The following is a 70,486-nucleotide window of genomic DNA, read 5'->3' on the forward strand; positions in this document are numbered from 1 at the left end:
ATTGGATTGATATATTTGACCTGACCATCCTCTTTTAAGGTGGGAACTATCCATTAGGCGTATGTGAGTTTCCTGTAGAAATGCAATGTCTGTCTTAAGTTGTTTTAGATGTGAGAAGATTTTTTTGAATTTCACGGGGTGATTCAGAGACTTCACGTTCCAGCTCACAAAGTTAACCGGGCAACCATTACATCCTCCTAATCCATTCCCACTTGCCATAAGGTGTGTTCAAAGATGAATGCATCATACATGGAACCCATACAAGTGGGGAAAAAGAGGAGAAAAAAAGCATAGTAACAGCAAAATGTGTAAGCACAGCACAATGTTCCTAATAAGGAAGCCAGCGTCCCGTCCAGCATCGCATCCCCATCCCCCAACCCCCCGGCCCCCATCCCACTCACCTGCGCGAACATGGTGAGAACAGTACCCCTCGAGAAAAGATCCACACATTTAGTGCTTGTATAGGGGAGCTACACAACTAACCACACAGACCCCCGCTAGGTCCTTTACAAAGATAATGATAATAAAATAAAGAGATAATAATAATAATATTAATAATAATAATAATAATAATAATAATAATAATAATAATAACAATAATAATAATAATAATAATAATAATAATAATAATAACAATTAAGACAATGCTAATAATAGTCACAATAATAGTAATAATAGTTAAAGAAAAGAGGAAGAAAATAAAATGTATGTGTATATATTTAAAAATAATAATAATAATTAAAATAATAAATAAAAATAAAATAAATAAATAAAATTTAAAAGAACAAAAAGAAAAAAACGTGCATAACAAGGCAGAATTGCGGCGATTAATCTACATTAATTGCATTGTTTAGAGAAGACTTCAGAACTTAAGAATTCGAAGCCGATGAACTACCATATAACTCACCAAGCTTTGGGATAACCTGAGCACACACGGGTGGAAGGATTTATCAGTCTTACTGTCTTTCTCCATCCAAGGATGTGATAATGTTCTCCTTCACGTAGGCCATGGCTTTAGTTGGATCGGTGAACTCCCTGTCCTCCCCCTGTGTGTCACTCGGAGACGGGCTGGGAACAAAATCCGAAACCGGACTCCCTGACGGTCGCGGAGTAATTTCCTCACGTCTGTGAAGGCTGCTCGGGCTTTGGCGACGCTTGCAGTGTAGTCGGGAAAGATGGCGATTGGATCCCCATTGAAACGAAGCGGTCCCTGGGTGCGAGCCCGGCGTAGTATCTCAATACAGTCCTTGTAGTAATGCAGCTTGACAACGATGACACGGGGTCTACCTCCCGGTTTCTTGGACCCCAGGCCGCGATGAGACCGGTCGACCAGCGGCTCTTTATCCATCCATAACACTTCGGCTAGCAGTTTAGCCACCGATGTCGTGGAGCTGGAGTCGGGTGCTTCGGGGACACCAATTATTCTTATGTTACACCTTCTCATCCTCCCCTCCATATCCTCACACTTCTCTTTCAATCCAACCATTTCTGCCCTCAGCTCACTTACTGTATTTTTCAGAGCAGTCACTTCGTTCGACCACACCGACAGGCCGTCCTCCACCTCTTTGATAGTTCCCCTCACTTGGTCGATCTCCGCGCCGAGTGCAGCCGTATTGTTGATTAGTTCGGATTTTACTGCTTGCAATTCGCCTTTGATGAAGTCAAAATCTTCAGCGAGGGCGTTTTTCAATTCCGACTTAATCACCTCTGAAATGTCTGCTTTGAGTGCGAGAAGAATTTCCGTCTTCAAATCTGTGTTGTCCATCTCGATGGGATCCAGCGGAGGCGCGCCCTCTTTACCTGCACTTGCGGCGGCACGTTGGTCCGAGGAGGCGTTGGGCCTGGTAGCGGGGTTTCCAGTGTACTTGAATTTCCGTAATTTGGCAGCCATTCTTGCACGTCAGCTTGTCCGTATGGTGTTCAGTGGGTTTTCGAAGATAATTCACCGTTGAGTGGAATGGGATGGGAGTGGGATGCACAATATAAAAATAACTTAGAAGTAAAGGTCCAGCGGGAGCTCACTCACTACACATCTACTCCATTGCAGCCCCAGGCCACGCCCTCTTTAGTCCGTTTTTGAGCAATGTTGCTAACATGGATTCATGTACACTGATCATCATATAACTCTGCTGCGTTCATTTTAATTATACTAGGATCTGTCCTGACTTCCATTTTTCTAATTAGCAGAGCTGTTGTTCCATTACTAAGAGATTTTCTTTTGTTTCCATTTATGTGAGCTGGGAAGGTGAGGAGAAAGTGGACAGATGCTGAAGTAAAGGCTGTTGAGCGGTGCATGCTGAAGTTTATAACAAGCTGCAAAGTCCCAGGAAAAAGAGACTGTGACTCCTGTCTCCAGGCAGAGCCAGAAGCTCTGAAGGACAGAGACTGGGTTGCCATCAAATATTACATTCATAACAGAATTATAGCACTAAAGAGGAAGTTGCTGTAAAAAGCAACCTGTGGCCCAGATATAATGCATTATCTGTTGAATTTAGTTTTAATATCAGTCTATTCCTTTTATAAATGATTGTTCAGAGTTGCTTTGTGCTGCCAAGTGTTCAGATTAATAAGCATGTTTCAGAAAATACAGTTTAAGATGATAGGTTCATGCTCTGTTCTCGGTTTCATCAAACAGCAGAAAGCATGTGAAAGGACTGTTAATTCTACAGTTACTGCCTAAGCTTTCAGCAATGTGTTGTTGTTATGCATAAATTGTTAAATCTGTTTTTTGAATAATTTGGAATTCTATTATAATGTTAGCTCAATGTACCAGGTTTCATACATAGTAACTTAAATTAATGTAAATGTGATATAAATTATAACAAATTTTAGACTGGTTTGGAGAAGGTTATTTCATAGAAGCTGTAAACTTAAGAAGGTGTTTTGAGCTGTTAAAGAATTTGGAAGTTTGAACTGTTACAGGGGAACAATTCAAAATTAAATTTTGCTGTTACTGCAAACTGTGCTGTGTTTTTGTTTTGTTTTCCCTCTCACTTAACGAGTTTTAGGACACCATCTGCAATGAAATGACACAGCTGAATTTTTCTGGACACTAATATCGGACTTTACAGTATACACTTATGCCCAAAATGGGAGTTGCGTCCCTTGTTTCCAGGTGAATTTAGAAACTGCCAACCTTATGATGAGTTAACAACAATAAAATGTATTCACTGATGCAATTTAGATGTGTAGAACAGGAATTTCTATGAAATGGGCTTGTGATGAATGTTGTCTTCTTTCCTTGGGAAAGGAAAGAAAATTTCTAAAAAGGAATTTCCTGGTTCAGTTCAAGCATGTCCTGCTGAGACTACACTGCCTTATGCTGTGGAGTAAGACAAGGCAAGATTTCCATTTTATCTCTATTCTGTTCTGCGTGCAATTTACATGTTGCCAACAAGTTTAAAATGTAGGAAGGGCAGTGCTCTCTGTTTTTATTCACATAAACAGTTACTGCAAAATCCATAAGTGCAAGAAAATAATACAATGTATCCACAGGCTTCATAATTCACATAAACATGAAATATCAGTGTGTGATGTTGTGGTACTCATAAGTCACATAAACCTGACAACGTCCTCATATGTAGCATTAAAATCAGGTTTGACCAAAATATAGCCCTAGCCAAAATTTCAATAGATGGGTGTGCTTCTGGAAGCCTGGGTCAGAAACACTTTGATTCCCAGGCCTCTTGGACCTTGGGAAAGGCATGTACCCATTTTTCACGTGTTTGTCAGATGTCCTGATATTTCCTGAAAACACGTGTGTGTGTGTGTGTGTGTGTGTGTGTGTGTGTGTGTGTGTGTGTGTGTGTGTGTGTGTGTGTGTGTGTGTGTGTGTGTGTGTGTGTACATGCATGCCTGTGTGTGTGTATGCTAAAGGGCAGCAGGATGTGCAAACCACCATAGAGTGGTCTTTGCAGACACACTTTCCACAGCTAGATCGAGTGGATGCTGCTCTTCTCCTGAAGGTGCACAGTTCACACCTTCTCCTCAACACCTTCTCCTCATTTTGTTGGTGGTCTGTGGCTCACACTCTGATTCAGACTGCTCTATCCCAGCAACAGTTGTAGCAGTGGCTTTTGAGCATGGGGGACAAGGCCTTCTTGCAGTTTCTGGGGTCACCAGCATGTGCCCCAGCTCTTCCAGGAACACTCTCCTTTGGTAGGTTTCAGGCAACTACTCAGGATGGACTGATTTCCACAGGACAAAGGCATTGTATACCGAGATATCCAGGAGTTTTTAGAAGAGAGCCAGTGGCCAGTGGCTGGTTTTCCTTTCCAACAACTGTAGGTTCTAACAACCTTGTCTAGTTTATCCACACCACCTTTGCACCTACTGTAGTCCAGGATTGCTGCAGGCTTCCTCTTTTCCCCGTTGCTGACTGATGGTTCCCTGTGCTTTGTGCTGAAAAGAAGCACATTCTTCCCTTGTTTGGGCATTTAGAACACCACCGTGGTAGTTTTGGTGAAGTGAAGATAGATGACAGAACTCTGCCACAGCTGGAGGAGCTGGGGAGGTAGCTCTGGTTTGTTTCTCCTGATTGTGCCAATCAGAGCCAGTTTTCTTCAGAGGAGATCCTCTGCCAAGGCAAAGGAAGTGGAGAAGTTGTAAGAAGTGACAGTGTGTCCTTGGAGCCCCTGTGTCAGTTGGAATGTGACCTTCATTCCCTGGTTAACTTCCTGGGAACTACTGTGGGGTTTTCCCTTGTAAATCTGCATCCTCCAGGCATATGAGGTTGCCACATCACAGATGACCCATATTTTAACACTGTTCTTGTAAGTGACCTCCCAACGCTTGTTGGGCATATATTGGTGAAATCCACAATGACCTTTGAATGCAACAAGCTGCTCATTCACACACACAGGAGAGGATGTGTCCTCATCTTCAGGAGAGGATGTGTCCTCATCTTCAGGAGATGATGTTCCTTCATCTTCAGGATAGGATATGTCCTCATCGTGGGCAGTGTCTCTTCAAGTGCAGAGGATTTCTCCCCATCTTCGCTCTCTGATCACATCACGGAGTCACATTCTTGAAGCAGTGAATATGACCTTCTTGCCATCTTGCCAGAGAAGAAATGATCTGGGAGCTGTTAGGCTCATCTAGCATTAGTATTGACTGCCCCTGCATAAAGTCCAGGACAGATTTATAAACAGTGGCAGCATTTGTTTTGGTTTCCTGCAGCTGCATCTTTGATCTCTGCAAAGTGATATGTGATTTTTATTTTTTTTTGGAAAGTAGATATTTTAGTGTGTAAGGGCTGTTGTGTAATTGTGTGTGGGATTTTTTTTATGAAAACAACAAAGCTACAGGTGCTTTCAACATGTGCATCAAAGTCCAGTTTGCCTGGGACACTCAACGCTCACCAGCCTGCATCAGCAGAAATTCACTGCAAGCTGGATCTAAGATGCAACAATTTATTTCTCTCTCTTTCAAATACATTTTTGTGCTGCAATTTCATGCACAGACACAATTTTCATTATCTGACATCCTTAAGATCACACCTATGTGAAAATTGTGTCATTCATTTACTCCTTTGGAGGGCAGTAAGCCATCATACGCCCCTATTGGAAACTAAGAATATTACATGAAATTGTTCCTTTGGCCAAAAATAGACAAATGACACAATCTGGTAGAAAACATTAAAAACTACAATTTTGAAGTGCTGAGTTAGGAATTAAATCAATTTTATCTAACATGTATGATTTAGTACTGTGAATAACAAGGAATGAAAAAATGTAGTTTACATGGGTTTCAAGTGGCCACGATAGAGCCAAGAGGAACTATTGTTAGTATACAGTATATTTTTGACATATTTAAAGAGATGAAGTTGAAAATTAAAAGATCTGAAGAGAATCTAGACCCTATGAAAATTTCATTCCATTTGCATTAACACAGCTGAAATGGTCAAAAAAAAGAAAGCGAAGTGGACACAAATGGCCACCATAGAGCCCAGAGGGCTAGAGAAAAGCTGGAGATAATGCTAGACAGAACTTTTTTTTGTCCAAATTTCAAATTTCAAGGCACAAAAATAGAGACAAAAGGTAAATTTACACTCAAGTGCTTCTTAAAGGATCAGCGCCACTTTCTGCCTTTCTTCATAGTGGATAAAGATGTGACACCACTATTGGGATTCTGTGCATCTGTGAACATGGGAATTGTGAAAATGAGGCCTGATGTCCATCACATTTCCATAGAGAGCAATAAGGAGTTCAGCCCACAGCCACTTTCACAGTATAAAGACATCTTCAGTGATGAGCTTGGAGAGCTGCCAGGCACATACTCCATGACAAGTGGACCCTGATGTACAGCCTGTAGTCAGAGCAGCATACCGCATCCCGGTTGCAATGCAAGAAAGAGTCAAAGCTGAACTTGATCGTATGCAAAACACTGGCGTCATAACTCCGGTCAGTGAGCCCACAAACTAGGTTTCATCAATGGTAGCAGCACATAAAAAAGACAAACAAGACATCAGACTTTGTATTAACCCCAAAGACCTTAACACAACACTAAAAAGGCCTCACCACCCCATGCGGAGTATGGGGTTGCTGTACAAATGTTGGGGGCAACAGTATTTTCTGTGCTTGATGCAAAGAATTTTTTCTGGCAGATACTTCTTGACAAGAAATTCTCAAAGATGACAACATTCAGCACTCCTTTTGGATGCTACAGATTTCTTCGCATCAACTCAGCAAGCGCACAATGGATCAGCTGTTTGCGGGCTTTCCATCTGTAGTCATTGTTGATGACATCATTGTCGGTGGACGTGGTGTAGCTCAGAATGGCGCCAACTTGAAAGGCGTGCTTGAATGAGCAAGAGAGGTCCACCTCAGGTTAAATTCACACAAATGCAAATTCTGCTTGGACCAGGTCGGCTATGTAGGTGACATCTTCACAAGCGAAGGCCTTAAAGCAGACCCATCAAAAACAGCAGCAATCACTGACCAACCAGTCCCCACTGATGTTACTTCAGTGCAATGCTTCCTTGACATGGCAAATTATCTTGGCAAGTACATTACAAACTTCAGTGTCATTGCAGCATCACTGAGGAAACTGACCCACAAAGAGACCGCATGGTGCTGGTTTCACACCGCAAGAAAGGGTATCCCAGATATGAGATAAAAACACTAAATTTGAGAGGAAAGTCACTTAAAACTAGTGAAATTATCTGCCCATGCAGTAAGTGAATTTTACTCTTTTTCAAGAAATCTTGAAACAAGATTTTTAAATCTAGAAATAAGGTCCCAGGTAAGTATCCAAAAAGATTAAAATAAGCTGAAAATGCTGATTTTCAGGTCAAAATACTTGAAATCAGACTTCAAATTGCCCAATAACAGGTGAAAAAATTTAATATGAGCAAATAATTATTTTTTTACATTTTTTATTTTCTCATTTCTAGCAAATCAAGGTTTAAAACAGGAAAAACATGACTAATTTAAGTAAAGATTACTAAGTACTGGTGGAGTATAATTACACTGTGTCTTGATAGAAGTTGGTTTATCTTGAAATAAACCTAAATCCATATTAAAACTAAACCCAAAAACTAATTTTTTAATCTTTGGCCTTTAGTTGGCTTTGATAGGCACAGTTGCGAGGCAGACAGGAAAGCAGGGAGAAGAATGGGGGGAAGACATGCAGTAAAATTAATTTGCCTTTATTTGTCACAAATACATTACAGCACCGTGAAAGTGCTTAAAGGAAGGGATAAAGGCCTTGCTCAAGGGCCCGACAGTGGCCACCTCTGGAGCAGGAACGGTTAAGGGCCCTGCCCAACGGCCCCGACAGTGGGTGCATTGGGGTTTGAACCTCTGACCTTATCAGTAGTCCAGAGACTTAACCATTGCGCCATCACACACACACACACACACACACACACACACACACACACACACACACACACACACACACACATATATATATATATACACACACATATATATTAGTGGTGGGACGTGATTAAAAAATTTAATCTAATTAATTACAGGCTTTGTAATTAATTAATCGCAATGATTGCAGTTTTGTCAAATAGCAATATTTGACACAATAAGTGAAGTTTTTCAATTCAAATAAAATTGTGGTTGACAGTTGAATCAATGAATAGACATATACGTGTTTATAATTTAAAATTTATTTAAAAAAGGAAAATGGGACATATAGAAAAAAGTGATTTTGATGATTTAGAGCCTGAATTTAGTTGTTTTTTCCACTGTATGGCACATAAAATCAGCATAAGTAGTTCAAGGAGCTTCAGAAAGTTGAAAATCCAGAGATTCATTCTGTTTTCGTCTTTTCTGGGTCTGATAAATGGTGTAATTTTGATGGTTCTTTTTTTAGGAATATCAATTTTTATTTATGTAATTTTTTATAAACAAAAAGTTTATAATTAAGTTATTAAAAGAGATATTTTTGTTGTTTTAGGTTCTTCCTCCTCCAAGGAGGCAGAGCCCTGACGGAGTAAAAACTTAAACCACAAAAATGTTTCATTTCTGTTTATCTGCATTTTTCATCTGTCTGCTACATTCACAAATTATTGCACATCTAAGTGCAATTATAGCGATTTTATTCAACATTTTAAGACTTTCTGTAAACTGAAGCACTGTCTAGAAAAATGGTCTATTATGGGATGGCTACACCGTTAGTCGTTAGCATAACTCGTAGCTAACGTTAGCGCTGGTGCTAACAGCAACATGTTTTACATTGAGGAGATACCGTTGGCTTGAAGTGACGCAGTGATCAGAAAACTCTTTGTTGTACAATTTACACACAACCAGACTTTTATCCAAGCTGCCATCGGGAAGATTTTTAAAAGGAAAATTTCTGCCCAACAAGCTCAATCTCGTCTTGCATGTTCACCAGTGCCTGACTTCATTCAGTACTTCCTGTACTTCTTCTTCATGGCTACAAACAGACTTCAGGTTCATTACCGCCAGTAGGGCTGGAGTGTTCATCAGAGTTACCGGTGTGCCAGAAATGAGGGAACTGAGGAGAGTGCAATTAATTGCGTTATTGTTTTTAACACGTTATTTCGCGGTAATTAATTCATCGAAATTAACGCGTTAAAGTCCCAGCCCTAATATATATATTATATATCTATCTATATGTCTTATCTATATATATCTACCTATTTATCTATAGCTAACGTTAATGAGGACAATCTATCTATCTATCTATCTATCTATCTATAACTGCTCCCAAAGTTTTTCTTCTGGTACAGATAAGCCACGCTCCAACTGATGTTTGTCCAGTATTTATTCTTTTCTTTGCCACAGCAAATCTTTTCTTCACCAGCAAACACCGTGAAAAACTAATAGAAAGTAATGATACAAAAGTATTTTATCAGCACAAAATAAAAACACAAACCTAAACAAAATGTCAATACAAAACAAAATTACAGTCACATACCGTGTGCGCCTTCTGACCAGAAATTCAGGAGTTGTTAAGGTCTTTCAATGTCCTCTTATTATTTCCACTTACGAAGCATCCTCTTTACCGTGTCTTGCTATACCAGTAGCTCCTGCAGCTCAGTTTTTTCTAGGTGATCATGTGAACACCTCATGCTGTTCACTAAGCGCAATACACACTTTGACCACTAGGCGCCAATAATACTCCAGAGAATTCACATACATTCAAAACAAAGGTTTTCTCTGCAAAAACACAAAATCTTTACTAAGAAACAGAATCCTGTGCAACAGCTACCCTATCTATCTATCTATCTATCTATCTATCTATCTATCTATCTATCTATCTATCTATCTATCTATCTATCTATCTATCTATTCTCTACGAAATACGAAATCTGACATACTACTAACTCTCAAAGCAAATCACGGCAACAACAGCAAAGCTATGGAGGACTAAAAGTGCCAAAATTAAATAAATAAATACATCATTAAATAATTAATTAAATATGTCATTAATTAATTAAAATTGGAATTAAATATTTAAATGTGTTATTAAATAAATATATCATTAAATAATTAAATATGTCATTAATTAAAATTGGAATTAAATATGTCATTCATTAATTAAAATTGGAATTAAATACATAAATGTGTTATTAAATATGTCATTAATTTATTAAAATAACAATTCATTTTAAGTAAAAAACATATTTCATTATTTCCCTATTTAATTAATTATTTCATGGTCCTTGTGTTGCAGTGGATCATGAATTTATTTTATCTGTCAACCTCGCCCGTCAAAGTCCGTGGGCGGGACTAACATGAATCTAGTCTAATCCACTGCTTTTGTCTGCCTTGAAACCGGAAGTAGAAGAAGTCTTTCTAAACATGGAGGCTGTGTTGAGGGAGGATCGCTGTGAACTTTCTAGAGAGTGGGTGAGAGATATTTTAGACCTTGCAGAGTATGTGGAAGCAGGACCTGCTGACCCCGAGCATGTAGCGTGTAAAGCAGAGGAATTTATTGAAGTTGTTGAAGTTATTTCCGCACTTTCCGACCAAGGTGTTGACCGTAGAGTGACTGCAAATTTAGAAGAAGTACTCCGCTGCTTTTCTGGTACCAGGGCGCAACAGGAGCACTCACAGGGACCAGGGCGTTTGGCGTTTGGCATACCGAGGGAAGTTCTGGAACATCACGTTCTTTGTGGATTACCAGCCTGTCAAATTGCAGCGATGCTCGGAGTGTCGAGCGCTTTTCCTTTAGGACCTACTCGGCACGGCTCCGCTCGTCTTTGTTTAACCGCGATTCCACAAGCATCTACTCGGCACGGTACGGCTCGTCTCATCTTTGTTTGCGAGCGTTTCCATACGGACTAATTTTCAGCACCTTCTCGGCTGAGGTTCCCAGCGAGCTGAGATGAGCCGATAATGTGGCGTTTACATAGTGCAGGCCACTGATTGGACAGGGAGTGACGACACAGAGCAACTCCAGCACGAAAACAAAATCCTGCATTAAAAAACGACTGTAAACAGCAACAGTGTGCATTGCTCTTCACGGAACTCTCTGTTCTTCATAATTTTAATATGACAGCCAGACCTGTACCGTGGGTGAATGAAGAGGTCGAGACTTTGTCTTTGGTGGCGGACCAAAGAATACAGAGGGAGCTGGACGGAGAAAGTTTATCAGGAGGTCTCTGAGCGGATGGCCGCTCACATATACAGTAGACTGTATATAAAGAGGACAGAGGCAGTGTAGGGAGAAGCTGAAAAAGCTCAAAAGTGACTATCGGTCCACCCAGGACCACAACGGCCGGCGTGGGTCAACCAGGAGGTGTTGGAAGAGGTTTAATGGAAGCTATTTAATGTCACCGCACCGCCAGCAACAGGAGGGAGACTCAGCCGCTGCATGTTGGAGACGTTCGAGGACGGTGAGTGTTTTGTGACTTCAAGAAACTTATACATCATTTATTCCATTGGTGGCAAGCAAACAAGTAGTTTAGAAAGTAACGTCATTGTCTCCTGTAGCAGACAACGAACACCTGATGAAAGCTACATGTAGCTACAGTGACACATAAACAGAACACATGCAGCTGCATTTTTTTCCATTGAGTTAACAAGCAAGTCACTCTAATTTACTTTCTCGTGCAATGTAGTATTGCAACCATTCTTCTTATAGTCACTAGGTAGCTGTGAAACTGAATGAAAATATACATAAAAATGAGAAAACACAGCTGTTCTTACCAACTCCAAAATGTGCACAGGATGAAATGAAGTTCACACCACATTGTTTTTATTTGTGGTGGAGTTACTGCTTGTGCTTTGGTTAAAGCGAAGAGTGCCAGAAGTTTATTAAAGTATCAAAGACATGATCATGATTGAAAATGGATGGACGGGTGGCTAAACACATCACATCATAGCTGTGGAGTCCTTCCAGTTCCTGGGGACTACAATCTCTCAGGACCTCCTGAAAAAGGCCCAGCAGAGGATGTATTTCCTACGACAGCTGAGGAGACATGGCCTGCCACATGAGCTGTTGATCCAGTTCTACACTGCAGTCATCCAATCTGTCCTGTGCACCTCTGGATCAGCCACACAGCAGGACAGAAACAGACTACAACCTATAGTATGGACTGCAGAAAACATTATCAGAGGCCCCACTCACCCTGGACATTTGGACTACAGAGCCATGTACACAAAAATCACCACTACTGTGTTTATAGCAATTACCATTTTGCTAATGTGTTCATACATTCCAGTCTAGCTGTACATTTCTGTTTATATTGTGTTCTATTTTACTACTATTTCTTTTTCCTCCCTGTTCCTTTTTCTATTGTTTCTTTATTTTTTTATCGTTCTCTTCCATATTCCTAGGATGACACCAACAGCCGAAACCAAATTCTGTGTATATTGTGTACTTACTTGGCCATTAAAGCTGATTTTGATCACTTTTCTGTCTTTGGTCTAGGCAAGAGGAAAAGGGGCCACAGAAAACTGGACCTTCCAAGCGTACTTGTGGAGATGCAGGCTGAGGAGGAGCGGAGTCATGCCCAGCATGATGAGAACATCTGGTTACTCCTCAGCGAGGCAAGAGAGAATGAAGCGGCCTTGCAGCGGAGGAGATGGCCCAGAATACTGCCTTCAACCAGTCATTCCTGGGTGTGCTGGGGCAGCTGGTGCAAGCAGTGGGCAGCCAGCGAGTCCACCTCCCAGAGACTTGAGATTTACAAGTGCTGGTCATATAATTAGAATATCATGAAAAAGCTCGTCTTTTGGACAACTGTCTTCCCCATGATTGTGTAGCCTACAGAACTAGGCTGAGAGACCATTTAAAGGCCTTTGCAGGTGTTTTGAGTTAATTAGCTGATTAGAGGTGTCTTCAGTATTGAACCTTTCCACAATATTTTAATTTTCTGAGATACCAAATTTGGGATTTTTGTTAGTATTCAGGTATAATCATCAAAGTTAAGAGAAATAAACATTTGAAATATATCAGTCTCTGTGTAATGAATGAGTATAATATACAAGTTTCACTTTTTGAATGGAATTACTGAAATAATGAACAACTTTTTTCATGATATTCTAATTATATGACCAGCACCTGTAGTTGTATATAGTTTTACTTTTAGCCCTCCACTGTAGGAGAGGCCCACCACAGTTTGTACTTTGCACATTGTAAATAGTTTAGATTTTGCTGCTGACTAATAAACTATTTTGTGACTTATGTAATTGCATCATAACTTCTCATTTTGTCTGTTAAGACACTGGTAGGAAAAGAGTCAACAGTCTGAACCAAACAATTCTATATTCCCTAATAATGTATTTGTGTTTAATGGGATTTAACATGTTTTAACACAAACTCCTTTATGGTTCATAATTCCGTTGACTGAATTACACCAAAGCAATACTGATTTATCAAACTGGAATTTTCTTAAAACAGCTGTTTTAATGTTTTGGCATTTAATTTTTTATTTAATCTTGCTAACCTTCACAAACAAACAATAGCATAGACACATCTACAAAAGTTTATTGTGAGAATTGCATTAAAGAAAACAATAGCGGTCCGGGGAGTGAAAAACAGAAGTAAGATAAGATAAGATAAAGTTCTTTATTTCTCCCCACGCCAGGGGAAATTTACATTGTTACAGCAGCTTATGTAACAGTAGACGTAGTGATAAGAATAAAATAATAATAGAACAATAGTAATAATATTTACAATATATACAAGGGTGAGAGATGAGGATAAAATGGCTTAACAGAAAAAATAAAAATAAAGTTTAAAAGTGCAAAGATGTGCAGTGCAAGAATGTCTGTGCAAATTTTATGGTTTGGGGTGGTAATGATATGAGTCCAGTTTATGTTAACATCAGCCAGTGATGCTGATGTTGTAAAGTCTTATAGCAGATGGGATGAAGGACCTGCGATAGCGCTCTTTCTTGCAGGGTGGATGTCTCAGTCTGCTGCTGAAGGAGCTGCTTAAAGACCCCACAGTGTCATGCAGTGGGTGAGAGGGATTGTCCATGATGGATGTGAGCTTTGCCAACATCCTCCTCTCACCCACCTCCTCTATGGAGTCCAGGGAACAGTCCAGGACAGAACCGGCCCTCCTGACCAGTCTGTTTAGTCTCTTTCTGTCCCTTTCAGTGCTCCCTGCTCCCCAGCAGACCACTGCATAGAAAATAGCAGACGCTACCACAGAGTCGTAGAATGTCCTGAGCAGAGTCCTGCACACTCCAAAGGACCTCAGTCTCCTCAGCAGGTGGAGACGACTTTGGCCCTTCTTGTACAGAACCTCTGTATTGTGTGTCCAGTCCAGTTTATTGTTGAGGTGAACACCCAGGTATTTGTATGTGTCCACCATGTCAATGTCCAAACCCTGGATGTTCACCGGTGCAGTCTGGGGTGTCCTCCTCCTGCTGAAGTCCACGATCATCTCCTTCGTCTTACTGGTGTTGAGCTGCAGATGGTATAGCTCACACCAGTCAACAAAGTCAAAGATGACCGTCCTGTACTCCCGCTCGTCCCCTTCAGATACACACCCGACAATGGCTGTATCATCGGAGAACTTCTGGAGGTGACAGCTCCCAGAGTTGTAGTGGAAGTCCAATGTGTACAGGGTGAAGAGAAAGGGGGAGAGCACTGTCCCCTGTGGGGCCCCCATGCTGCTGACTACCACATCAGACACACAGTCCTGAAGCCTCACGTACTGTGGTTCTTGAGGACGATCCTCTCCATGGTCTTCATCAGGTGAGAAGTGAGGGCCACAGGTCTGAAGTGGTTAGGCTCCCTGGGGTTCCTGGTCTTAGAGACAGGAACCAGGCAGGAAGTCTTCCATAACAGCGGAACCCTCTCCAGAATCAGGCTCAGGTTAAAGATGTGCAGCAGCACCTGACAGAGCTGGTCTGCACAGTCTCTAAGGAGTCTGGAGCTGATTCCATCAGGACCTGCAGCTTTCCTGGTTTTGATCTTTTTAAGTTCACTTCTCACCTGATCAGCTGTTATGGAGAGGCAGGGGGAGGGTGGCAGGGGGAGGGGTGATGGTGGTGGTGGGGGGTGAGACGAGGAGGGGTGATGGGGCTGTATGCGGAGTCCGGAGGTGGTAGAAGACGGGGATCGGAGGAGGGGTGCTGTTGGTGGTGGTGTTGGTGGTAGAGAGCTGAGGTGTGAAGAAGGAGCTGGCTGGTCGGTGCTTTGATGAGAGGGGGGAGGAGTGGGAGTAGAACAAGAAGAATAACTTTTAACTTTTGCATGACACGTACTGCATCAGTACATCCTGTACATCTCTGTCCTCCTCCTCTACACCTTGTGCCACTGCAGGCTCATGTGCTGCTGCGTCAGGTAAATCCCATGAAGTCTCATCAGAGAGCATCTGAAACACATACACAGCATACATATTTTAATACCTAATAGCGATAAACTGCAGCCATTACAGGTTGTTCACAGGACTGATGTACGACAGCTAGCGAACTAGTATTAGCTTACCCGCATATGTCGTCTAGTTCATATCCACTTGTCTTCGACTTGATACTGCTGTATCGCCTCCCAAACTCTCCTGTGTGTCTCCTGAGTTTTTCGACTCGCCGCTCTCAGCTTTCTCTGACTCTTCTATTACTCTGAATCTGACGGAAAGCCACAGACCGAGCAGCAGGTGTACCATCGCCTCCATGTCCATTATTGTGCTGCGTTTGTGTGGCACAGAAATGACGGTAAGGGACTTTCGGACCGCCGTGCTATGACGACTCCACCCACGATGAGGTGGTACTCAATGTGATGGAAAAACAATTAAACCGAGACGAGCCGTGGCGAGCCGAGTAGATGCTAAAGGAAATGCTAAAGGAAATTTTGTCTTGCACCGCATGTATCAACATTTGGGAAAGAGGACCGAGTCTTTAGCGGTTGCTAATTCATGATCCACTGCAACACAAGGACCATGAAATAATTAATTAAATAGTGAAATAATGAAATATGTTTTTTACTTAAAATGAATTGGTATTTTAATGAATTAATGACATATTTAATAACACATTTATGTATTTAATTCCAATTTTAATTAATTATTGACATATTTAATTCCAATTTTAATTAATTAATGAAATAATTAATTCCAATTTTAATTAATTAATTACATATTTAATTAATTATTTAATGATGTATTTATTTATTTAATTTTGGCACTTTTAGTCCTCCATAAAAAAACCAACCTACTCTGCGAAAAACAATTCAAATGAACAACACTAAATAGGGAACTCCTATCCCGGAACACTCTCGATCCCGCTGAGTGATTCTCATAACAAACCGAACCAATCAGGTGATTCGAAGCAGTTGAGTGCTTCAAACGTCACTTAAGTGATTCAAACGTCACGAGTCACGTGACCAAACCACGCCTCGGCACAGTGGCTCCATACGTTTGCTTCATGAGCTACAGCGCATGTGTCGAAGCCTCGGGTATCAGAGGACCATCACTAGCTCACTGCGCCCTGCCGGTAGTGAACACTAGATGGAAGTACTTGACAAAAATGACCGTTACCGTTCCCAGGCTCAAGAAGAAAATAGGATAACTTCCGTTCTATGTTGTCTTTCCAAAAATGGCGGACACGTGTGGCCAGATATTGCTGGGATCAGGGCTAACCGTCCTCTCCCACCCTCTGATGTATATAAAAGTCCTAATCCAGGTAAGAGGGAAAGAGTTGGGGCGGGTTAGTGAGGATGTTTGCGGTGCGGGAGTTGATGCAGCCAGTCTGACTTGGACTTTCTAAATACTGTGTCATCACATTACCTTGTCAGTCTGAAAGAGAAAACTGCCACCTCCATTGAGAATAATGGAGTTGAATGTTGCCTCGCTTTTTCGTAAATGACTATGTAACAAGACTAAAGGCCTTTCGTGAATTACTACCACTCGTTAATTCTGCGTACATACAATCTTTACTGCAACAAATGTCCCTGTAACGTTGTTAGCTCCACTGTTCGTGTGTTGTCCCTGTGACCTTCTGTCTTCAAAATACTGTAGTGGGCGGAAAAAGCCTACTGTGAACCGTATTCCAAATTCTAGACTTAATAGAAATATCCCGTTGCTTCGTCGACGTTCAGCACACTTAGTGAACAGAATGGCGCCCTAAGAGAGACTCCCAGACAACTGCAGAACTTATTTAATAATAAACCCGGGCCGTCACGTTGCCTGTTAGCCGCCATGAGACTAGCTCCGCTGTGCTACCAGTCAAACGTTACATTCTTCGTGTTCCGCATTGTCAAACTCTTTCCTGAAATGCAGACATCCAGTCCTGGTTCTTGGAATACTCATACACGGTTTCTTTGTCGACCCAGTAACGTCTTTAACAGGTTAGCGTTAAGAACGCGAACGATACTTACTGCTAATCTGCATGCGGTGCCAGTCTGTCCTACTGTCAGCTCCACAAACTGTATATAAAAGATGTTTAGTTAGCTGTGTGCTTTTGAGAGAGTAAATATGTACCATTTGTGACTGCACTTGTAACAGAGCATTTGGGGACATGTGTCTTTTTGCCCTCATCCTACTGAACTAGCTAATATGCTAACACTAGCAGTTGCTAACTAACTAGCTTAGTTTGTTAGACAACTTTTAAGGCATTGAAGTTCAGATCATTATTAAAGGTGACTGAAAGACAACATACGCACATAGAAAGTTTATAATTGTATAAAGACAAAGTGAATGGAATTGGGACAATGTAGATCCTGCTCGATGCGTCCAAATGAGCAGGACGTGTGTTACAGTGTGTGTTTGTGCTGCAAAGACTCGAAAGTTCACATTAGAGAATGATTCACGCTTGAAAGTAGCTGTTTCTTCTTAAAATTATTACTGTGTGTTATTAGGTAGGACATGAGCCTCTCTCTCCCACCCTGGGCAGGAACTTGTTTGGCCGACAAGTCTACCAGCTACCTGGACTATTTGCTTATGGTGAGTCTGACCCACCCAGCTTAAGCTCAGAAATGGAGTCAATAGTATCCAATGCAGTGCTTTATATGTCAATATGTGGATAGTTAATCTTATAGCTTCTGTTTTTAAAGTCCCATATTGTGAAAATCCATTTTTATTGTATAATGTGGATTCTGTGAATTTGAAACTGGTAATGTAAAAGCTGTGAAAACATGAACACACTTAACTGTTTACAGGATATAACAGCATCTTACAGATTTGTTTGTAGCGCTAGGTCAGTGTATAATCCTGAGGTCTGTGGAGCACAGTGGGCATAGTAGAGGAGAATTTACAATTTTCCACTGTATTTGGACTCTGTCAGCAGAAAGCATGTACAAATCAAAGCACGTCCAAAGTCCTGTAGAGCCTACTTCAGTTACAATTAGGGCTGCCACAAACGACGCGTCGACGAATCGCCTGAGCACGATACGTCATCAAAAGCAGAAGTGAGCGCGCAATGCAACAGAAATCACCGTCCGAGTGGAGCGCGGAACACGCATGGACATCCGCGCTGTATCGTGCATATATAGTATATGCACGATGCGGCGCGGATGTCCGCGCTGTATCGGAAACGCGGATGTCCACGCTGTATTGTGCGTATATAATATATGCATATACTATATATGCACGATACAGCGCGGATGTCCATGCGTGTTCTGCGCTCCACTCGGTGATTTCTGTTGCATTGCGCGCTCACGTCCGCTTTTGATGACGTATCGTGCTCAGGCGATTCGTCGACGCGTCGTTTGTGGCAGTTATTTTAAAGATGAATTTTCAAGGTGTGGATGACTGACAGTCTCTTTGTACAGTCTCTAATCTAAACAAACATTTGTCTTGTGCACCATTTGTTTTCCTTGCACAAATGTATTCATACATTTTGAGCTGTACGTGGATGTCCACATTGGGGTGTATGTGGACTTGGTAGGATGGCAAAATTTACATGATACAAGCCTTTGCAGACGCATACATAGATGCAGAAAGCATTAATTTCCCTTAAGACTACACATTAACCTGCATTCACTTCAGATCCATTTTTTTCCAAGCTGCTGCTTTGCACTGCTTAAAAATTATTTGAAATACCATTATAACTGTGATGTAATTTGACAAAATCATCTGTGCAGTATTGACAATATTTCCATATAAAAAGATTGCTTGGTGTTACAAGCACCAGAAAATCTTGGTTTTCGTCTCACTTAAACAGCGAGCTACAGCTGTTGGCTTCTTTTCAACAGGGTTAAAACCCAGTGGTGGGTTATACAGTCAGTGAATTGAACTATCAGTGTGGTATTTTGAGCTTAAAAATTAAAGACACATTCTTGAAACATGTGAGACTTTCATTGTTTGCCAGACAACAATTTGATGATAACGACTTAGAGCTCATAAAGTCTGAAACTCCAGCCTTTGTTTAAAACAAATAAAGGCTTGAAATATTTCTGTTTATGTGTACTGAGTCTAAAACAGACATATGCTTCACTTGGAGCCATGTCTGATTACCACCATATTCTAATTATGTGAGATGTAATTGTATAGTCCCATCTTAAATGAATTTAGAACAACAGGACATCTGTAAAAATTGTTATCACCTTCATCCATGGAGAGAGCACATCAGATTTCGATGTACAAGATTTTTGGTTTATATGCAGCCATGGAACTGACATTCATTAATTCACTCTGAAGTCAACAAAATAATTTTTATGGCCTAATCAATAAAGCTAAGACACATTTTAATGACACCAATGTCTGTAATTATTTGCTTATGAATGCATTGCTATGTGGATATTACCAGGCCTTCATTCAGATAAGTAGTATGAGTTGTTGACACTTAAAATTTACTGGACTCATTGTGCAGAACTGCTAGCACAGTCCTGGAAGCCTGAAATAATCGAGCTTTTATAAGCTTCAACAGCATTGCTGACCTAGCCTCCATACTGTCAGATCACTGCATAATATCAGCATCTTTGGGAGCTATCTGATGATGATGGTTAAACAGAAGTTAACCTATATAACCCTTAAGAACTGAAAAGAGTTTATCTATATTTGACCACTGGTTTTGCACATCCCTTGATTATTATTAGTATTTAATTTTATTGATTAATCTATACCTATTTGAAATGTCTTTTACAACTTGTTATGTGTTTTCTGAATGTTTTAGCAAAACACATCATTAAGATTGATGGAAAAGTGGGTCTCTTCAAAGGGCTTGGTCCAAGGCTCTGTGCTGGCACTATTGGAACAGTCGTGCACAGCAAAGTTGTCCAGGTAAGCCTGAAAAAAAATAAGTGCATCATAAAAGACCGTAATCACACGGCTACAGCTGCAGTTCTTCAGTTGGAATTATGGATATAGTCAGTTAGTATGGTGCTGAAAGCATAACCTCAAACAGCGTAATATTCATTTGATATGCTTGCTCATAAACGGAAACCTGATCATCCAAGATACATACTAATGCCCAATATATTAGTAGTGTAATAGCAGAATAAACAGTTTTCCTTTGATAATGTTGCTCTTTACTTTATTACAGAAATGTCAGGAACAAGGTACACCTCAGGTAAAAGTTCATTTTTGTAAAAGCAAATCTACTGCAAATCTACTGCAAATTAGAACAGTTTAAATAGTATCTATAGCCACAGTTTGTGTTACATACTGTAAACTTTGCGAAATACTCTACATCCACTGCATAGTGGTCATTTGTGGTAGAACTATGCTGAAAAATCTTAGCATATGTAAGGTGTGATACAGGCACCAATCTGGCTACAGTGCCATCAGTGTAAGTCTTCCATACTGTATTTGATGCCTTTTGTCTGTGGTAGTTTTGGAATGGTTGTCATTTAATATGTTTTCATTCAAGGCATGTTTAACCTGCTGTTGATGGCTGGAGCTGCTGGTCTTAGTGAGATTTAAGTCAGCTCTGGAATCCTTAAGAAAAAAGGTATTTTAAAAAGCCCATGGCATCAGCTGTCTAGCTGACAGACTGAGCACTGAACCCGTCCACCAGTCCTTTTCAAAAGCAGACACTTGGATGATAGATCAAGAAGCCAGGAAACACAATTACAAACTAGTTTCAGTTTTGCTTCCTCTGGTTTCTGCTTCAAACTTGATGGCCAAGTAATTATCAGGCTGGAGTTTACACTGTTAGGGACATAATGGCCAACAGCGTTGTTGATTTGGCTGTTCCAGGAGACTTGGAGGTTAAGTTCATATCTATGACCCACACTGTCTTGAGTCTTCCCTTATTCTGTGGCCTCCCTCATTTCTCTCTGCTTGTTTCAGGCCATCTCTATATTATGTCTAATAGGCATAAAATGGTAAATTAAAAAATTAAATGATCATGAGGTTTATTTCTGTTGGCCAGGTACTAGGCGGCTCGCAGAAGGCTGTGGAGGGCTCCCTACAGCATGTTGTTAATGAGGTAAGGCGCACGCCATGGTTCCATTGCCAATTTTTATGCACATGATCAAGTATTCCATTACAAAAAGTTCATGGAAATGGTGAAATTAGAAGAGAAAACATTTTTATGCTTGTTTGAGTTTACTCAGACATCAACAGGCACCATAGTTGGCAAGATCAGGCATGGCAATTTTCCGCCGTTCCGCGGAAATCCGCCGTTTTAATTTTCAAATTGATCATTTCTGTGAATCGTCCAAATCCGTTGAGAAAATTTTAGTGGGGGTGAGGTATGTTTTTGTTACTCTTGCTCCCGGTTTTTGAGAAGCGCTCGGCGTTTCTCCCGCAGCGTAACAGACAAAGAGAACCAGTCTAGCTCCTGCTGCATTGTAAAAGGCCTTGCGATTGGTCGAAATTGGTTAGCTGCCAACGATTGGACCAATCAAATTGCTCGATGCATTCTTTTGTTACAATTCATGGCGGCATGTTCGTGTTGGAATTTGGAGCTATTGGGATCGTTTTCGGTGGAATCATGAGGTTTTTATCGACTTTGTGATCAGTGTAGAACTCAAGTGTAAATAGTGTTAAAAGACTTACAGAACTGTAAAAAATAGTAGGACTAAATGCAGTGAGACAACATTGAAGAAAAAGTATAGTGCAGTGGTTCATTTTGCTCTCCATAACCTTGAGTGAAATTGACTCATGACAGTTTGAAACCTTGAGTCAAATATTATCAGAGTGGGTCAGTTTGCTTTAAAATAATCATTTTGATTTCTCAAGCCATGAGTCAGAAGTACTCACTATAAGTAAAATATTTGAGTCATTTAACAAAACATTGGGTATTTGATTCATGACTCAGGGCAAAATGAATCCCTGATAGTGTTTAAAGAGTGTTCTGGAAATGTAAAAAAAACCGACACAGCTGACTCCATAGAGGAAACTGTGACATTAGAAGTGACTTTGTGACCAGTGTAGAACTCCAGTGTAAATAGTGTTAAAAGACCTATAGAACTGTAAAATTTGTAGGACTACATGCAGTGAGACAACATTGAAGAAAAAGTAAGTTAACTTTTCATTAAATTAACTTATTCATTACAATCTAGTCTTCTGTAATTCTATGCATGTTTTTCATTCTAAATCACCTCTATTTTACTGAAAACCTCTCGGCTTCAGCGGGGCTGCGCCCCCCTGGACCTCCCCTGAAGATTGTATACCGAACATTTTCAGCTGAAATCTAAATTTGCTGTTGCCATGCCTGCAAGATAAAAGTTCAGTTGCAGTTGATTGTTTTCTATCTTTTCCACAGACAACCAAAGAGATGATCGCTCGTTCCTGTGCCACCATCGTCACACATCCCTTTCATGGTACGTCATTCCTCTACTCAGGTCTGTCAGGTGGCTTAACCTGACCTCACTGCAGTCATGTGATGACTTCAGATGTTGTATAGGAGCTTTGAAGTGGTTGAGATTGTGATACATTTGAATCTTGGGGTTGGATCTGTGTGGTGAGACACCAGTCTGCATGTCAAGTATGTTTCCCCCGACTTGTTTTTCAGTGATTACATTGCGATGTATGGTCCAGTTTATTGGGAGAGAAACTAAGTACAGGTAAAGTTTTAACATTCTAGACATAAACATCAGTAAGAAGAGCCGTGAAAATTGTTGAAAACGTAAAAATTTCTTCTGTTGTCAGTGGGGTGTTTGATTCCATCGTCATGGTCTACAGAGAAGAAGGCATTCTTGGTTTCTTTGCGTAAGTTTGGCAGTCTCTGTGTATTTTTCTGTTTTGTTGGTCAACTTTAAGCAATTTCGCAATATACTTGGTGCTTTATAGTTAGATATGTGCACTGTATCTAATATAAAGATAATAGGAAGAAAGTGTGTCAATGTAGCTTTCATGCTAAATTATATGCAGAGCATGGATACTCTAATACTGAATTATTGGGTTATTAACAATATTTTAAAGCTTACATATCAAGTTGAGGCTGAGGTATTATGGATGCTATTGTCTCCGTATGTAAATAAATGTTTAAAGATCCCTGGGGGTGGGGTGCAGCTTATAGGGGGGGCTCCAAGCCAAACAGGTTGGGAACCACTGACATAGATGATACAAAGTGCAAGCCAACATTAAAACTGATTCGTAAGTTTACTGCTATGGTGTAAGCCTCTGTCATTAAAAACACTGCATATGTAGCTGGTAGTAAGATGCAAACTGTGTGTAGATGAGCATATTAAGTATAGTAAGGGCGATGCAGAGTAGATTGGTGGAAATGGGCAGCTGGAAGCAGTGGGCTGCAGGAAAGTCAGCAGCAGCAGCATCCCAGCTGCTCTATCAATTTGATTTTTTTTTTTTTTTTTTTTTAACACAAAGGATCAGAATGAGTCGCATCATCATGGTCCTTGCTATTCCTAAACACAGATCCCCTTCCATTCACATACAGATAATTTCCCAGTGGTATAAACCTATACATAAAGGCAGAAAATGTATGCTGTGGCTTATATGCCCTGACTGACAGTCACCTGTAGAGAAATTCCTCTGTTTTCCACTGTCGTGTAAAGTTGCGAAAGCCCTTAGAAGCCAGAATAAACAGAACAGCAATCACAGATGAAGAGGTTACAAATGAAATGCACAGCTTAGATATACAGGCAGGGTGGGAAACCTATTTTTTTCACAAAATGGTATGGTCTTATTTACAGTACATATATATTGCACAGTATACAGTGTTATTTGTGTTCAAATATTGTTTTTTTAATGTTTTTTTTTTTCCCAGTGGTTTGATTCCTCGCCTGCTGGGTGATGTCTTGTCTCTGTGGATTTGTAACCTGCTGGCTCACCTCATCAATACATATGCCATTGATGACTCGGTATGCTATCTCTTATACACACACCACTCAGTCCAGTTAAAGGTTGGCTTAATGACTTATATATAGGTGTCAGCGTTTACTTCAAGGTTGTCTGTAAATGCACAGAAATGCTGTGGTTTTGTTCTCGCAGCGATTTCATTTCAATTAAATTTTGTTTTATTTATATAGTGCTAATTCACAACATATGTCATCTCACAGTGCTTATTGTATTAAGGTACAGACCTCAATGCATGCATCACACATCTCAAACTGAGGCCCCTTGACCAGCAGTTTCTCAGCTGGGGTTTTATATTGTATCTTCATATCAGTAGCCTGGTAACTGAAAGCACAGTAACAGCATTTTTAAACTACAGCTGTGAGGTGTAATCACAGCTAATACTGTAACAAACACAGCTTATCTGGCCTTATAGATTCTATTGAAACTGCCAGTTTAGTGTCAACACAAGCAAATGGGCAAACGAAAGAAAGTGTTGGCAGCAACTCTGAGATTTTCAGTGTTGCAGTGTGTTGTTGAAGGACCCACTACACTAGCAGCTAGAATATTTCAGTTTTTTTGCTTATGTTTGATTTTCACTTACCAGTTGTGTCCAGGACCATATAAAGTAATACAAATTAAATAGCAAGCAAGACACAAAGAATGGAAAAAATCAATCACTATCAAAAAAAGCACTCCGCCAAGGCTACTCAATCATTGTATGAGTTCCAACAGATAAAGGCTGGGTTATGCTTTCCACATGAACGAGCCGCACGGAACTCTCATGCGAGAGAACGTGTGTGACTTTATACTCCATGCAGCGTCTGCTCCCAAACTGCAGGGGCAGTATATCGCAAACGCATGTCTACTTAGTCCACTCTAGTACTAAACTAGAGTAGAAGAAGTTTGCCATTGTTTACACCACTTACAATATGGCATTTTACCAAGTAGTTGCATTTCAACAGTTAGTTTTAATTTCACTCCATGAATTGTTCATAACCCAGTTGTCACGGTGATCTCTGTGTGATGAATTGTATAAGTGCCCATATTCCTGGACTTCAGCTATGAGTAGGTCCTGGTCCTCTGCCATGTTTTTCCGTGCATCTCCGTCTGCGTGGTTAGAAAAATGTGGAGGTGCACGACACAAAAAAATAGTTAATTCTGTGACTTTTTCTCTTTACAGATGAGTCACACAGGAGAAATCAAGAACTGCTCTCAGGCTGTGACAGGGGTGAGTCCAACAAACATCAGCAGTGCACCAGTCGGTCTATAGCTTGCAGTCTTATTTTGTTCTTTTCCTGCTCTTACTTCCAGTTCTTTGCCAGTATGCTCACATACCCCTTTGTTTTGGTGTCAAACCTCATGGCTGTCAATAACTGCGGGTGAGTTGGCAGGTTCTTTGCTGTTGTGAACCTCGTAAGTGCTAGATCAACCAGACTCACATTTCCAATGTCCTATCAGGCTCGTTGGAGGCCTACCTCCCTATGCATCAGTATATCCCACCTGGGTGGACTGCTGGAGGCATCTAAGCAGAGAGGTAAATGTACCACAGACTAAACGTTTTTCAAACACCTGTGTGACAGTAATCATCACATGGATCACAATATATATACTGCTATTGCTTGGAAGTCCGAAACAAAAATTCTGATCAAATTCGAGCAGCACTTAGAACACAAAAATGTAAGGCCTCTATCACTAAGTAAATAAATTACGACAGCTATGTGCTTGTTAACCTGTGTTTACCATGAGCTCCAGACAATTCCAGAAAACTGGTTTTATTGACATCACAAAATCAGACTGTACATGTAATAGAAAAGTTACGCAGAAACATCTCCGTTTCATCACTCAAAGATACGCTGACTTTTGACTACAGCTAAGAAACTGATCATAAAGACAACATGGTCACAATATTTGAAATCATTTGGCTACTGGATGAGAACCACCATATACCACAGTCAGTACAGCTGTTCACATAAAAAAATCTAATTTGAACTGGTTTGGCCAGCATCTGCAAACCAGATGCCTGGTATGACATTGACCTCTTTTTGTTAAGTTGAAATGAACTCCAGTGCATTTACCTGTTTTGGTTTGCACTAGATTGAAGCTTCAGGTGATTGCAGACTGTCAACAGAGCAAATGCACACTACCAGTCAAAAGTTTGGACACACCTTCTCATTCAATGGATTTTGTTTTAATTATTTTCTACATTGTAGATTAATACAGAAGACATCAAAACTATGAATGAACACATATGGAATTATGTAGTAAACAAACTGTTAATCAAATCAGAATGTTTTATATTTTCGATTCTTTGAAGTAGCCAACCTTTGCTTTGATTACTGGTTTGCACACTCTTGGCATTCTCTGGATGAGCTTCATGAGCTTTCAGGTGACTACCTGAAATGGTTTTCCAACAGTCTTGAAGGAGTTCCCAGAGATGCTGAGCACTTGTTGGCCCTTTTGCCTTCACTCTGTGGTCCATCTCATCCCAAACCATCTGGATTGGGTTTAGGTCAGGTGACTGTGGAGGCCAGGTCATCTGATGCAGCACTCCATCACTCTCCTTCTTGGTCAAATAGCCCTTACACAGCCTGGAGATGTGTTTGGGGTCATTGTCCTGTTGAAAAATGATGATCCAACTAAACGCAAGTCGGATGAGATGGCATTGTCGCTGCAGGACGCTTTGTTAACCAGGTGGTTCAGTGTGCCTTCAGTTTTGAATGAATCTCCAACAGCGTCGCCAGCAAAGCATCCCCACACTTTCACATCTGCATCGCACAAAGACACGGCGAGGGAACAAAAGGTCTCAAATTTGGACTCATCAGACCAAATCACAGATTTCCACTGGTTTAATGTCCATTCCTTGTGTTTCTTGGCCCAAACAAACCTCTTCTGCTTGTTGTTTTTCCTTATTAGTGGTTTCTAAGCAGCTATTTGACCATAAAGGCCTGATTGGCACAGTCTCCTCTGGACAGTTCATGTACAGATGTGTCTGCTACTAGAACTCTCTGTGGCATTTATCTGGGCTCTAATCTGAGGTGCTGTTAACTTTCCATTCCTGAGGCTGGATGAACTTATCCTCAGTAGCAGAAGTGACTCTCGGTCTTCTTTTCCTGCAGCGGTCCTCATGTTAGCCAGTTTTGTTGTAGTGCTTAATGGTTTTACATACATTCAATGTTTTTGAAATTTTCCAGACTGACTGACCTTCAGTTCTTAAAGTAATGATGGACTGTTGTTTCTCTTTACTGAGTTGTGTGGTTCTTGCCATAATATGGATTCTAACAGTTGTCAGATAGGGCTATCCACAGTGTATTAACCCTACCTCCTCACAACAGAACTGATGGTCACAAACACATTAAGAAGGCAAGAAATTCCACAAATTGACTCTTAACAAGGCACATCTGTTAATTTAAAACAGTTTCAGGTGACTACCTCATCTTCATCCAGACAATGCCAAGAGTGTGCAAAGCTGTCAAAGCAAAAGGGGGCTACTTCAAAGAATATAAAATATAAAACATATTCTGGTTTGTTTAAGTTTTATGTTTACAGCATAATTCCATATGTGTTAATTCATAGTTTATGTCTTCAGTCTTCAATCTACCATATAGAAAATAATTAAAACCATTGAATGAGAAGGTGTCTCCAAACTTTTGACTGGTAGTGTATAAGACTGATTTAATCATGTTGATATTTGTGTCAGCTTGCATCTTGACAAGCAATGTTTATAATTAAATATTTGTTCATGAGCTCTCTGTGAGTCTAGAGTAGATAAAGACATCAAGTTTAGTCAAGGTTTCATGTAATAGCAGTAATGTTGTCACTGCATTGGGAGTAAATAAAATCCAGCCCTCAGCAGCACTGCTTCCCTTGAAGGCATTGTGTTTGTTGAGAGATTAGCCAACCACACTTAACTTATCTGTATACTGAGATCAGTTGAAATTGCAGACTCAAGTGAGTATTTCAGTAAATTGAGAGATTAGAAATACCAGGTGGAAATAGGGTTTAATTGTTGACTTAATGCCAGTCACCATCATTTATCCATTGTGTTTTGGTTGTGGAAACATACAATGTTAAAATAAATTACACTCAACACCAAAGATGTTCAAATATGTCCAAGGGACATGTTAATAACACGTTATAGTAGTAGTCCAAGTTTGGTGTTAACAGGCTCTCACATTAGGCAATTGTTTTTACTTGAAATTTAGATTTGCCTTTTAGTTATGGTTATGCATACTGTACGTTCAGTCGTTACTGGTACTTCTTTCCTCTTTTTCATTCCAGGGTAACATGAGCAGAGGCAACAGTTTATTTTTCCGGAAGCTTCCAGCAGGAAAGATGTACGCTATTGACCAGAAGAGATTTTTTTAAAGCCTCAAGAGCCCTGAGCTGACCCTAATTGTGATAATAAAACAAAAGAAATCAACATTGCCTGACCTGGGGGTGGACAGTCGGTCCCTTATCTTTTTTTTGTATGTACTTGTTTACGATGACTTTTATTTCCTAACCTGCCATCTTGTGGACTAAAAACATTAGTTTCCAGCTAATTACAGCAGGTTTTGTTTAATGAATAGAAATTGACAGTTGAACTTCATGGCTGTAAGGCAATAAGCTAGTGGCAGGGAGACAATTCCTTTAAAAAAAACCACATGTAGAAAAACTGAAGGGAGGATGGCTCATGCTTTCAGAAAACTTGTCAGCATAATGTTACGAGGATTTTTTTGTTATATAGATTGATTGATAAATCTTCAACATGATGGGATTTGTGTTGAAAACAGCACCTCAGTTTGCATGTGGTAATGTCTAGTAATTCACGTCAATGATCAAGTGGGACCTCTGTCATGTGGTATTGTCTTGATGTGTTAGTTATTGTAAAACTCACTGCTGGATGGGTGTGTAATGTTAATAATGTAAAGGACGGGAAAGCAGTGGTGATTGTCTGGGAGCTTATATGGATGTGTAGAGACATAAGGAGGAGCTAGAGCTTACTAAACTCTGACACGCTGACTAGCTTGTATTGACTCATTTTGATTGACCCAAATAAAAACTGATCTTTTTGACCTTGTCTTTCTTGTAAAGGTGTTTGGTATGGAACTTGAAGTATGTGAAATGATACACCCACCATGGTGTTTCTGGTGTGAAAGAATGGGCTGGAGTTGTCTACGGTGTTTGTCTTGTTGATATGTACAGAGCCAAACCAATACATATATTACACCTGTGTATATCAAACCAGAGATACTTTCTTACTCTTCAAAGCTCCACTTTCCAGAAACTATTAAAACACTACTGCTGGAATTACAATTATTTTCATTTAATCAGATTTTCCGCATTTATGCAGAATATGCATAGAAAAAGAAAGCCACTTAGAATTTCCCATAACCCAACAAGAATTGTAAAATGCTTGTTTTGACCAACCAACACTCCAAAAGCCATTCGCTCTTCAGTAATATAAGAAAGAATCTGTAGATCCTGCCTGTTTAGAAGCTGCAAATAGCCAAGTAACTAAACAACATACTAATTATAGTTACTGTTTATTTTTCTCTCAAATGACTGATTATTGCAGTTCCTAAAGAACAAATCAGTCAGCTGCTGGGTTACAGTTTTCTTCATTCCCGTGAACACACTGCAGTTCATTTGGACTCAACTCTACATGCTGCTGCCACAAATACTTGCTGCACAATCTGTGGGTAAAACATGGTGACCAAAAGGTCCAAAACACATGCGGTTTTAGGAAATTTCGTTGAAAATCAAGTTTAAGATTTACATGGGCTCTGAGCTGAGAGCCATACAGAATTTAGTATTAGAGACATACTTTGCTGGTTTAGGTGTTTTATTGGATTAGTTGACGAGAAACTACAATAACAGCAGCTGTATCCTGTAATTAGTCTGGCACAAAATCTGAGGGCAGGTTAATAAAGTCAGTCCTCTGAGGGGAAAACAATATCTGCACAATCTACATGTGTTAAATACATCAGTCAAGTTTGTTTTTCCACCTCATTTGTAACAAGCAGCACTGCACAATGACTCACAAGATCAGCATTATAGTCTGTATTGTAGTCAACTGAGAAAGATAGCATCAAGTGTTTATAATTTAATAATGTTTAATAGCCAAAACTTCACCTGCAATTCAGAAGCTGCAATCAATTCTGTTGTTCAAACATCTAATGGCAACAGCCTTCAAACACCTGTCAGCTACAGCCAGGTATCCCTAGAATAAATGACAGCGACTCTTCAGCACATCGTTTGTGACCCAGCAGACTGATAAAACATTTTTAGGAAAAAAAAAATACATTTTTTAGTGCTTTTCAGAAGCAGCATGATGTAAATACTTATTACAGTCACTACAAAATCATCAGTTTCTATTCAACTTTGCTAATGCAGACTCTTCAAAGTAAAAGCATACTGGACATAACCAGTATTCAGTGTTTGTCTAAAGCCTTGACAGAGACAGAAGAGGTGAGTTTCCACATTATGTGTTATTAATAGAGTTTGTTGTGTCTTCTGCAGCTTTGTTACCACTGTGTTGACTGTTGATGTGTTGAGTCATTTCCTTGCGGTTGGATACCACATGTCCACATTGCACACAGGTGTAGCGCCCTCTGGTGTGCTCCCAAAGAATGCGTCTACTGCAGGCTATACCTAATGCATGAAAGGACAAATTACTGTCTAAACACAGGAACTACATCAACATTGTATAAGGATTTGGGTACTCTGACAGACCTCAATTGCTACAGAAACATTAAAGATGATACTTCCAGTAAAAAAATATGGACAATTCAGCTCTGCCAAAGGTGACAAGTTGAGCAGAGTTTCAAGCGTACGATGCTGTGTAACTGATGCAGCAAAAATAGCAATGACACAGTAAACAGTTTGATTTAACAGAGACAAAACACTCTGGACAAACATCCCCATCCTGTGAGATTTTGCTGCTCAGCAGGCAACAAATAAAGCTTGTTTATGCAAGAATGGATGTCTAAGGAGGAAAGTTCATTTACCACCTAGAAAATGGTAGTAGTTTCTAATGACTCTGGGTGCTACAGATTTTCAGCTGAGGGAATATGTAATATCTGGAAACATGTTGAGCTGTACGTTACTAAAAGCACTGAATACAGCCATGTAGTTACAGTCTCGCAAACTGTATGCATCACGTTGTGACAGGAAAAAAAAATACAGAAATATGTTTTTATGTTTGGTCCATTTATACTGCTGGTACTGCAGCTGATAGAACACAGATTAGAAAGCTGACTATTCTACTGGTATGTATTACAGACAATATTCAATCAGTAATATTAATTTCACTTTCACTATAAATTAAAGTGATATTCTGCATTATCACTTTAATAGCGTCAGACCTAAATGCACGTCAATACAATATCATGTTTAAATAATTGAAATTTAAAGTTTAACAGCTTTTTTTGGCCTTTTGTTGGCTTTTTTAGATAGGTTAGTCGAGAAGCAGACAGAAAAGCAGAGAGAAGAGTGGGGGGAGGACCTGCAGCAAAGGGCCATGAGCTGGAATCAAACTCAGGCCGCTGTATCAAGGACTATAGCCACTGTTTATGGGTCACCAGCTCAACCAGCTGAGCTAACTGGGCACCCAGAGTTTAACAGCTTTAATGTGAAACTATCTGCTAAAAATAAGCATTGATTGGTAAAATTAACATATTAACACATTTTTAATCAGCATTATTTTTTTGCATAATTTGCAGGAGCAGTGCTTTTTACAGCCGTAGATTTTAGATTCTTTGCTGTTCTCCATTATAACAACCTGAACAACCTGAAGTAGGTGACATAATTGTTTCATTTTGTGCAGAAGAAAACTCAGATGCATTAAACGCCCACTTTTGTGTGAACGTGCACAGAGTCTGAAGCGGAAGTCTGAGTTGACAAAGAAAGTTGAAAACCACCTTCGTGATACCAGTTAACTCTAAAGTTTCTAGTTTCTGACAAGCCGACTGACACAAAGAAAGTGTGGCTATGTCAAACTGTCTGGTGTCTCTACACCACAGGATTGTACTATGATACGCCAATATGGAATTTTAGGGTGGATCTATAATGTTCTATAAAATCAGGCTTAAACTCTTGAATCCCCACCCTCTTCATTACCCTTTCACCCAACCAGTCACGTTCCCTGAGCCTGGTTCTGTCGGAGATCCCCCAGAAGAGAATGAATGTAGAATGTATAGTTTTTTTTATGTTTCAGATAACCAAGAAGATGCGTTTGATGCCATCTTTGGGGCACTTGAAGGCCATGGTGTATCAGGTGAAGATACAAGACATAAATCATCTCAAGGAATGTATCACCAACGCCATTACAAGCATAGCTTCTACTGTGCTAATGCAAATACATCAACAGTGGAAAACATGTATTAATGTGTTTTCGAAACAATGGTAATCATATAGAGCACATTATCTAAATAAAAACAGTTATCCAACATAAAATGTTTATTTCTCCTATGTATGGAAACTTATGGCCCATCCTGTAGAACTATTTGCACATCTGCTGTCCACATTCACAGTCTGCATCAGTAAGTGCACAGGTAAGTGGGGAAACCACAAATCAGCCTTAGGCTAGCGTTAAGCAAGTAATAAAACTTCCACTTTAGTTAGTACACACAACGGTCTGCTAGTGTCTGTGTGACACAAAATTCATAATTTGCCTAATTACACGAGAGTCCACACAGACTTCTCTAAATTTGAGACGGCATGTGCTATAAAGGCAGCAGTGTGCACAGAATGCATGGAAGCTGATGGAACAAAGTCCTCCGAGAGGACTCAAAGCAGTAATATAATAAAAAGATAAAAACAACTGTTACACCTACAGCTGTTTGTGTCTCCAAAGGAGTATAATCAAGGGTTTTTTTTAGGGTAACACAGCTGCCTGTAGAGATGAAACAACATGTGGACAGCCTGAGGGATCCTCTGCAGCTTTGTGCAGCTTTGATGACCAGGTTACTATGGAAGTGAACATGTAGCCATACCTCGCAAGTTACAGCTTTAGCAGGACAACAGGCTCACCTTGATTCTTCTTCCAGACAGCTGATGACCCAGGAGGAGAGTGAGGTGCTGATCCTGGAGCAGGGTGGACAGACTCAGGAGACCAGGTGTGTGTCTGCTGCTGACCCTGGGCATCAAGACGGTCAGATGCTGCTTTTGGACCATCCAGGTTTAGGGAGGATGGCAGATTAAAGGCTTCATTCCTAAACAGAGGCTGGTGAGGTGCCTCAGAGAGTTGTGGAGAAGCAAGGTGAGGAGGGGAAGCCTGAGGAAGGGGCAAGATGGGTGGACCGAGCAGAGGAGGGCCAGCAGAGTCTGGCTGCGGAACTGCAGTGGGGAAAGATCCATCTGGGTTTGGTATTTGAGAAGGGAGTTGCTGGGCCGCAGACACCGATTCCAGCTGTGGGGGTTGCTGGTCCATAGCCGTGGTGCTCATGTTTGGGCGGTTTGCAGCAGCAGGCAGAGGGAGTGTCAGTTCAGGAGGCTTTGTTCTGCTCCGTGGTACTCTGGAGCAGGTGTGCAGGTGAGTCAGGAGGCCACGATAGGAACGCAACTTGGTGCGACAGCTCTCACACCCACAGAAGAACAAGAGAAACAGAAGAAATGTTACATAACTCAAAATATTTGCACCAATGAATTCTCAGCACACCAGCTATAAGTCAATGTACAACACAGGCCAACTCACTGGAAGAATATGTTGGGTTTGTGATGATGCCTCATATGTTCCATCAGTCTCTGCATGTTGGAGAAGGAGCCACTGCAGCCAATGGAGGAACACAGCAACACTTTACCTGAGGAGAGAAATTCTTGTCACATTGATGCCACTCTTGTCCTTTTTACGTATTTCCCTTAATTAGGACACAGTAAATATAAACAGTCAGACTGTATTTTTGTAAACCCAGACTTCCCATTTTCCGTTTCATGGATTACAGCAGAGCTGCATCAGTGCGGGATCTCTTCACAGCCACTATGGACAGGAGAAAGACAACAATGTCCCAGAACTAGTGAAGTTGCTTTTAAAAACTACCAGGGTATTCTAACTGTACATCAGACCTGCAGTCAGGCTGAGCAGAGTTCTGTCTGGATCAACTAGATCCAGGACGTAGAACTTGTAGCATTTCTTGCTGGAATATGTATGAAATATGTCTTCAAAGTGTTCCTTTAAGTTTTTTTTTGAGCAGTGTATAATTGTGTTTGTGACAAATAAAGGTCTTGAATCTTGAAACTTATAGTTTCAAGAAAGAAGTTTTAACATAAAACAGCTTGGTTTGACAATCCATAATTCAAATGATCATTATCAACACAATTTTAATTAGTTTTAATGACACTATGACTAGTTGGAATTTTTATTTAAGATATCGATAACATTATACTGACAGCTAGAGACACCTGTAATTTGGTGTTGACTGGCCAAAAATAATAGCTGCAGGTATTTCAAATGTTAGCAAGACTAGTCTTAATTGCTGCGCATGACACTGCTAATGCGAGGTTTCCCATTGGATATTGGTCCATCGAAGCATTTAAGTGGTAGGAACAGAAGTAATGGCAGTTGTCTTGTCAATACAGAGCTAAAACATCATCAACAAAGGGTTTGTGGAAAATGAGAGCTTCACTCACCAGAGACTACTTGTTACAATCTACTAGAGCTTGGCCTCAGGTTGTGTTGACATGATGGTAAAATGGCTTGTCAAAGGCAATTAGGACTGCAGTAGCATAGTTTGTTTCTGCTTTTGCCTTGCCGCAGCCTCTGACGTAACTTCAGGTAGGTGCACTGCCATTTCACAGGCTCAAAATTCTAATTAAAATTATCTGTAATTCCATACATTTAACTAGGTATAATTCTAATTCCAGACATCTATAATTTCATTCTAACTAGCTCAATGATCAGCGCTTGCCATTACAAACTGGCCTCCAAGACAGATCATAAATTGCTCCAGTCAGCCCTCTCTTTCCCATGGCACTGGCACCTACACCATCACACACAAACACTAGAGCTAACTGAGCATAAAGAACTGCTCCTGCTTTTATTATATTACAGCAGTCCAGTAGCAGGTAAAATAGACATTTTCACATTACACAGAGATATTTTGAACTCTTGAAAAGCACAAGTAAAGCATTAATAGTAATCGGATTCCAATAGGTGTCATAGTAAGCCGTGACAGGAGGAGGACCTCTGTGTTCAAGATTAATTGGTGTTCCGATTAGCTGGTGACACTAGCGGTTCTGAGACAGATGTTTTGTAGGTGTGGCTTTTCAGGAACCCTTGTTCCAACCAGGAAATAAACAATGGGACAACTTTGTCTATAAAATGAGATTTCTGCTGTTTTATTCATTTTTGTCTTGACAAAATTATCTGAAAATAAGAGGCGTTCAAATTTTAAAACTCATACATGAAAGAAACTTCGCAAGCACAGTTGAAAACAGTGGAGCTGTGATTACTGTTAAAACCTGTTAAAGCAGTGGAGACTGGAGACCAGCACACAATGTGCACGTTATTTTGACATGAAAAAGACAAAACCATGTGATAATAGAATACTAAGTGTCTAAGTATAATATTGATCTATTGATACAGTATCGGCAGATTTAGATCAAGTTGCCACTGTACTGTTATTCAAATTCACTAGCACCAAATTTTAACAGGACAGAAGATCAGCAGTGATTTAAAAAGGATCGAATATGAAAAGCAGCAATTTAGCAAAATTCACATGACATTCATGTTCAATCCAGCTACAGAAGTTTGTCATGTTTCTTTTCACTAAACCCACAAAGGTGTGACGGGGCAACCAACATGTGATCCACAAACACATCAGTTAGCCAATTTACCTAAGTGTTCTGCAAATTTGGAACACTTGAGGAAATTAGATCCAATTATGTACAAGTGTTACATGAGCACATGCCTAAATAGACCATATCAGTTTTCCTAATTGTGTCAAATTTTGTGGTGGAAAGTATTGACCTTTTTGGATTACATGCATGTATGTGTTTTGCTTTTATGTGTAATACATTCAGTATTTTATTTGCATGTTGCTGAATTGTTCGACTTAGTGTCGAACAATTCAGCAATATGATCTTATTTAGTCTGATTTATTTATACTAATTCTTATTTTGTTGTTTTGCATGTCTTGATTTGTGAGACTTGTTTTAAACAATAGCTGACAATCTAGTAAAGGGGTGTGCTGAATTAAGTTTTATTAACATTAATATTCTCACTTCTCTTTACTATTGTTGTACATGTTTACAAAAGATTTCAATACCTTCAATTTTGTATTCTACAGAATCAGTGCATTGTATCTACAATACTGAAATATTACTGAATAGAATACAGTGCTGATTAACTTGTTTTATCCCAGTAAAATAAACAAATCCAAAATAACGGGAAAAAAATCAGATGAAACATATCGACGTTCTGAAGGCTGATATGAGAAATCGCTGGTTAAAATGCGGTCAGACGGTTTATATAATCCAGTGTTTCTCAAATAGTGGGGCGTGACCCCCTGGGGGGGCACAGAGGCATGTCAGGGGGGGCGCGGGCGACTGGGAGGAAAAGGTCCTTCAACGCGGAACTAATTAGCTGAACTATTGTTTTAACGTCGGCCTGTTTTTCGCGGCGTACAACAATACTGAAATTGTGCTGACTGTATATGCCATAGATATAAAAAAAATATATATTAATAATAATAATGATCTTCTATATATATCTATGGTATATGCACTGGCCGTTCAGACTCCGAAGTACAGACTCCCGAGAATGGGAGAACGTATCGTTAATGTGCAGTCGGAACACCAGCGTACTCGATCGATAAAAATCACAACAACATTAACTGTAAATTTTAAATTTGTAAAACTGTAAATTTAAAATAATTTCTAGAACTTGACAAGTTGTTCTGATCATGAAGTAAAATACTACATTGTTCAGTTCCAGATACCTGTGACTGAATGTTTTGTGTTTTTGTAGATAAACTGTTATCTGGCAGTTACAATGCATGTGTAAATGATGAACTGAGGCATAATAGGCTACTGTTGAAATTGAACTTGTTTTCCTTAAGAAATTTCAGATTCATAATATTTTGTAAAAAGACAGTTCATTAAATGTGAACATTTTCAGAATGTACTTTTTTTAAACTAAAACAAAGGGGAAAAGTTGGAGTTTTGGTTATTTATAGGTTATTATGCTGTGATTTTACTCTTGGGGCCCACTGGAGATCAGATTGGGTTTATGTGGTCCCTGGACTAAAATGAGTTTGACACCCCTGATCTTTACTGTGAAAAACAACAAAATGGAATCAGATAAAATAACACAGCCCTGCATATTCATGTTTTCACAGTTTTTATATATATATATATATATATATATATATATATATATATATATGTGTATATATATATATATATGTATGTATGTATATATATATATATATATATATATATATATATATATATATATATATATATATATATATATATATATATATATATATACACGCACGAAGTTATTGGGGGGGCACGAAAGTTTTTTGTCCTCTGAAGGGGGGCCCGACAGAAAAAATTTGAGAATCACTGATATAATCTCATTGTCTCTCGATGTGTTTAAAAGTAAAACAACTCAACAACCTGATTTAACTCTGAAAACAGTTTTAGTACTTCTCGTGCTGTTTGTCTGACCGTCGGACTGACGCCACAGATTGTCACACTTTTTTTTTCATCATTCCGATTGCGAGCTTTTTGCATCGATATTTCAGTCTGATGTACACCAGCTACTGTATGTTCTGGTTGACAATAAAGTGGCAATTCTATCCTATTCATCTGGTGGAGATCTTCACTCCACCGCAGCTAAGGGCTATTTCCACTCTGCTGGGTGGACGTCCTCTTTAAACCGAGTATTTTACTAGTAGCCTGAACAGCCGTGAGTCAGAACAGAACAACAACGACATGTGGAATTAATGTTAAACCTGCCAGCAAGAACATTTCGCAACAGTTTTTTGACGTCTGTGTGGTTTGCACGGGCATCGGCACAGTGGCCTATGATCCGTATTGCCGTTGTCACAGCTGCCTCGCTCACTGATTATCACCAGTAAATCGGAACACCAGTTCATCTTGAACACCGTCATAAACACATCTGCGCTTTTCCTGCTATGACCAGCTAGATGTTTTGTCTCGCTGGTCTAAAAGACACTCACCAGGCAGAGACTGCGCCGGGATCTCATGGTCCCGAATGTGTCTCTCAAGAGCGATGTTGTCTGTGTACACCCGCTTACAGCCGTGCAGCGAACACGGTATCCTCTTGTTTCCTGAAACCGACCAACAACGCAATTATTTAGAAGAGGCCAATACTATAAATAACATGTGGAACTTAGCAACTCAGCTCGACCTGCTTAGCATGCTAGCTAGCCTGTTTGCTAGCTTTACTCGGACTCCCAGCTCACGTTAGTCTTAAGAACTTACAACATCAAAAACCCAGTTAAGTCGGCATGTGCTCGTAAATGTAAGCTAAATAACAAACCTCCATTTCCATTTTCAGCTGTAGGGAGGGCAGTGCTGCCCGAAGACATCACGGTCGCAGTAACGTCCAGCTCCGCGACAATTGTGGGAGAAGTGCAGAAACGAAGCACAACGACTAGAATGCCGTGCGGCGAAGCACTGCTTCGGGAAGGGTATGTCGCAGAGCCGGAGGCTGCACCTACAGGGCTGTACACTTCCTTTAAGTTTAGAGCACTTTTTATAGACAGCGCCACCTACGCGGTCCTATCAGTGTGCTCCTGAAAGTTTTTTTTATTTTTTTATTTTTTTTTTAATTAATTACTTTATTTTTTATTCGTGCCAAATACAAACAAAATAGGTACAAAAAACAGTCTTTTTTACGTTGGCCGAGAGGTGCAAACCAAATTTACATAATGCAAAACACTTTTACAAAGCTTGAGACAAATTTAAATTTACAAAAACATTTTTACATATCATAAAACAAAATTACAAGTTCTGAAACAAATTTACATTTTAGAAAAAAATTTACAAGATGCAAAACACTTTTACAACCTCCAAGACAAATTTACAAATCCAAAAACACTTTTACAAACTCAATTTAACCGGAAAGGGAATGTCCCAACTCCGGTGTTGAACCGGAAGTGATAACGAGGAGCGGCTAATGCGACTTTTGGTTGTTGTTGATGGTGAGCCAAGATGGACAGCGAGCGGGTGATGTTTTGCCCGTTTTGTGGGGAACATATGAGCCGATTGACGCGGTTTTGTTTTTCGTGTGGTCGGTCTTTAGAGTGTTTAAATGGCGCAGATCAGACTGACAGAGCAGAAACACAGGAGACATCTCAACCATCGGTTAATGCTAAACAGGGTAAGTGTAGCATGTAGCGGTGTGAAAAGCGCTAATGGTTAGCGGCTGTCAATTTTCTGTTTTGAAACGTGGCTTTATTAATTTCAGCAGAAAAATCGTGTCCATCATATAAGCATTTCCTGGAGTACAGAAGCTCAAAGTCAAAGGAGCGGCAGTCATGTAACTACGGGCCGCGTGGAAGACATCGGGCTAAACAACGAAATCATGTCCAGGTATGTTTACTGACAGCCTTAGCTTATCAATACTTTGACTCGAGATGACTCAGAAGTGGATGTGTATCATGTTAGATTTATTGTAGAGAAGGAATTAAGTGTAACAGAAAAACTAAAACCTTTGACGCAGGCACCTGTGTATTTTTGAGCAATAGTTCTCAAACTGTTCAACTTCACATCAAGTACCACCTTGTAACACATCTGACCTTTGAAGTACCACCTCATTAATATATTTGACCTTCCAAGTACCACCAGGACTAAAAAAGAACCTTAGATTAAGCTAAAAATTCAGTCGAAACAGGGTGCAAACCATGTCTAAGCCAGAAAAGTGCCTTACTTAAACACGAGTACAGGATAAATCAAACTATCTATAATTAACATGGATACAGTCTAAAATTGCAAAACACTGTTTTAGAGCATATAGCTCAGACACATGTACCTGTTGTTAAATCTTTTATAAAATATATTATCCATGCTTAATATAATAAATTAACATTATGGTATTATTTTTAGATAAACATTGGGTTGATGATGCCACATGGAAGTGATGGAACTGATTTCAAACCTGTAAGAGGGAAAAGTCTTCCGTTATTTGTTGACCCAGAGGTCGAAGCACCTGATCTTCTGAAACAAGCTGTGAAGAAAATGAGAACATTCAACAAGGACGTGCCAGAAGGACCATATGTCCTTTTGTATCCAGACTGCTCAGAGGTGGTCCATGTGCCAGGGTCAGAAAAAACGTTCAAACTGGCTGATTATAAAAAGGAACTAGGGAGGCCATACTGCAGGATCAACTTTTTCATTTGCCTTGAAACACATTTCAAAGGAGGTTAGTGGATCTCATGACTCAATGTTTTTTACATATTTTAGATTAGACTCTATGGAAGGACACATCTACGGTATCTACATGAATTGTTGATTTGTTGTTTTTTTTCAGAAGTGGGAGATACCTCAGACTCTGATTCTGAAATTATCATCACATCAAGGAGCACAGCTGAATTTAATCAAGCCGACACTGTGGTACACCAATTTTTATCATTTTTTTTTCTCATACCTTTATTTGTATGAACATATTTATTGATTTATTTATGACAACAATGCCAACCTTTCACTGTTGGTATATACTGTATATGGTAAGGGAAGCAATTACAAATTGTTGATAAATTTATACGTTTCCTCTCAGGTTTTTGAACCACCAAACCAAAGTACTCCCAAACACAAAACTGAAGATAAAAGGTCAGTACACTTTGGCATCTGGCCTTTGTCAGGGAGCCAGATTTAATTAAAGATCCTTTCTAGTGGTACTCAACCAATTGGAATCATGGCTGTATTTGTTTACAGTCTTAGATTACTATGTAGGACAGTAATAAGTAATGTAATAATTTTATAATTTTAACTATGTTTCAGAAATGCACTACGACATTCAACAACAATTCAGCCTGGACGGGTAAGAGGGCAGACTGTGGGATTGACATTTGGTACTTTCAGTAGTGTTGTTTCAGACATTTTTAAATTTGTTTTCAGATAGAAATATCTGATGCTGAGGATATGGATCCACCTGAAACTAATTCAGCTAAGACTTCTTGCTATGGGTAAGTAAAAATTATAGTGACACATACTTTTTGTTAAATTAATCAGGAAGAAGGTTGTTTGCAACATGTTTTAACATCAAAATTGCAATTTCCCATCAGTAAATACACGGACTTGTATGCACCAGGTGTTGAGGAAGATGACGAGAAGCTGGTTACAGTCACTGAGGAAATTTCCCAGCACACAGCAAGGTAAAATGAACTTTTGACTGTGGCATTCCAGTTTTTTTGTGCAATATTGGTGGTATTTAGAAAATTCTTCTAAAAGCATGCACTGTCTGGGATATCCATTAATTAGATCACTTTATCATTACAGGGAGGAGATGAACATAACACTACCTGACGTTGTGGCAAATCTGTCACTTCCTATTGCTCACAAAAATGTCTGCAGATTCAACATCTCAAGGGCTAATGTTTGGGATGGCGCAGTCAGAGGTTTCAAGCGTACAACATATTCTGAAACCTATGACATGCTTGTCAGATTTACTGATGATGCTGGTGTCTTTGAGGAGGGAATTGATACAGGTGGTCCAAGAAGAGAATTTTTAACTCTGCTAATGAAACACCTGAAAGACCGACCCATTTTTGATGGACCAGAAGGACATCGGTTCTTGGTCTACAATGCAAATGGTATGCATAGTGTTAGATGTATACTATACTACATGGTTGGTTAATGATCATTAAATATGGACGGCTATCATATGGCACAAGCTTTTTCCTATTTTTCTTAAAATGGATTGTGTTTTCTGTGTTTAATTTTGCAAAATGTGCTCATTCACAGCTGTTAGGGAGGATGAATACTTCATGGCAGGAAAGATGATTGCAGTGTCAATTGTACATGGAGGTCCAGGACCCCATTTCCTGTCTGAAGATCTTGTACATTACCTTGCTGGCCAGTCTTCGTTCAAAGCTGCAGTTAGTTTAATAACTGATGAAGAAATAGGGAAAGCTTTGCGAGAGTTGAGAATAGCATAAAGCTACAGTGTGGTAGGATGGTGTTTTACATTGTTTCTGTAGTGTAGTTTAGTACACTTTTGCTTCCTATCATGCATACACAGATTTGGCTTTGTTTATTAGTTTTTGATAGGGTAGGGTTACCATGATGGGTATGTCACTGAATAAAAATATGTAAGAGAATACAGTCAGTTACTGGGATGCTTATGCTGTTTATTATGTCTTTCAGATTGAGAATGCTACTTCATTGGATGCTCTGCGGGAATGTATCCTGAGACACAGCACAATGTTACAAACAGCAGGCTGTCTGAGACATGTGGCTGCTCTGGGAGAGAAGAAAGAAGTTGTGGCAGACTACCTCAGATGGTATATTATTGACCGCAACTCATCTGTAATTGACAGGTCAGAACATATTTTTAATTGTCATTTTCTCTGTGATAATTTTGTTTGAAATTTCTCATGGCATGTATATCTGTTATCACTTAGTCAATGTAGTAACACAAGTCACACACAACTAGCCTTGTGTGTACATTTGAAGAGTTAATTTGCAAAAACAGCTCCTCTGATTTTTTTTTTTTTTTTTTTAGTTTCTACTGAGTCACATGCACTCAATGTCAGTTTGATTGATATTATTTCAAGTAAACAACAAAAAAACAAGTTTTCTAAAAAAAAATGTGAACATTGAGTTATCGGTTTTTGCAAATTAACTCTTAATTTGTTTTGGAGGGATTGGAAGAGAACCTCTACAGCCACACAGCGGTGAAAGTGTTTGTGTTCACTTTGTAGATTCAAAGATGGTCTTACTGCCCTTCAGTTTCTTAATGCACTACAACAACACCCTTCTTTGCTGTCCCCTGTCCTGGGCCACACTGCAAAGCCACTCACTGGCTTGGAACTTGAGAGACTCTTCAAACCTAACCTCAGCCCTTCAGGGAGTAACAGGAGACTAAAAGAAAGTCAAACTTTGGCCTACTGGGCAGACTACCTCCTTGATTGTGAAGGTTTGTATGTTTTTTGTAACTACCTGAAACACCACATTACCATGGTCTATCTGAACATTTTTTTCTTTACAGAAGGCAAGGCCTCTGTGTCTGTGGAGGATGTTTTGATGTTTGCAACTGGGCTGTCATCACTTCCCCCTTCTGGTTTGGAACCACTGCCTCAAATACAGTTCCTGGATAACTCTCCATTCCCGATGGCAAATACATGTTCAAACTTGCTAAAATTACCACTCCTTGATTCATACAGTATGTTTAAGTCACAAATGGACTTTGGAATTGAAAATAGTCCAGGATTTGGCTGTTTTTAAACCACATGACTAGATGACCTCTGGAGCAGTGTTTCTCAAACTTCTCACATCAAGTACCACCTCGTAACACATTTGACAAGCAAAGTACCACCTCATTAAATATATGACCTTCCAAGTACCACCAGGACTAAATCTGGAGAAAACCAGGTCCAAAAGGAATCTTAATTAAAGCTAAACTGGTCTGAATTTTGTCTGAAGTAGGTGTAAACTATGTCTGAACCAGAAAAGTGCCTAACTTAAACACATTACTAAACCAAACTAAATTATCTCTAATTAAAATGAATAAAGTAGATGCAGATGACCCTGAGTACCACCAGCAGCACACATACCACGGTTTGAGAAACACTGCTCTAGAGCTCAGACTTTAGAAATGTTTTGTTCTAAACTTGCTGTTGTTGGTGCACTTAAAGGTGCGGTTAGATCTCAATCGTTTTAGATCCATTATTTTTAAACTGTGGTCTGTTTATGAATCACTGTTATGTATTCAGATTAATTTTAGAATGAGAGGAGCATTTCAGGAGATTTTGTTCTCGAAAAAAATGTTAAAATGTAGTAACGGGGTATTACTTTGCTTTATTTTTTATTCATATATTTTCCGCTTTGAATTAATGAAGCCGTGACAAATTCAGACACGTTTGTGTATATGTTCTACCATTCCAATAAACTTGTCTTCTTTCATAGCTCAGCAATTTCTTTTAGTTTTAGATACAGTTCAGTTGCAGACTGCCAACACTCTGGCTTATGTAAATGACTGTTCTCCATGGCCAAGTCCAAATACTCCTGCATGCTGGTGTCCCCACATGGAGCTCTTAACAGGCGAGCCTCAGGAAAGGCATCCAGTTCAGCCCGTTCAACTTTAAATCCACAGTCTCTGGAGCCAAACCTATGTTAAACATAAGACAAAATTTAAGATAAAAGGAAAACAAATACAAATTTCAATCTATCACCAAAGTATTACCTGTATGGTAAGTAGTAGAGCTCATTGGGCACACCTCCTGGACATGATGCTGTTCTTGAGGGGCGGATCCTGTGACTGTTCCACAGTCTCACACACTCATCCAAGTCCTTCTGGATAATATCACCAAAAGAATATCTCAGTAGACATTGATGCTCATGACTCCCGTTGAAGTATCCAGCATCTCTAAGGTCTGCAAATAGGTCCATCCAGAACTGAGACCTAGAGCAATCAGGAAAATATTTTAATTTTAAGCATATATATTTGCAGTGTTTCCCATTAATAGAAGAAACTATAACGCCTCTCACCACACTATTTTTACCCCCATGGTCGAAATAAAAGCTAAACAATTAATGTTGAACATAAATTATATATATTTTTGCTTCTTGTCTTATCATAAACACATAAGATAATTTATACTTATTTTAATAAGTATAACTTGCCTATACTTATGAAAACACTTCCTAATGATCAAATAGAAACAATAATATTTGATGATTTTACTCCAAAATTGATATTAGATAACAAAAATAAGGGTAACTTATATTCCCATAGTCTCAGTTAAATCTGTGGGAAACTCTACTTATGTTTAAATGAATAAAATAAAATGTTACATATAATATGACTTGAGGACGGTCACTTACCTTCCCTTTCTGAAGATGGACCACCAAGACTCAATCCTGTGGTTGTTTGTGGATGAGCCATACATGTGGCTGGATGCTCCAGAGAAGTAGTCATTGTGGTAGTGGCGTAGTGTGCTCTGAATTGCAGCCATGGTCCCGTTCTCAGTGCCACAGTCAGTCCTCAGTCTCATGGGAGTGACACCAAGGTTTCGCACACATGACAGAAAATAGTAAGCGATCACACTTGGGTCATTATTTGTCGGTCCACATGCAAGCCACATTACTTTACGGGAAAATCCATCGATACAGCCTGAAATAGCCAACCCGAATGGCTTAAGCTTGTCATAACCATCTGCATGCCACATGTAGTTTGGTCCCATGGAGTGGTAAGTTCTTCTGACAAACCTTCTGCGTGATCTCCTCTCACATCCCCGAGTATTCAGTTCCCGAAGCAAATTCATCACATGATCCCTCTTTACACGTAGATTGTGCTTTTGTTTAAGCACCTGGCACATCGTGCGGTAGCCAAATAACTGTCCAGGTCCACGAAGTTCCAGTTGGATGGCCCTCATTATGGCGTTTGTAGCGGAGTAATACTTTCTGCGATATAAACCAGCTTCATTCAGTTTGCTTTTCAGAGACCTCAAGCTGATTTGAAAACCGTGTAAACATGACATCATATCCACGATTACAGCGTACGAGTGTCCTTCATTGAAATATCTTATACACTGCTGAAGCATATCTACTCTGTCGGTCTGATCTGCGCCATTTAAACACTCTAAAGACTGACCACACGAAAAACAAAACCGCGTCAATCGGCTCATATGTTCCCCACAAAACGGGCAAAACATCACCCGCTCGCTGTCCATCTTGGCTCACCATCAACAACAACCAAAAGTCTCATTAGCCGCTCCTCGTTATCACTTCCGGTTCAACACCGGAGTTGGGACATTCCCTTTCCGGTTAAATTGAGTTTGTAAAAGTGTTTTTGGATTTGTAAAAGTGTTTCGTCACTTGTAAATTTGTCTTGGAGGTTGTAAAAGTGTTTTGCATCTTGTAAATTTTTTTCTAAAATGTAAATTTGTTTCAGAACTTGTAATTTTGTTTTATGATATGTAAAAATGTTTTCGTAAATGTAAATTTGTCTCAAGCTTTGTAAAAGTGTTTTGCATTATGTAAATTTGGTTTGCACCTCTCGGCCACCGTACTTTTTACATTCAAGAAAACAAAAACAAAAAAGAAAATAATAATATAGAACAAAGGGCTTGTGCTTTAAACAAAATATTAATCAAAAAGAAAATGGGCTATTATACAAACATATTGTCAATAAAGGAAGCTAATTTGGAAGCATGTTTTGTGTTAATCAAATGTAAAGATTATGTGTGCTCCTGAAACTGCAGCCTCCAGCTGTGTAGAAAAACTTACAGGGGTTAAAATGAACGGGGAATTCTAATTTTATCTCTGGATTCCATCGTTTCCTCTCACCATTCATAAAAAATATGTGTTTTTTTTTAAATTTCGCCAGCACATTTCTTTTTATTGTCTGTAGGTGATATTTACATGGATATAGACTTCATTGATACCGACGTTTTTCGGCGAGGTCTTCTTTATCTTTATTTCACACACAGCCAGGTCTGGTCAGGATGAATCTGAGGACGAAACATCTGGAGACGGAAACTATCACCAGTTAACCTGAACACCAATAGAAGACCAGTATCCCGTAATAAACTTTCATTCCACATATCGGATCTGACTGTAAAACACACAGAAGTGAAACACAACATTCTACAGTTAATAAAGCATAGCACTGAAAATAACGTGGTTAATAGAATAAATTACAGCTCTCTCCAAATCAGCTCAGACACATGATTGATCTTCTTAAACTGTTCTCCAGCAGAACCTCCTGACTCTCATTATAGAGCAATGTGGAGCTCCATGATTTCTGCGTGGGTTTTCCACTCTTAAAGAGAATTAAATAGGAAAAGGGCTCGAGAACAGCCATTCTAGATGTGTTCAAGGTCCAGACCAGCTCTAAACTGTGTTTCCTCGGCGACTTCCGATGTTGCTACAAAATAAAACAACAGCCGTATTTTGTATTTCGGGTTTAAAAAGCTAGAGTAAAAAACCAACGCTGTAGTTTTTTCATTAGTTAAATAATACATTTCTGCATTTAGGTTTTAAAAACGGAAAAACAAAAAAACATCGTGGTTTATTGTTTTTTTTTTAGATTTTATTTTGAAACGGAAAAACGAATGAGCGAACCATACACGGATTAGACACGGATTGTGTACATATTGGGAATTGGATTTTCCGTTCTGAAAGGAGTGGTTATTTGATTTTCGTTTTAAAATACAAAAATTAAAATTGAAATACAAGGTGTTTTTCCTTTTCGTGATTAAAAAAGGGATATACGAAATTTTAAAAATGTTTTGATTTTCATTTTATATTTAGAATAACGAAAAAATAAAATCAGTAAGAGACAGAAACGAAAAAAGGTCCGTTTTTTCATTTTTCTATGAGACGGGAAGTGGTCAAAGCGTGGAGTCAGAGTACGGTGCATAGACTGTATATAATTTTTTTTGTTAGTTTTCATGGTCAAAATGAGAGATCGGGTGGCTGATCTTAAAATAAATCAATACTGATTTTTTTATAGAGCCTTAAAGCTTTGTGAAGCCAGGGGGCGGGGTTACTTGATTGACAGTCCGGTCTGGCATGATTGCCAGGTCCTATGGAGGAGGCAGCCTAGACTCTGCTCTCCTCGTTTGGATTAATTCTGATGTAATAACTGTTGGTTTATTTATCGGTGGAGCAGCAGAACATTTTCCATAGGTAGCTTTCCTGCCCGTTGGCTTGTTTTAATCAGTTTTCTACCTTCGGCTGATCCTACCAGCAGACACCGAAATTACTCTGACAGTTCGGTAAGTGTTTATTTTCTTATCGGTGCCGCTTTTAATGCACTTTATATGCAACTTTAGTGTCAGATAAAATGTGTGCCATGCACTCCAGATGTTGGTGGAGTTTATTTGTGTGTGTGTTGACCAGAGAAGAAAGTTAGCATCCAGTAAATATTAGCTTTAATGCTAGCAATGCTAACCGAGCTAGCTGCTCAGTTGTAGCCTGATTAAAGCTAACGTAGCATTAAGCTAACGATGTTTGTGTTGAGTTTCATGTAAACACCTGAAGTGTGTTGTGTTAGTGTAATGTGGTACATTTAGGTAATGAAACTGTCAGCGGAGATGCTTGTTCACATTAATGCAGTGTGTCTCAAATAGTGGGGCGCGCCCCCCTTGACATGCCTCTGCGCCTCCCCAGGCGGGCGACTGGGAGGAAAAGGTCCTTCAACACGGAACTAATTAACTGAACTATTGTTTTAACGTCGGCCTGTTTTTCGCGGCGTACAACAATACTGAAATTGTGCTGGCCCATAGACTGTATATGCCATAGATATAAAAAAAAATTTAATAATAATTATCTTCTGTATATATCTATGGTATATGCACTCGCCGCTCAGACTCCGAAGTACAGACTCCCGAGAACGGGAGAACGCATCGTTAATGTGCAGTTTGAACACCAGCGTACTTGATCACGTCACATATTTGGCTCATCTCCTCTGATTGTTTTTACCAGCAATGTCAAACATACAGCCTGTGGGCCAAAACCGGCCCACCAGACGGTCCATTTTGGCCCGCGGGACGACTTTACAAGTAATAAAAATTACAACAACATTAACTGTAAATTTGTAAAACTGTAAATTTAAAATAATTTCTAGAACTTGACAAGTTGTTCTGATCATGAAGTAAAATACTAGATTGTTCAGTTCCAGATACCTCTGACTGAATGTTTTGTGTTTTTGTAGGTAAACTGTTATCCGGCAGTTACAATGCATGTGTAAATGACGAACTGAGGCATAATAGGCTACTGTTGAAATTGAACTTCTTTTCCTTAAGAAATTTCAGGTTCATAATATTTTGTAAAAAGACACTTCATTAAATGTGAACATTTTCAGAATGTACATTTTTTTTAAACTAAAACAAAGGGGAAAAGTTGGAGTTGTGGTTATTTATAGGTTATTATGCTGTGATTTTACTGGTGGGGCACACTGGAGATCAGATTGGGTTTATGTGGTCCCTGGTCCCTTTATGTGGTCCCTGGACTAAAATGAGTTTGACACCCTTGATCTTTACTGTGAAAAACAACAAAATGGAATCAGATAAAATAACACAGCCCTGCATATTCATGTTTTCACAGTTTATATATATATATATATATATATATATATATATATATATATATATATATATATATATATATATATATATATATATATATATATATATATATATATACAAAGTTATTGGGGGGGCACGTAAGTTTTTTGTCCTCCAAAGGGGGGCCTGACAGAAAAAATCTGAGAACCACTGCATTAATGTAACATTTCAAAAACCTAAATGTGATTAAAACAGTAAGGTTTAGGTTCTGTGTTGTCAGTAGTCCTGAATATCTGCTAAGTCTCAGAAGTTAAACTGGAGAAAACAGTAAATTTACTCTCTAGTCAACGTTGTTTAATGACTGATTCACGTGTCTTAATGCAAATTATAAAAATACTGTCCCAGAATATGTCTAAAGTAATGATGAACACTGCAGTTATTATATTTAAATTACAGCACAGATTAGCTGGATAATAAAATCCTCTCCTCTAAAGCTGAAGTGACTGCAGGCCTTCCTGTTGTTCAGTGCTTGGAAAACTATACATGAAAGAGGAAATCTTTCCAGGGATACTTTAAAATGAACCTCTGCTGTTGATGCTGATACTGTGACGTCTGTCTTCATCTCAGGTAGACACCTGAGAGAATCTTCTGAGTGAAGCCACCAGAAGGAAAACCTCATCTGGTTATGAAGAAGGAGACCAAATGGACGACACCTCAGTGAACCACTTTCTGTTTAGCTTTCACTTACAGAAGGATAGACCAACTGTTTTAGCAGTTTATTGTTCTCTGTTCTTAGTATTCACAGGTTCCATTTATCACCTTTAACTTCATCTCTGTTGTTGTAGCATAATGATAATACAGAGTACGTTGCCATTATTTATAGCAGATATGTTGTATTAAAACATCAGCACATTCAGAGCAGAAGCTTCATTATTTCCTTCATTGCACATTTAAAAACTACAATGTTTAACTATTGTGAACTGTAAAGATGTGTAATCACAAGACAATTTGTATTATGAAGATAGGAGCTGAATATGCAGCATTATTGTTATTAAAGGAAGGATGAGGAGGACATCAGTGCTGCTCTTCCTCACAGTGATTAAGGAGAAAAGACTCTACAGCTGGATGTTCATGTTCTCTGTAGCTCTCAGTCCATCAGACTAGATGTTCCCAATGATCCAGACCAAGGCTGGAAGGAAAAGACACTAACAGTGAGGAAAAGATCCACAAGGTTCTTTCATTCTAACTACTGGAACATTAAATATCAGCGTGAACACATCAGGATATGAATGGAACACGCTAGAGTGTTCTGTTTTTGTTCTATTTTTTAATCATATGGAAATGTTTCTTTTCCTGGTTGAGGCTAAAGACCATTTTACTGCCTTAGATGGACAATAAAGTTTATTCTGTTTTATTCCAATGTATCATTAGCATTAACATGAGCGCTACAGTGTATCTCACCATACACTGTTGTAGAGAAAAAAAACTGAAGCAAAGAACAGAGATATTAACTCAGAACTGAACTGAGAGATTAACATTCATCAGTAGCAGTTATGTGGTGGAACATAACTGGAACATATTTATATGTGTTGATAATTAAAACAGCAGTTATCGATCTGTTATGTTTGATCAGCTGTGATCTGCAGGAAGCTTACTAGTTTATGACACTGACTGACCTGATTTAGCATCAGTTTTAACACTAAATCAGGAAACGTAACCTCAGATTTACAGAACTTCAAAACACGATGTTAGAACATGTTTATATCAGAGGTGATCATCTCATGTTAACTTACAGTAACTTCACTGCTTTATATGTGATGTTGTCCAGATGTGGAGAAGAGTACAACTAGTTACAAAAATGACTTACCTGTAGAGTTTATCTTCACTTTTAGAGGCTAAGTTGTTAGCACTGCTCTCTGGCTCTGCCCTCTGAGAATCTTGTTGTCTTCACTGGCACAGCCGAAGCACCTTACGCGAAGCACCTTATGCGCAGCACCGTACTCTGTTTGGCTCCATACTTGCTGATGACCACTTCCGGTCTCAGAAAATGAAAAAACTGACTTTTTTCATTTCTGTCTCTTACTGATTTTATTTTTTTGTTATTCTAAATATAAAATGAAAATCAAAGCATTTTAAAAATTTCGTATATCCCTTTTTGATCATGAAAAGGAAAAACGTCTTGTATTTCAATTTTAATTTTTGTATTTTAAAACGAAAATCAAATAATCACTCGTTTTTTGTTTTTCAATACCCATTTCAGAACAGAAAATCCAATTGCCAAAATATACACGGACCTTAAATGACAGCTTGGTCAATAAGTGTGACACAAAAATCTTCTTGAAGGGCACATTAAAAGTCAGGGTGAGGCATTTAGTAGAACAGTAACTTTACAAGTAAATATAATGGCAATAATACTAATTTTTATAAAGTGAATAAAATAGGTCTGATATCAAGAAATTGCACAAAGTTGTCATAAGGATACACCTAAAAAGACACATTTTGATGTTTTGCTTGAAACCATCTACTGAATTAGATTTTCTTTATTCCTGTACAACCAATTTCCTCTATAGATGATTAAAGTTTAACTTAACCTAACTTACCAGTAGCCTATTCATTCACACCTGCAGTTCAACTCAGAGGGGCCAGCTCCTATAGTTGGGTCTTCATACCCTCTTTCCCTGGGAGAACCACGACCTATCAGATCTGACACCGATTCGCATGAGGTCCTCAACGGTATCATTATGCAAACTTGCCCTAACATCTGATTGGACTCTGTTTCGTGATGAAAAGCCTCTTTCACAGACCGCTGCAGATACTGGCAGCAGCAGCATGATCTTGACTAGATGTAGGATATGTGCAGAATGAGGTCACAGGAGCATCAGCAGCAGTGGTCAAACCAAACCGATGTCTAGTGTTCCACTCGCACTGTACGTGGCTGACTATTAGATCATGGTTTAAGGTCCTACAAGGCTGTCAAGAAGCCTCTGATCAATGAGAGACAGAGGTTCGCCTGGCATTGTTGGGTTCAAGCACAGATGAGTCCAGTTTCCAGCTTTATCTTCCTCCTGCTAATGTGAGGGTACACAGAAGGCCAGGCGAAGCATTATCTCCAGCATGAATAGTACCTGCTGTCCAGCATGATGGAGGCAGTATCATGGTTTGGGGATGCATGAGTCCTGCTTGTGTTGGTCATCTCACTGTTTATTATGGCACATTGAATTCTACCAAATATTGTGTCATTCTCCAAATCCACATGCTCCCTTCTGCACGTGCACTGTTCCGTCGAGGTCAAAAGTGGATAATGACGCAAACTTGACTCCGTTAAGAACGCGTGGCTTGCAGCTACTCCGTCGTGCTCCAAAAATAACAAAAATAACACCAATAGAGTCTATATTAAAAAAGTCATTGACCAAACACAATTATGAAGGGATTCATCAATTTATTTACCTTCTGGAGTTCATCAAAAGTGACAAAGAACAAAGTCTTTCCAATAAACAGTCTTTCACGCCACGCCACGCCACACCGCGCCACACCACGGCCAAAAACAAATTACCTCTTGCTTTGCTCCACACCTGTGGCAATTATGGGGTTTTTCCACAAGCATCTACTCGGTGCGATGTGGCTCGCCACTTCTGTACTGGACTTGGCTCGTCTCGGTTTAGTTGTTTTTCCATATAGCCTCATCGTGGGTGGAGTCGTCATAGCACGGCAGGCCGAAAGTCCCTTAACGTCATTTGTGTGTGGCGCAACAGAACAATGCAGGACATCGAGGCGATGGTATGTCTGCTGCTGGGTCTATGGCTTTTTGTCACATCCAGAATGAGAGAACAGAGTCAGAAAAAACATAACCCTATAAACCCTAACCCTAAGCTGAGGGCAGTGAGGAGAAAGCTGAGGGCGGCGAGGCGAAAGACAGAGGAGACACACAGGAGAGTTTGGGAGGCGATACAGCAGTAAGTATCATGCCGAGGACGAGAGGATACGACTACGTATGAAGGTGAGCTAATGCTAATGCTACTTCCCTACAGTTATCGTATATCAGTCCCTTGTACAACCCTCCCTGTAATGGCCGCAACTTACTGCTATTAGGCAATAAAATAGGTTTGCTGTGTATGTGGTTCAGATGGCTCTCGTCGCGAAATTATCGCTGCAAACCGTCGGTCTGGGCATTCAACTGAGTCTCCCAGTGGTGGGATTTCATTGTTCCTGGCTTCACAAACATGCAGTGGGTGCAGAACTTCAGGATGTCTGAAGAAACGGTGGACTTCCTGTGCATCAAATTGCGTCCAGTTATGGAGCAACAAAACACCACTTACAGAGACTGTGTGCCCCTCAAGAAGAGAGTGGCTATTGCACTGTGGAAGCTTGCCACTGGCTCGGAGTACAGGAGTATTAGCCATCTCTTTGGAGTCAGCATCACAACTGTGTGCAGGTGTGTGTAGTAGTTTTGTGCTGCAGCAGAAAAGTTGCTGGTGCCAGAACAAATCCGGTTCCCCAACGAAGAGAGTTACAGAGAAATGGCTGTCCACATTGAGAACAGGTGGGGGCTCCCACACTGTGTGGGTGCTATTGATGGCTCTCACATACCCATCATAGCACCACAAAATTACCACACAGACTATTTCAACCGCAAAGGCTGGCATTCCATAATCCTACCCTTGTAGGATTATGGAATGCCAGCCTTTGCGGTTGAAATAGTCTGTGACTTGTGACACCCAGCTGGTGAAGTCAATGGTGCTGACTTGCTGTGCTCTGCATAATCTGTGTGAAGATCATGGGGAAGCTTATGAGACTTCATGGGACGTACCTGAAGCAGCAACAGCACATGAGCCTGCAGTGGCACACGGTGTAGAGGAGGGGGGCAGACATGTACGGGATGCAGTGATGCAGTACTTATCATGCAACAGATAAGAATGATTACTGCTATACTTATGCTTTTCTGGTAACTGGACTGCTATTGTTTTGTAGAATTCTGAGAATAAACTTTTATACATTTGCAAATGTTTCTATGCTGTTGTTTGTTTTATTTGTGAAGGTTTGCAAGACTAAATGGGAAATTAAAGTCAAAAACATTAAAACAGTTTTAAGAATAATACAGTTACCTAAATCAGTATTGCTTTGGTGTAATTTAGTCAATAGAATTTTGAACCACAAAGTAGGTTGTGTTAAAACGTGAAATCTCATTCAACATAAATTTTTAGAGAATGCAGATGCTAGTTCGGGGTTTCTGCAGAAATCAGCCAGTCAAATTCAATGCTTTTTAGTGCCTATGTGCATCTGCACATATCTAATGAATCGCAGTGTATAAATACATATTATACCATTACCAAATATCTTTTTTGAAAACGGCAGAAAGAATTTTTAATGCCACTGAGAATAAAATGTTGTGATTTTTTGTGCCATTTAAGGCCTCAATTTTCACACAAATCAATTTAATGACTGCAGAAACCCTACAAAGATTTTTTTGTTTTCCGACTGTTGACTGTTTTCCCACAGTGTCTTATTGACAAAATGAAAAGTTATGATGCAGTCACATAGGTCACAAAAATGTTTATCAAAATCAAAACTATTTACAATGCAAACTGTGTAAAAACAAACTATGTATAAAAAGTCTCTGGGAGGTGGCTGCCTCAAACTTGCCAGCTGCTCACCAGCCTCTCCAGCACACCCAGGAATGCCTGGTTGAAGGCAGCAGTCTGAGCCATCTCCTTCCTCCTCATCGCCATCTCCTCCCTCCTCATCGCCATCTACTCCCTCCTCATCGTTGCTTCATCCGACTGCAATGCCGCTTCATCCGCCCACAATGTCGCTTCCTGCTCCCGTGCCTCGCATGCGTCGGACAGGAGCAACTGGATGTGTTCATTGTGCTGGTCACGGCTCAGCACATCCGCTGCCTGCATGTCAGCAGCACACTGGCAAGGTCTACGTTGTGGCCCCTTTTACTTTTGCCTAGACAAAAGACAGAAGAAGCGATATGTTTAGCCACCCGTTCATCTGGTGGCATTTACACCGGCAATAATAATATGAAATTCAACTATGGCCTCTGTTTACTGTTTCTTGCCAGTGACAGGACGTTGATGTGTGCTGGAGGTGGATGTAGTAGACAGTGCTGAAGAGGCCGCTGGTGGTGCCGGAGAAGCCGCTGCTCGTGCTGGATAGGAGGGAGGGGAGCTTTGGGGGCTCCGCGGAGGCGGATGTGGAAAGGAATTCTTGAACAGAAAGAAACACTCACCTTAAGTGAGGCAAAGCACAAAGTCTTAACATGAAAAAATAAAGCAGTAAGACCACGTTGAGATGGTGACTGATGTATACGCTTCTGAGAACTAAACGTAAGACACAGCAAGCACAAAATACAAGCAGAGCACGGAGTTAGCACTGATGGCTAACTAGCTAGCTTATTGTCTGCTACAGGAGAGAGTTAGCGCTGACAGCTAACTAGCTAGCTTATTGTCTGCTACAGGAGACGATGTTACTTTTAAATATACTTGTTTGTTTAAAGTGAGCTTATCACCAATGGGATAAATAATGTAAAAGTTTCTTGAAGTCACAAAACACTCACCCTCCTCAATTAATCCAGTGGAGTCTAGGCCATTCTCCCTCCCGGTGCTCACGGGTCGGTGGACATAAATTGAGTCCATTAGCTTGAACCACTTCCAGCATCGGTGGTTTGACCCACTCCAGCCGTTGGTGGTCCTTGATGGACTGATAATCGCTTTTTAACTTTTTCAGTTTTTCACGACACTGTCTCATCGACCTTTGGTATCCGTGGGTGGCCATCTGCTCGGAGACCTCCTGAAAAACCTTCTGGTTCCTGGTGGCACCATCCAGCTCCCTCTGTATGTTCTGGTCCGCCACCAAAGATAGAAATGTCTCGACCTCCGTGTTGGACCATGGAACGGGCTTGGTTTCCATAACGCTAACAATAAAAACAAGTGGCTACAGGGCACAGAGTTTACTGCCTACCGCTGCTGATGCCATTTGTAAAAAGGCCGGGTTTGCTTTCTGTGCAGGAGTCGCTCTCGTGTCGTCACTCCCTGTCCAATCAGTGGCCTGCACTCCTGTCCAATCAGTGGCCTACACTCTAAACGTCACAGTATCGGCTCATCTCAGCTCGCTTGGAACCTCAGCCAAGAAGGTACTGAAACTAGTGCCTCGTACCCTGGTATGAGGCACTAGTTTCAGTACTAGTACATATGGAAAAGCTCACAAACAAAGACGAGCCGAGCCGTACCACACCGAGTAGATGCTTGTGGAAAAACCCCATTAGTGTGGCCTTTAAATACACAAGTAACTCATTCACAGCACCACTTGCTGGTTACTTGATTGAAATGGCTCCAACAGTGGATGTTTCAACAAGATAATGCCCCTTGCCACACATCCAGGGCCAGTAGAACTTGACTGCAGGAGCACAGTATCCTTAGTCTTAGAGTGGCCAGCTCAATCCCTTGACATGAGCCCCATTGAAAATCTGTGGTGGATTATCAAAACGTCTGTTTCAAAGCGTAAACCAAAGAATTTAGAAGAATTAAAAGCAGTAATTCAAGAAGAATGCGACAAGATTGACCCTCAACTGTGAAGGGCTCGTGAGGAACATGCCAGCCAAGACTAGAGCTCTACTGTGTGATAATGGCAAGACTACCTAAATATTAATTTGATGATGTGATAGTTTATTTTTTGCTCAGTTTTGAACACATTCTGTTATTTGTTGACTTTGATACCAACAATGTTGAGAACTGACAAATTGAAACTGTCAAGAATTCATTGTTAGTTTTTCTTGTAAACAATAAACAAAAAAAACATTTGCATTTGTTTGTGTCTGTCTAACGCAGCCACGTTTTGAAACACAAAAAAGAGTTTTTCCACAAATATTTCATGATATTTGAGATTGCGTAAAATTTTAAGGGTGTCTGAAGAAAAAATTTCCACCACTGTACAATAGCTAATACAACAGCTAATACAGTAACTGATACAACAGCTAATACAGTAACTAATACAGCTAATACAACAGTAGCTAGTACAGTAGCTAATACTACAGCTAAAACAGTAGCTAATACAGTACCTACCAGTGCCGACCCGAGAGGCACCATAAAACCTGATGATCCAACACTTGCAAAATTGTGACCACATTCAATTTTAACTCACACACCCCCTGAAAATGATGGTCGCATAAGCGAGCCCTGCCCTGTAATGTCACTTTTGTTAATTACCATCTCTTTGAATGTACCAGGCTTGGGTCACTCTCATTCACACATGTATTTTGGCTTTCTGAAGCTAACCTTCATTCCTCTCCTTTCCAGGGCATAGCTCCACCTCTAGATTTTCCTCTACTTGCTCAGTGCTCTCACTACATATCACAGTATAATCTGCAAACACCATAGTCCATGGAGAGTCCTGACAAACTTCATCTGTCAGCCTGTCCATCACCATATTGAACAAGAAGGAGCTCAAAGCTGATCCTTCCCACCTCCGCCTTGTCACACCTACAGCGCAATTCACCACTGTCTTACAGCCCTCATATATGTCCTGCACCACTTTGACATACTTCTCTTCCACTCCAGACTTCCTCATGCAATACCACAGTTCCTCTCTCAGCACCCTGTCTTTCTGCCTTTTTCTCTACCTTATTCTTTGTTCTCCTCCTCCTCCTTTTGTCTTCTTTTTTCTCCCCGTGTCTTTGCCTTCTTTTCTTTCTTTTATCTCCTTAGAAAAGGAGAAGAAGAAAGGAGAAGACAGAAAGAACAGAAGGAGGAAAGAGAGGAAGAGAAATAAAAATAGTAGAAGAAGGAGGAGAACAAGAAGGAAAAGGAGGCAATTGAGAAGAATGAGAGGAAGAAATGAAAAAGAAGAGGAAGAAGGCAATGGAGAATGAGGAAGAGGTGCAGAAAAGAATGAGGAAAGAAGGCTGAGAAAATAAAAGGAGCAGGAGGAGTACAAGAAGAAGGAAGTGTCATTAAAGAGAGGGGGAAAGGAGGAACTAAAAGAATGAGGATGAAGAAGACAAGGAGAAGAGGGAGGAAGAGATGAAAAAGAAGAAACACGACACAACAGAGCAGGAAGAGGAGGAAGTAGGAGTCAGAGACAGATAGCGGAGGATAAAGATAGAAGGAGAAGACAGGAGGAGAAAGGAGAAGACATAAGAAGAAGAATAGAATAAGGTAAAAATAGTAGGAGAGGACGGAGGAGAACATGAAGAAAAAAGAGGTACAGAAGAAAAAAGAGGAACAAAGAGAAGGATGAAAATAGGAGTATAAGAAGACAGGAGGATAAGAAGAAAGGAGAAGGGAGACAAAGAGAAGAAGAAGAAAGAAAGAGAAAAAGACTGAGGGAGCAGGAGGAGAAAAAAGAATGAGGAGGAGAAAAAGAAGAGAGGGAAGAGATGAAATGAATGAGGGAGAGAATGAGAAAGAGCTGAAGGAGAAAAGGAAGGAGAGGGAACAAGAAGTAAAGGGAGGAATAGATGAAGAAGAATGAGTAGTACAAGAGGAGGAGGAGAACATGAAGAAAAAAGCAGCAGGAGCAGAGAAAGGAGATGAAAGAGGAGAAGAAAGAGTGAAGAGAAGAAGACAAAAAATGATGAAAAGAATACAGAAAGTGAAGAAAAGGAGGAAGAGTAGAAGAAGGAGTAAGAATAAGGAAAAAGAAGATGGCATCAGATGAACTATGAGTAAAAGGAGGAAGAGATGAGAAAAGGGTGTAATAAATGAAGAATAAGGAGATGGAGGTGAAGAAAAGGAGACAAATACAGAAGGAAGAGCAGAAAGAATGAAAGAAAGAAGAACCAAGAAGAGGTAGGAGAAAAAATAGGAAGAATTAGAAGACAGGAGTTTAACAAAAGAATGAAAGGAAGAAATAGATGAATGAGGAGTAAAGGGGGGAGAGATGGAAAAGTATTTGAAATAGAAGAAGAAGAGAATAACAAAAAGGGTCAGAGGTGGAAAAAAGAACAAAGAGGAGACAAATGAGAAAAATAGGAGGGGAAGAATAGAAAAAGAGTACAGGAGGAGGATAAGAAAAATTGACATTACAGATGGAAAATAGAAGAATGAGGAAAAGGAGAGGAGACAAAGCAGGAAGAGGAGAAAGAAAGAGAAGATAGAAGGACAAGAGAAGGAGCTGAGGAGAAAAAATGAGGAGAAGGAGGGCAGGATAAGAATGAGAAGACAATGAAGAAGAGTAGATGGAGGAGAAGATGAGCAAGGAGCAAAAGGAGGAAGGGATGAAGAGGAAGAAGGTGACAGAGAAGGATAGGGAGACAAAGACAGCGTAGGAGGAAGAGAAAGTAGGAGAAGACAGGAGGAGAAGAAAGGAAGGGGAAGGACTAGAAGAGGAAAAGGGGAAAAAACATGGAGAAGAAGACAAATAGAGGAGGAGTAGGAAGTTGAAGGAGATGACAGATGAAGGACAAAGGAGAACAGGAAAGGAGGAGGAGGTGGAAAAGTAGGAGAACATCAAGAAAAAAGGGGCAGAGCAGAAGGAAAAAAGGACAATAAAGAGAAGAGGAAAGAGAAAAAAGAGAAGGAGGAGTAGAAGAAGAAAAGAATAAGGAAGAGATTAACAAGACAGAAAGAGGAGGAGAGAGGAATTGAGAAGAGGAGGGGGAAAGAATGAGATAAAGACAGAAGAAGAAAACAATGAGGAGAAGAGAAGGGGGCGATGAGAAGAATGAGGAAGAAGAAAGAGGAGGAGACGGAGGAAGAGATGAAAAGGGAGAAGAAGAAGGCAACAGAGAAGTAGGAGAAAGAAGGAGACAGAAGAAGAAGGATGAGGGGAGAAGAATGAGGAGAAAGAACAAGGAGTAAAAGGGATGAAGAGATGGAAACAGTGGAGGAGGAGTACAAGACAGGAGGGCTATTAACAAGAACGAAAAGGAGAAAGAATGAGAAGACAGGTGGAGAAAAGGAGGAAGAAGAACAAGGAGTAAAGGAAGGAAGAGATGGAGACATAGGAGAGCCAGAGGAGAAGAAATAAAAAGAAGACGAACAAAAAGGAGAGAATGGAATAAATAGGAGGAACAACAGAGAAAGAAGAAAAGAATAAGGAAGAGAAGAATAATAAGAAGTAGACAGAAGGAGGAGAAGAATGAGGAAGAGCAGAGTAGACAAAGTAGGAAGAGGAGAAAAAAGGAAACAAGGTAGAAAGAGAAGAGAGGGAGCAAGGAGTAAGAGGAGGAAAAGATAAAAAGAAAGAGAAGAAGACAATCGCAGGAGAAAGGAGACAGAAGGAGGAGGAGAAAGAATGAGAAGAAGACAGAGAACAAGGTTGGAGTAGAAGAGAATGAGGAGAAGAAGGAAAGGAACAGAAAGAGAAGAGAGTAGAAGAAAGAAGCAGACCAAGAGAGAAGGAGGAGGAAAAGTAGGAGTTGGAGAAATGAGGAGAAATAAGGAGAAGACCAGAGGATGAGAAAAGAGAAGAAGAGGAAGGAAAATGAGAAAGTAGAAGACAACAGAGAATGAGGAAGAGAAAAAGACAGAAGGGTTAGAAAGAAGGATAAGGAGGAAGAAGGACAAGACAAGGAGGAGAAAGAAGCCAGAAGGAGGAGAAAAGAATGAGGGAGAGAGAAGAACAAGTGGCATATGAAGGAAAAATATATGGAAGACAGAAGCAGGAAAAGAAGACAGAAGGAGAAAGAAGGAGAAGACAGAATTAGGTGAAAAACTGAGAAAGAAAATAAAGGAGCAGGAGGAGTACAAGAAGAAAGAAGCATCTTCAAAGCGGGGGGAAAGGGGAAGAAAGAGAATGAGGAAGAAGAAAAACAAGGAGAAGAGGGAGGAAGAGATGAAAAAGAAGAAACATGACACGACAGAGCAGGAAGAGGAAGAAGAAGACAGACAAAGGAGGAGAAAGGAGATAAAGACAGAAGAAGAAGAAGACAGGAGGAGAAAGGAGAAGACAGAAGAAGAATACAATAAGGTAGAGAGAGAAGAGAAGGATGAAGAGGAAAAACAGGAGAAAATGGAAGAAAAAGAAAGGAGATAGAAAGAGCAGGAAGAGGAAGAAAAAGAGAAGGACGACAAAGAGTAATGCAAGGAAAAATAGTCAGAGAGGAAGGAGGAGAACATGAAAAAAAGGAGACAGAGAAGAAAAAAGAGGAAGACAGAAAGATGAGGAGAAGGAAAGAATGAGGAAGAGAAGGAAGAACAAGGAGTACAGGGAGGAAAAGTTGGAAAAGTAGCAGTAAGAGAGGAAGGAGAACTGAAGAAAAAGGGAGAAGAGAAGAAAAACAAAGAAGACAAAAATGTAGGAGTAAAAATATGAGGATGGAATGAGAAAAGAATGACAAGAAGAAAGAAGGAGAAGAATGAGGACAAGAAGAGAAGAAGGAGACAAAAAGAATGAAGGAGAGAATGAGGAAGAGTAGACAGAGAAGAAAGAACAGGAACAAGGAGTAAAGGGAGGAAGAGATGAAAAAGAATGAGTGGTAGAAGAAGAAGGAGGAGGAGAACATGAAGAAAAAAGAGTGCATGAAAGACGGAAGAGAAGACAATAATGACAAGAAGGAGAAAAAAATGAGGGAGAAGGAAGATGGACAAAAAGAGAATGGAAGAACAAGGAGAACAAGGTATAGTGTAAGGAGACAATGAAGAGAGGAGGAGATGAAACGAATGAGACAAAGAAGGAAGAGATGAATGGCAAAGAAATGCTTTTCGAATCACTAAAGCATGAATAACACATTCCTTACATTTCCCACAACTTTTAATGTAACAAAGACTCATAAATAAGGAGTTTACACCAATAAAACGCCAGAATCACCCAAATTGCTTTTCAAACAGGCCGTCAAACATTCTGTTACTTAACATATTTTAAATTCAACAATTATCTTAAAATTTCTTCTGAAATTGTGTTCAAAATGTTTCTGGAGGTCACTTAATGAGTCATGCTCAGCAGAAAAATGACTTTCATTTTTTTTTACCTGTCTGCTGACTGTCCAGGTCTGTCAGGCCTCCAAACAGCAGCTGCTCTTCTGTCTGTTTGTCCATTTCTTCTTCTTCTATCAGTAATCCACTTTTGCTCTTCAACAAGATCCATTCTTCAGACGCTTTCCAGTGTTTCAAATTTCCACAGTTCAGCTTTCCAGCGCTCAGTTTCTCCAACAGGTCAACTCCAAGTCCAAGTGCAGAATGACAGCTGAAAGATCTGCAGGTATTTTATAGGCGCTCAGCTGTGTGTCATCATTCTGTTTCCATGGCGTCACGATGATGCACACACGCGCATGTGCATGACAGACATTGATATGAAGTTATGATCTAAACCGTCAGTTTATTTGTTTCTAAAGGATATTTTTCCACCTATATGCACGAGTGCAAAAATATATGGAGCCCAAACTTATGTTAAACAACCAGTAAATTAACTTTATCCTATAAGATCAGCCTCTGATTGAAGGATAATATATTGATTGACAAACCACCTGTATGTTTTGGGCCACCTTCAAAATAAGAGCCTATATGTAAGCGTTTACTGAGAGACTCTCATGTAAGCTTGATTCTTTTTCTTAAGTCTTATTTTCATAACCAAAATAAACCCTGGTAGTTACAAGAAGTTAAGAAAAGTAAAAAAAAGATGATAACAGAATGTTACCAAGGGCAAGGTTTGAAAATAAACAAGCTTTCCAAAATAAAATGCACTTTTAGAGATTGTACATGTTATATAAATATTTATACCTGCCATCTCGTAGCATTTTCACATGGATTTTAGGACAAGTGAGGTTCCCCAGATTTTCAACAACAACAAAGAAAAGCCTCCAAGGTATTTAGAGGAAGTTATTGTGGTACTGTGATACCTTTTAGGATGCTAGAGCTTCTGGCAAAATGGTGCTCTGAGCAGCAACACTTTCCCGAATTCTTCAAATGGTCCCTCATAGTTTGTTTAATCTGAAGTTTAGTCTCAAAAAAGTAAGTATAGGACTTTTAAAAGAAAGGAGACTAATTATCTCTTATTTTTGTGGATATGTGGATCATGACTACTCTGCAACAACGTCAAGTGAACTGGCCATCAACATGAACAGCAAAAGAAGCGCACCGCCAGCTACACCGGACAAGCTGCAAGCCTTGAAAAAAATAATAAATCGGCGGAAGAAAAAGAACAGCAAGGAGACATTGGTACTATAAGAAAATACTAGAAGCTGTCAATATGCTCACAGACAGGTTTGATATCCAGGAAAAATGCATGGAAGAGCTCACCAGAAAAATGGAGGAAAACTGCAGCCGGGTAGCAGTGACGAGACAGGAGATTACCGAATACTAGAACAAAACAGTGGAGCTGGAACAACAGGTCAGCAAACTTCAGAAAAAAGTGAAGACGCTAACTGAGAAATGCCATGAACAAGAAAGGTACAAGAGAAGGTGGAATCTGCATGTCAAAGGGCTGAAAGAAATGGAAAATGAAAACATCAGAGGAACGGTAATCTCTCTTCTCTCCAAAATTGTGCCAGGAGTGCCATTGTCAGTGGATGACATGGTGGACACCGTTCATCGCATCATTAAAAAAGAGCAAAATCATACGAGGAAGGTCATCGTTCAGTTTGTCAAACGTGAATGCAAAAACGAATCTGGATGCTGTCAACAAGGCTGTGAGATGTGCAAAAAAGCTGGTGTTCGGTTTGCAGAAGATTTAACAAAAGAAGACAGAGCAACGCGGGAGCTGATGTGGCTGAAGATAAAAGAAGCAAGAGATCAGGGGAAGAGAGCATACTTTCGTGGTCCTTTGGGATTCATTGAAGGTGTCCAGATATTCCCATAGAAAATGAAAATATATGTAAATGTGTGTTCTGGTTACTTAATAGAGCCAAATGAGACTCAGAGTTTATTTTCGAGAGATCAACATAACAGTTACTTTCTTCATCCAAACTCACACCGTTAGTGAAGTGAGTCATTGTTACTGAATATTATGTTCACATGTTCAAAGTTTTCTTTTATTTTGTTAAATACCAGGAGACTTAAAGACAGTACAAAGAGAAAGGCTATATTTTTATTTTGCAAAGGACTACAGGCACAACGTGGTTTTTTGTTTTGTTTTGTTTTTTTTTTACAAGAGACTCGTGTTACTAAAGAGGATTTTATATTTTGGAGCAATCAGTGGGGAGACACAATTTTGTTTAGCCAAAGAGCTAACAGATCTGTGGGAGTAGCGATATACTTGAATAACTGTCCAGAAAACATCATCGAATCTAAAGGAGATATGGAAGGACACTGGATTACTGCAGTTTTGAATATTGTGGGGACTACATGGATCCTCGTAAATGTCTATGGATATAATGGAGAATCTGAGAACAAAATTTTGCTGGAACAAATTTCTGATATAAGAGAATTTAAAACAAAATACCCAACTGATAATATTTTAGTGGGCGGAGATTTTAATTGTGTTCCTGATGAATGGTTGGATAGACTCCCTACGAAATATGTGGACCACAAATACAATCAAAACATAAAAACATTTTGCACAAATAATTCCCTAATTGATGTTTGTAATAATCCTAATTTAAGACAATTTTCATGGATCAGGCCTAATCGAAGCTGTAAATCAAGAATAGATCTGTGGCTGACAACTCAAGAAATTTTAAAATATGTTTCACAGACTGAAATCTCTGCAGCTCCTACTACTGATCACTGTGTAATTACTGTCACATTAACACCTGAAACAGGAAGAACATTTAGACATAAATATTGGAAATTCAACGCTAATGTCTTAAAAGATGAGCAGTACTGTAGCATGGTGAGAAAAATCTTATCTTCAGTTAAGTCAGACAATGACATTGGTTCTTATGGAAGTAAATGGGAATTTTTGAAATATAAAGTGAGAGAATACTCAGTTGATTGTGGTAAAAGAATATGTAAGAAACAAAAAGAATCTGAAAGACAATTGATTAATGATATTAATGAGTGTTGTAAAATGAATGTGTTATCTGATAGGAATAAAGAAGAACTGATTAGGTTACAATCTAAATTAGATGAATTGTATTTGAATAAAGCATGAGGTGCATATATATATATATATATATATATATATATATATATATATATGATCCAGAGCAAAATGGATGGAAGATGGGGAGAAAAACAGTTGTTGATAATAAAATTGTGACCAATCCAAAAGAAATAGCAGATGAAATATTTAGATTCTATCAAAATTTATATTCATCATCTTTTTCTGAGACAAACTCAAAAAATTTCTTTAAAAAAGTAAAACCATTTTTTCCTCAAATTGACTTTGACTTTAAAATGATATATGACTTTCAATTAAAAATTGGAGAGATGGATACAGCTGTAATGTAAATGGCTTTGGGGAAATCACCAGGTCAAGATGGACTTACAAACCACTTTTAGCAGTTTTTCTGGGCTAATATTAGAGAATTACTATTTGAAGCATTAAAAGAATGTTTAAATGGTAATACATTACTAACAATAATGAAGCAAGGTATAATTACTTTAACACCAAAACCAAGGATAAAACAATTATTGACAACCTGAGGCCAGTTACACTCCTTAATTTTGATTACAAAATTTTTACTCATCCATTGGCCAATAGGCTTAAGAGTGGTCTGAATAAAATCATTAGTGAAACACAATCTTTTTTTTTTTCACAAAAATCGATCGATATTTAACAACATTCGACTTATATTGGATTTGTCTAGATGTCTAGATTGGATTTCTGATTCATTTAATCTCATCATCAAATAAAAAACAACAAATTTTCTTTGTTGAAAAAATGTTTACTATTGCAACAACACATCATCAGTAGGGTAAAACTAACCTGTCCTCACAACGGTCTGAGCCCAGCTCATGTTACATAGTGGGTGAACAATCCAACGCTTGGTGAATTCTGCTTCACAATGATAGGAAGAATCGAAGGTCATGTGACTGATGTGGATGATTTTGACGGGGGAGTCGGCGAGCAGACAGCGAAATCTTTCCGAGGCGGACATCAGCAGGACCCGATGAGCGAAGAATGGACATTTCTAAGTGACTTCAAATTTTTGAAACGGTAGTGCGTACTCTTACCAGAAATTAGAGGCCAGTAGACCTGAACGTTTCCTGAACGTTCTGGGAACGTCCCCTAAAGGTTGCCTGCTTGTTGCCACCAGGGGGCGTCTGACCCGGTTCAACTGCTGTGACCTGAATCAGTGAGGACGTGTGCGGAGCCGAGGAGGAAGTGAAAGTAAAAGCGGACTGTTTCCTGGTTCAGACTGGCTGAGCGGCGGGTCTGTGGTCGACATGAGCTCTCGCCAGTTTAACGCTGTCCTGCTGGACATTTCCAACCGGCTGTCAGCCGATCAGCTGGACAACCTGAAGTTCTTGGTGCGGGATGTCGGAAAACGGGAGCTGGAAAAGATCACCAGCGGACTGCAGCTGTTCCAGATTCTTATGCAGAGAGGCGAATTGTCCGCCGAGAACACGGAGAATCTGTCCAAGCTGCTCGCTGATATCCAGAGACTTGATCTCGCTGACAAACTCAACTGCTTCGACAGTGAGTCTGGATCCGCCAGCAGCGAGCCGGAGCCGGCGGAGAGAGGTACGGTAGGGCCAAGACAGCGGGGCGGCTCAGGGACACTGGCTTCACGTATGAAAGCAAACGTTTACCGTCTTAGATTGTGTGCTTTAAGAAAATGGAGAAAAAGCTGAAATCAACATATCCAACAGACCTCCGGTGTTACAGTTTAACTGGCGATCAGGTTAACTGGCGATAGTTTCCGTCTCCAGATGTTTATTCCGCAGATTCGTCACGATCAGACCTGGCTGTGCGTGAAATAAGATACTAGATAAAGAAGACCTCGCCGAAAAACATCGGCATCACTATTTGATGAAGTATATAACCATGTAAATATCACCTACAAAAAAAACACGTATTTTTCAAGAACGGCGAGAGGATTCGAAACCACGTTATTTAGCGGTAAAATTACGAGACCACAGTCTCACTAATCATGCCACCGATCAGTCCTAGAAACATCCCGCTTCATCCACATAGATCTGTCATTAACCCTAGCGGTTAACATGTCGGGTTAGGTCTTGGATGACTGAACGTGTTTTTATTGTTTTCTGAGTGACTAGTTTTGACAGTGTGGTCTCAGTTTGTTCCAATGTATTTAATCAGATCCAGCTAATGTTCTGCTGCGTGTTGTTATGATGATGGGGTGGGGGGCTGCTGAGGGTCTGAGTGTGTTTTTGTGAGCAAACCCGAGTTAAACTTGAAGTTCTGCTTTGGATCTGTTCCACTGAACTCAAACTAACACACAACAGTGGACGTGCTTTCATGTTTTCTTGGTGAGACATTGATTCGTTTTGTGGCTCGCTATTAACCAGGCAGCCTGTGTTAAGTTGTGACTATCCCCAGTTGACATGGGTGTGTTTCCTGAACAATCACCAGGTGTTTAACACTTGGCAGAATGACAAAGATCTATGTAGATGAAGCGGGATGTTTATAGGACTGATCGGTAGCACAATGAGTAAAACGGTGGTCTTGTAATTTTACCGCTGGATAACGTGGTTTCGAATCCTCTCACCATTCCTGAAAAATACGTGTTTTCTATTTTGAATAGCACATTTCTTTTTACTGTCTGTAGATGGATATAGATTTAATCAAGTAGTGATGCCGATTTTTTTCAGCAAGGTCTTCTTTATCTAGTATCTTTATTTGACACTCAGCCAGGTCTGATTGTGACGAATCTGCGGACTAAACATCTGGAGATGGCAACTATCGCCAGTTAACCTGGTCGCCAGTTAAACTGGAACACCGGCATCAGGAACTTCCCCCCTGGGCAAATGAGCTACAATCTTTATTTCATTTGAACTACTCATCATATTCAGGAGATGAGGAGTAATATATTTCTTAGGTTTCAAGAAAAATGGTCCGTTGATATTTGGTATAAACCCAAATTCCAAACTTATTGTCTTATAAAGGACAGATACAGTTTGGAACCTTATGTGAAGTATAATTTAAGCAAAACACAGAGATCCCTGTGTGCACAGTTAGGCTCAGGAACTTTACCATTAGCTTTAGAGACTGGGAGGTTTAATGCTACTCCAGAGAGGAACAGACTTTGTTTGCTGTGTAATTAAGGTGAAATTGAGAATGAGGTTCATTTTATGTTTTACTGTCCTGTATACAAAGATATCAGGGAGGTACTTTTCAGTAAGATATCTTCTGTTTATTTTGATTTCTTTTGGTTAGATGACCATGAAAAACTAGAGTTATCTTTTAGAAGGGGAACCTTTTTCATAACAGAATTTCTTTGCCAGACCTGGGATAAAAGGCACCTTGTTTTGTTTGAGAACTGAGCAGCAGAATGTGTGTTTTGGATGTATTGCTGTAATGCTAGTATATTGGTGTCTTGTAAACCAGGGGTGGACACGCTTGTGTGCATGACATGAAAATAAAGAAATCAGCCAATCAATCCTACAGTTTTACAACTACCCAGAGGAATTTGAAAGCAAAATAGGCTCCACATGCTGCAGATGTCAAGCTTTTTACATGTTTCCAGCCTCTACAAACTCTGTTTCACAGTACTGTACACATCAGCTGTACACAGATGTTTCACCAACACCTGGTTGCTCTTTACACTGTTTATGAGCTGTGCCACATTCCTTTTGTTCACTCAGTATGTTTTATTTCCTTCATTGATTTTTCATTTTGTTTTGTTTATTATTGGATCTGTTCTTACATTTTTTAGTAAAAAAGTGTTTTTGATGAAACATCACTGTTTTACATGATACATTCAAAGACTATTGGAAAGTTGAAAATCCAACAATTCTTTCTGTTTTTACAGTTTCCAGCTCTTGTAAAAGGTGTCATTTTGATCAGTTTGTCTAAGAAAACATGAAATTTTAAACCTGCTGGCAGGTTTTATAATTATAAAACCTACCAGCAGGTTTAAAATTACATGTTTTCATTACATGTACATGTCAGAGTTTGTGGTGGGCCAAGCAGTCAAGCACAAACTAACACAGGTTTAAAGTTCAAAAAAAGAAGGATTTATTTTCCAAAAGTAACTTTTACAAAAGAAATGACTAAAGGTAATTAAATCACAGCTGTAGGGCCCTTAAAAGAGGTCAACAAAATATAACTCTACTGAAAATAAGACTGACAGAACCTAAACACCAATTCAAATAACAGACCTGCCAGAATGAGACACCGGGGCAACATATATAGTGATGGATCAGACCACATTTAACACACAGGGGGAAACTACATGCACAATAAATAAAACTAACTAAACAAAACCCTGATCCCCCCCCATGATGTAAAAGCTCTTGGTTTAGTCCATGAGAGGGCCTCCAGCATAAAGCTCTGCTCCGCCCTCAGCCCCATCTTTTGTTCGTCCAAGCCAGAAATGCCATGTGGCAGCCAGGTAACTCAAACAAAGGAGAAATGAATTACTACAAACAAATTGCAAAATGATGAAATATATAAACTAAATGTGCATGCTAATAAATCAATTTTAAACAACTGTGTTATGATTTAAGTGACTGCAACTCAAAATAACTAAACATATGACAGTGATGTTTGTGGGTAGTGAATGCTGCAACCTTTTGTGTGGCTGTAGGCACGGCCATCACAGAGTTAATGTGTCTCTTTAGACCCTGCCTTCACGATAAATCACCATGTCTTTCAAACTGCGTGAGCTCAGTTGATGATGCAGGTTTTCTGTTCTTAAACTGTATCTCCAGGCCTGTGCCAAGATAATCCTGGTGACATCGTCAGGGGCATTTTCTCAGACTTGAAAAAGCTCCTCCAAGCCACAGAAAGGGATTTTGTACCGACACTTTACTTTGACAGATGTGATGCCGCTCTGTAAATAAATCAGCGGGTCTGTTCACCATTATTGGTATCTAATTTAGAATTCACTGTGGGAATAATTGCAGTCCTGACTTTGGACTGCATCTGACTAGTCTGTGATTATCATTAGCTGATGAGCTGCACTGGGCAACCAGACGGTCTGAACATGTACTGGCATGTACACACTGGGTTCGCCCAGTTATGAGGTGCCTAAGTAGTGACTGCACTGGGAGTAATATGGTTGATATTTCACCTTCACAGGGTGCAGCTCACTAATGGGTACCTTCAGAGTAACTTAACCAGAAGTGTTTCTGCTGAAAACTGTAGATGTACACTACCGTTCAAAATTTGGAGTCACTTAGAAATGTCCTTATTTTTGAAAGAAAAGCTGTTTTTTTTTCCAATGAAGATAACATTAAATGAATCACAAATCCAGTCTAGACATTGTTAATGTGGTAAATGACTATTCTAGC

General features: G+C 39.7%; 5 protein-coding genes and 1 long non-coding RNA gene across 10 annotated transcripts in view; 4 read left to right on the top strand and 2 right to left on the bottom strand.

The window, feature by feature from the left end:
• The first annotated feature begins 10,136 nt into the window (after nt 1-10,136).
• LOC129349366 (uncharacterized) lies at nt 10,137-13,113 on the top strand. The gene is made up of 2 exons (XR_008602352.1): nt 10,137-11,320; nt 12,358-13,113. It is a non-coding gene; the product is annotated as an uncharacterized LOC129349366 (long non-coding RNA).
• Nucleotides 13,114-16,352: 3,239 nt separating this feature from the next.
• On the top strand, nt 16,353-29,122 carry mtch2 (mitochondrial carrier homolog 2). Of its 2 annotated transcripts, XM_055009384.1 has the most exons (13): nt 16,353-16,561; nt 17,736-17,820; nt 19,991-20,097; nt 20,360-20,386; nt 21,191-21,247; nt 22,529-22,586; nt 22,778-22,829; nt 22,915-22,974; nt 23,993-24,086; nt 25,244-25,291; nt 25,375-25,442; nt 25,522-25,597; nt 28,342-29,122. In XM_055009384.1, exons 1-13 carry the CDS (start codon nt 16,475-16,477, stop codon nt 28,426-28,428), a joined length of 906 nt encoding a protein of 301 aa, XP_054865359.1. In that variant the 5' UTR covers nt 16,353-16,474; the 3' UTR covers nt 28,429-29,122. The 2 variants fall into 2 exon arrangements, with proteins under 2 accessions (XP_054865359.1, XP_054865365.1); XM_055009390.1 differs by lacking the exon at nt 20,360-20,386 and having other exon boundaries at nt 16,355-16,561.
• On the bottom strand, nt 25,820-38,746 carry znf414 (zinc finger protein 414). Its single transcript, XM_055009381.1, has 5 exons — nt 38,555-38,746; nt 38,232-38,342; nt 33,737-33,845; nt 33,076-33,626; nt 25,820-30,696 (listed from the first exon to the last, which is right to left on the bottom strand). Exons 1-5 carry the CDS (start codon nt 38,601-38,603, stop codon nt 30,527-30,529), a joined length of 990 nt encoding a protein of 329 aa, XP_054865356.1. The 5' UTR covers nt 38,604-38,746; the 3' UTR covers nt 25,820-30,526.
• A 414-nt stretch (nt 38,747-39,160) lies between these two features.
• LOC111583531 (uncharacterized) lies at nt 39,161-44,141 on the top strand. Of its 3 annotated transcripts, none has more exons than XM_055009379.1 (12): nt 39,161-39,397; nt 39,488-39,609; nt 40,123-40,438; nt 40,547-40,629; nt 40,793-40,845; nt 41,017-41,056; nt 41,134-41,201; nt 41,301-41,390; nt 41,515-41,828; nt 42,382-42,554; nt 42,939-43,153; nt 43,226-44,141. In XM_055009379.1, the coding sequence occupies exons 1-10, from the start codon at nt 39,229-39,231 to the stop codon at nt 42,384-42,386; spliced, it is 1,260 nt and encodes a 419-aa protein (XP_054865354.1). In that variant the 5' UTR covers nt 39,161-39,228; the 3' UTR covers nt 42,387-42,554; nt 42,939-43,153; nt 43,226-44,141. The 3 variants fall into 3 exon arrangements, with proteins under 3 accessions (XP_054865354.1, XP_054865350.1, XP_054865353.1); XM_055009375.1 differs by having other exon boundaries at nt 39,162-39,397; nt 39,485-39,609; XM_055009378.1 differs by having other exon boundaries at nt 39,162-39,397; nt 39,485-39,609; nt 43,229-44,141.
• Nucleotides 44,015-45,938, bottom strand: LOC118471810 (uncharacterized). Of its 2 annotated transcripts, none has more exons than XM_055009374.1 (3): nt 45,061-45,938; nt 44,454-44,638; nt 44,015-44,344 (listed from the first exon to the last, which is right to left on the bottom strand). In XM_055009374.1, the coding sequence occupies exons 1-3, from the start codon at nt 45,906-45,908 to the stop codon at nt 44,271-44,273; spliced, it is 1,107 nt and encodes a 368-aa protein (XP_054865349.1). In that variant the 5' UTR covers nt 45,909-45,938; the 3' UTR covers nt 44,015-44,270. The 2 variants fall into 2 exon arrangements, with proteins under 2 accessions (XP_054865349.1, XP_035814228.2); XM_035958335.2 differs by having other exon boundaries at nt 44,420-44,638; nt 45,061-45,937.
• A 20,434-nt stretch (nt 45,939-66,372) lies between these two features.
• fadd (Fas (tnfrsf6)-associated via death domain) overlaps nt 66,373-70,486 on the top strand; it is a 5,405-nt gene continuing 1,291 nt past the window's right edge. The window contains exon 1 of the mRNA XM_023292668.3: nt 66,373-66,752. Coding sequence (XP_023148436.1) covers nt 66,455-66,752 — 298 coding nt within the window. The 5' untranslated portion in view covers nt 66,373-66,454. The remainder of the gene's footprint in view (nt 66,753-70,486) is intronic.

The sequence above is a fragment of the Amphiprion ocellaris genome, chromosome 1 (genome assembly GCF_022539595.1).
Source record: "Amphiprion ocellaris isolate individual 3 ecotype Okinawa chromosome 1, ASM2253959v1, whole genome shotgun sequence".
In the NCBI taxonomy this organism is placed as follows: Eukaryota; Metazoa; Chordata; class Actinopteri; family Pomacentridae; genus Amphiprion; species Amphiprion ocellaris.

What these genes read in the sequence shown, in the direction of transcription:
- LOC118471810 (XM_035958335.2), bottom strand. Translation starts at nt 45,908, where the DNA reads ATGGACAGCGAGCGGGTGATGTTTTGCCCGTTTTGTGGGGAACATATG. An exon ending in TCCATCTTCAGAAAGGGAAG is followed by an intron (nt 44,639 to 45,060) that starts GTAAGTGACCGT and finishes TGATTGCTCTAG; the next exon opens with GTCTCAGTTCTGGATGGACC. An exon ending in CTCTACTACTTACCATACAG is followed by an intron (nt 44,345 to 44,419) that starts GTAATACTTTGG and finishes TGTTTAACATAG; the next exon opens with GTTTGGCTCCAGAGACTGTG.
- LOC111583531 (XM_055009375.1), top strand. Translation starts at nt 39,229, where the DNA reads ATGGACAGCGAGCGGGTGATGTTTTGCCCGTTTTGTGGGGAACATATG. An exon ending in AACAACGAAATCATGTCCAG is followed by an intron (nt 39,610 to 40,122) that starts GTATGTTTACTG and finishes TATTATTTTTAG; the next exon opens with ATAAACATTGGGTTGATGAT. An exon ending in ATTTCCCAGCACACAGCAAG is followed by an intron (nt 41,391 to 41,514) that starts GTAAAATGAACT and finishes TTATCATTACAG; the next exon opens with GGAGGAGATGAACATAACAC.
- znf414 (XM_055009381.1), bottom strand. Translation starts at nt 38,603, where the DNA reads ATGTCTTCGGGCAGCACTGCCCTCCCTACAGCTGAAAATGGAAATGGA. An exon ending in CCCGGCGCAGTCTCTGCCTG is followed by an intron (nt 33,846 to 38,231) that starts GTGAGTGTCTTT and finishes TTCTCTCCTCAG; the next exon opens with GTAAAGTGTTGCTGTGTTCC. An exon ending in TGTCTGGAAGAAGAATCAAG is followed by an intron (nt 30,697 to 33,075) that starts GTGAGCCTGTTG and finishes TTCATGCATTAG; the next exon opens with GTATAGCCTGCAGTAGACGC.
- mtch2 (XM_055009384.1), top strand. Translation starts at nt 16,475, where the DNA reads ATGGCGGACACGTGTGGCCAGATATTGCTGGGATCAGGGCTAACCGTC. An exon ending in AGGAACAAGGTACACCTCAG is followed by an intron (nt 20,387 to 21,190) that starts GTAAAAGTTCAT and finishes TCTGTTGGCCAG; the next exon opens with GTACTAGGCGGCTCGCAGAA. An exon ending in GGCATTCTTGGTTTCTTTGC is followed by an intron (nt 22,975 to 23,992) that starts GTAAGTTTGGCA and finishes TTTTTTTCCCAG; the next exon opens with TGGTTTGATTCCTCGCCTGC.